General features: G+C 41.0%; 2 protein-coding genes across 4 annotated transcripts; both read right to left on the bottom strand.

Annotated features, from left to right (window-relative positions):
* Window positions 1–46,091: 46,091 nt before the first annotated feature.
* Window positions 46,092–48,050, bottom strand: LOC113332684 (B3 domain-containing transcription factor VRN1-like). 3 transcript variants are annotated; one of them, XM_026579204.1, is made up of 4 exons: window positions 47,519–48,050; window positions 47,042–47,429; window positions 46,712–46,938; window positions 46,092–46,554 (listed from the first exon to the last, which is right to left on the bottom strand). In XM_026579204.1, the coding sequence occupies exons 1-4, from the start codon at window positions 47,732–47,734 to the stop codon at window positions 46,288–46,290; spliced, it is 1,098 nt and encodes a 365-aa protein (XP_026434989.1). In that variant the 5' UTR covers window positions 47,735–48,050; the 3' UTR covers window positions 46,092–46,287. The 3 variants fall into 3 exon arrangements, with proteins under 3 accessions (XP_026434989.1, XP_026434992.1, XP_026434999.1); XM_026579207.1 differs by having other exon boundaries at window positions 46,712–46,935; XM_026579214.1 differs by having other exon boundaries at window positions 46,712–46,932.
* Window positions 48,051–48,261: 211 nt separating this feature from the next.
* On the bottom strand, window positions 48,262–55,224 carry LOC113300092 (DEAD-box ATP-dependent RNA helicase 10-like). The gene is made up of 13 exons (XM_026549274.1): window positions 54,989–55,224; window positions 54,764–54,887; window positions 54,595–54,664; window positions 53,622–53,684; window positions 52,962–53,036; window positions 52,634–52,753; window positions 51,848–51,889; window positions 51,644–51,718; window positions 51,328–51,474; window positions 50,602–50,739; window positions 50,236–50,347; window positions 50,046–50,134; window positions 48,262–48,781 (listed from the first exon to the last, which is right to left on the bottom strand). Exons 1-13 carry the CDS (start codon window positions 55,128–55,130, stop codon window positions 48,605–48,607), a joined length of 1,374 nt encoding a protein of 457 aa, XP_026405059.1. The 5' UTR covers window positions 55,131–55,224; the 3' UTR covers window positions 48,262–48,604.
* Window positions 55,225–72,089: the final 16,865 nt, after the last annotated feature.

The raw sequence follows: 72,089 nt of genomic DNA, 5'->3' as shown, positions 1-72,089 counted from the left end.
GCAAACCGTGGCTATAATGTTCATGAACCGATTCAATCGAATCGAATCATCTTTGTTCCAATTATGTCTTGTGTAGTTACATAAGATCTCATAGCAATTGAACAACTCTTTAACTAGTTCATTTGAGTCAATTGAACTAGTTATGGTGAAGAAGAACAAGGTTAATATGAAATGCTCACATGGTTAACCTTTTGGGTTACTATGTTGAACCAACATACACGTACACGTTTGGGCATGGTTTTCACGAACCCAGTAAACGTCTACCCAAGTGTGTGGGACAAGTTAAGTTTTCGATCTAACGGTTGAGAAATATTAGCTTAAATCAGGTTTTCATCTAACGGTGAATAAGGATTGCTTTGTAACTAAGGAAAAACCCTAATATGAAGGCTATATAAAGGAGACATCTAGCATTGTGTAAAACTAATCCCCACACGTCTGTGTGCTACTAGTGCGCCCTCTAGAGTCGATCTCCATTAACCTTTTATTTTCTTCTTTAAAATCAGGTTAACGACTTAAAGACTTCATTGGGATTTGAAGCCAGGCCGATACTACTTTAGCGTAGTTGTGTGATCTGATCTTGCATCTTCTATCGTACGCGTACAATCGATTGACTTGCTTGAGATCGTGAGAGTTCTCCGATAGGCAAGATAAAGAAGTCACAAACATCTTCGTCTCACTGTTTTTGATTCCTCGACAATCCGCTTGTGTAGTCAGGAAGGATTGTAGAGAGGTGATTGATTAATCTACGCTGTTCTTCGGGAATATAAGACTGGATTATCAATTGCTTCATGTTCATCGTGATTTTATATCAAAAGACGGAACAAAACCTAGGGTTATCTATGGGAGACAGATTTATCCTTTGATAGACTTTTCTGTGTGAGACAGATCTGGTTATTATCAAGTCTGTGATTTTGCGTTGCAACAACTCTTGGTTGTGGGTGAGATCAGCTAAGGGAATCAAGTGCGCAGTATCCTGCTGGGATCAGAGGCGTAGGAGTACAACTGTACCTTGGACCGGTGGAAGACTTATTGGGGTTCAATTATAGTCCAGTCCAAAGTTAGTTTGCGGTAGGCTAGTGTCTGTAGCGGCTTAATACAGTGTGTATTCAATCTGGACTAGGTCCCGAGGTTTTTCTACATTTTCGGTTTCCTCGTTAACAAAATTTTGGTGTCTGTGTTATTTCTTTTCCCCATTATATTTTATATAATTAAAATAATACAGGTTGTGCGTTCGTGATCATCAATTGGAAATCCAACCTTTGGTTGTTGATTGATATTGATTGATCCTTGGACATTGGTCTTTGGTACCGTCCAAGTATTCCTTGTATTTGATAAAGACTCGCTATTGTTTTTAGCTTGAGTAAAAATCAAATCAAGAGAGAGATATTAACTCCTTGAGATACTTTTATCTAGATTGAGTATGACTGTCTAGTTGATTCTCTAGCAAAGTATTTCGGAGTTAGTCCATACAAATTTCTAAGCGAAATATTGGGTGGTGTCTTTAGACCCCCGCTTTTTCAAGATTCATGCTACTCTGCTGAGAGTGAGCATTGATCGTCATGTCATGTCAGTATTTGAGTTCGGCTGGGAACATAGCACATGTAAATACTAGGCAATTCATGCATTAATTGATAATGCTAATAAAAAATAGAATCCACTGAATATTTGGGATTGCTGTTGCACGCACTATTCCGAGTGAATTTCATGTATATGTTTATACTGAGTTGCTTCAAACGAGTGAAGAGGTTTTTTGCACTCATCACTTCTTAAATGGATTTATCCCTTGTGGGGTGGCAGCGCATTAAATACGGGTTTTACAATTTTAGCCCTGAACTAAAAACCACCATCAACATTAAGTCCCCTGCTTAGGACGTAATGATAATGTCATTGCGGGATAAGCACTAGATGGTGACACATACAATGTAAAAGGACGAGATAAAGGAAGTTTACCCGGAAGAGCTTTGATCGACCGCCAGTAATCACCCGTGCAAGCATGCCGGCGCGACCATGGAGTCTTAGTGGGACCAACTTCCCCTTTGGGTGTTCGAACCAAAGAAGAAATTCTTCTTCCACTAGGATTCTTTAGTCGTTCTTGTATAAAAGGGTGTTGACCCCTATACTCCTTCTTCCTTCTTATTTTTCCGCTTGCCTAGCTCCCCATTGTTGCCGGACTTTGCAACTATCGCTGACCGTCCACCGTCGCACGTCCGTCAACAGTCGCCCGCCTGTCAACAACAAGGTAAGTGCTTCGTCTCTTTGTCTTCGTGTTATTATTTTTTTTTTGTGGATGTAAACCCTAATTATTAGGTGAAACTAGGATGAATTTGAGAAAATCATCCCTGTTATAAACGAAACTTCTTTGCAAGACATATCGTGATTAACTCCACCAGAAAATCAATAGCAGAATAGTTAACATCACTAGTAAAACGGGCAATGAACCCTACATGGATGTACTGTTTTTGCTCCTTTTCCTCTTTGCATGCAAAACCTAGCTTAGGTTGCCGTCGATGCAAAACCTGGCCTAGTTTCCGGAAATGAACATAATTTCCATGGCAGGCCTGCTCGCTCGTTCATCTAACATGGCCACGGCCATTTGTTCGATGCACGAATTTTGTACGGATGAAAGTCCTATTGTTCCCTGTCATACACGCTCGTCTCAAGGCTGACAGGATGTTCGAACATGTGACGGAGGATCAAGCATGCAATGATTTTGCTCGGTCCAGCCGTGGGTGTACATCCCACGGCTATTTTTTTTTATATCCATCATCCATTAGTATCCTCATTGAATTGTATGTATGATCTTTCTCTTAGAACAAAGCAATGACTCTTTTCCATTGCGCTTCGTTGTAGTTATTTGAAAGTGAACGAAGAAACTCTTGTTAAGATGTCACCTGGAAGTAATGTTGCTGCCAAGTTAGGAGATGTTAACAACTCCAAGGATATGCTGAACATAGATGAACTGTTTATCGTGCCTTTTCTAAACATTAGAACTCATCCTGGCCATAAGTGGACCTTGCTTACAGGCTCGGAAACTGAAGAGACTGCTCCGTCGGTCTCTCCAACACATGTGATAAGGTTATGTCTTCGAAAGAATGAATATCCAGCTTCTCCTATTGATTTCAAGGTTTGACATACTCCTCTAAGCTCTTATGAAGGATGGATGAGGCATATGTTGAGTAACGAGCGCATCAAAGACAACTTGACCAAGGCGCAGATCGTTGAAGTTGTCATGGCGTCTGCAACACTTCACATTAGGAAAGACGCTGCAGTTTTGATTACTTTCATTTCTCGATGGTTTCCTTCCACGCACACGGCCATATGTAGATGGGGAGAAATGACCATTACTTTGGAAAGTGTAGCCATGTTGTTGAATCTCCCGATTGCGGGAAGTTTCCACTATGAGCTATCCACCGCAGAAGGCGTCATGCTCGACGCTTTAGTTCATAAGGCAGAAGAGTATAACCAACAGAAACACTGTGAGAAATGTTTCTATACTTGGTGGGTATCTGAATGGTTTCCTACAAAACCGAAGCCGGGCCAAGCACTGGATGATGAACTCAGCGTCGTCACATTTCTTTCTTTGTGGATGTCTAGAGACCTCTTTGGTGATGGCTCCGGTAAGAAGACCATAAGACGAGACCTTATCATGTTTGCCATTAAGTTGGCGAAAGGTGTGGTGCTCCCCTTAGGCAGCTTATTCCTTGGATCATTGTACTTTCATCTGGATTCTTTGGCAGCAGACATGCATACTTCTAACGGATATAAGAAAGTGGAATCGTACATTAATAGTGCTTTCCTTCAGGCGTGCTTATGGGAACACTTCAAAGGTTATGCTCATGTTCCTACAACTTCGTTTTCTAGTTTCTATGGTGGTTCGAGAATACTCCGTTGGCAAAACATACGACCAAAACCTGGGTTGAAGCTTATTGATTTTCTCGATAATGTGTAAGCCATAGATTTCCGCTCGTGGGGGCCGGTTCATCCTTCTGTGATTCAACCGAAAACCTTTGCCACTGCTCCTGACACTGTGTTGCACACCGATGGAAGGGATATGAGCTCTGGAGAGATTATATTCATGCGGAGTTGTACACAGGGATATGTTTCATCCCTTTTTAATGAATTCCTTAGTGCGGTTCCTTATAATATTGACAGAGCCGCCCGTCAGATGGGATTCGATGAAGGCATCCCGTTCGATCTTCCGCCAATGCCTTCAGCGAAGCTTGTACCGTCTGTTCTTGATGCTAGCATTTTTGCAACGAAGCAGAGCCTTCCGTTCCTGCGCCTCGAAAGAAAACTAGCGGCGACTGGTAGGTATAAAGTTTGCTGGAGAGAAGAGCTGTTAGCTTTTCAAAAGTTCTCGGAGGAAGTTGTGGCTGTTCCTCGCGGCGATCCATCCCCCGAAATTTTGAAGAAGCATAAACGGTTGAAGCCGCTTCCGGGCAAGCGAACCAGGGCTGATGCTTCTGATGACTGTAGTCCCCAGGATGTAGGAGCAAGGTCAAAAAAAGCAGGCAGGTGGACCCATGGTTTTCAATTCTTCTCATATGCAGGTATCTTAAACTTCTCTTTTTTTTATCCGTTGATTTTATTCATCTTGGGAAATCCTCGCTGAATGTGCTTCTTATTCAAAATCAGGGTCTCAGGAAGTAAAATGCTTTTACGAGGCTGGCACGTAAACATAGCGCAACTTTAGAGACATCCAGCGATACTGAACCTTCTTTAGAGAAGTCCGGCGAAACTGAACCTCTGGAGGGTGAGGGTAAGGATGACGAAGGCTTGGACGGCGAAGGGAGCGTTTCCAAGTGTAGCAGAGAGGCTGATCGTTCCAGTGAGTTGGGAGACAAGAACGTACAGATACCAACCTTGAGGTTGAGGGAAATGATGATTCAAGGACCACTGGAGAGGTTACATCTACGGTTGTAGATGTGCTTCCCTTTAAAGAGCCTCCTACGACCGACAAGGCATTAGTTGCGCACTCCACCGCTGCTGGGGTCATTTTGACCCTCCTTTCAACGCTCCTTTCATAGATCACGTGCTGGTTGGAGGATTCAGTGTCCCAGCTAAGTATGAAGAGTTATACGCCAAGATATGGAAGAAGCATGGTCACATCGCCACTTCAAAGAATCTTAAAAGTCGCTTTGCATTAGTCAAACGTGTCGAAGAAGCTTTATCATCCATTTATGGCATGAGCATCGTGACTAGGCGCACCGTTTCTGAGGAGATAGTTTCAAACTGGGAGTTCCACCGAGATGTGTTCGTGAATTATGAGTTTAACGTCTCTTGATCTGTGAAGGATTATCTGAAATTCAGAAGTTGCAAGGCGAAATGGAGAATGTTCCATCCATGGACTTCATTACTCAGCAAGAGGCAGAAGTCGAGAAATTTTCCAAGGAGTTGAAGCTGAAGCAGACTGCTCTCCAGAACATGAAAGACGCCTTTGCCAAGAAGAACAAGTTGTTGATGGACGACTTCCCTTGAATAATTTATGCGTTTCCTTTATTTTTAGGTGTTTTTGAGTGACGTGAGGAATTCCTTTCATAGTTTGATGATTTTCTCTTTTCTTTTTTTTTTTTGGTTTTGAACTAGCAAATGATTGCTTTTATGAAGATATTTGAATTTAATTTTGGGATAATTTATGAGTAGTTTTTTTTTAGAGAGAAATTATGATTGGATCGACTATTCAAACGGAAATTCCAGAAATTCTCATTTTTGAATGCTAAATGATGTAACTTAGAGAAATTGTGTATGGTGCATGAAGATTGCAAACGTTGCACGAAAGGAAAACATGTAAAGTGAAACATAAAAATGGAGATTGAGAATAATGGCTTCATCCTCAAAATGGGACGCGTGCGTTGAGTCCCCAACAAACTTCCAAAAGATTTCTCGTACAAATAATTGTTTTAATCGAGACTTACTTGTTGACGAGGTTCCAACGAACGAAATTGAGCGTTCCCAGACACTTGCTTAAAATCCAAGTTGCGACCCGAGTTGTAGTAGCACGCCTCGGCTGATGACCTCTGCTAATGAAAAGTCCCCAGCTGATTCGATCTTTCCTGTGGAACTACACTTGTTGGCTTGTGGAAATATTTCCAGTTCGTGGACGCAACTCCCCTGAATTAATTTTCTCCCAGACAATGCGTTTCAGGCCGTTGCATTCACTGGTGGGGTGATGGATGAACCTGTGATAATGGCAATATCTTGGATGGGTCATCTCTTGATCAGTTGGTGAACTGCCATACAGGAGGTAGTTGGACTACTCCATCTTGCACCCAAACATCCAGTAGCTCCAGAACCTTCCTCATTGGAAAGGGGAAGTGCGGGTACCCTGAGTATAGCTTTTCTTGTATTTGCAGCTGTTGTCGTGAGAACTCTTGCGGGTTTCGATGCAAGGCTCGTTTTGAGAGTGGGTCGAGATATGCGTTGACATAGACACGGATCGCTTGGTTTGGCGATTCTGCTGAAGTACAACTTCTATCGAGGGTCCCATAGCACTGCGACGCGGTTGAACCGATTACCGTTCATTAGTGAGGCTCTTGTCTTCATGGAGGTCTTGGAAAATCTCCCCTTACTCAGGTGATTCTCTGCTCGGCAAAGTCGGAGCAGTTGTGGCTGCGGATTGTTGCACAGCTTTCTGAACTTCCGCAAGAGTCTTGAGATATAGACTTTCCAACATAGTTTCGTAAGCCGGTCCCCTGCTCTTATCCTGCGGATATTGTGATACTCCTGATGAGTTCCTTTCCTCGTGAAACTGTTTCGGTTCTTTGTTATCGGCTGGATTTCGTTGAGCACTTCCTTTCGGTTCATGTTCGATGCGGTTACATATTTCGTCTGCATCATTGTTGGCGGAAACGCGGACTTCAGATAAAGGTTCGATGTCATCTTTATCGTTGGCGGTATTCTCCGGACCAACGCTGGCCAACTCCTTCCACAACCGGTTTACTATACTCCTTAAAAGACAGAGCGTCTCGTCTTTCCGTCTTGCGACTTCGGCCTGGTTTGTGAGGACATCTTCTAATATCCTGGTCACACCTTCCATGGTGATTGTGCTCCGATCGTTCACGGCTCTCGGAGAATTCGGATGGCGGAGATACATTACAAAGTTGAAGCTGAAATTGGTGATTGAAATAAACTTGGGCTAACGAATGTGTTCAGACCTAAAAACCACCCTCTCGAATTCGAGAAAAATCGCAAATAAAACCGAGAGATTAACCTCCCACTGTGGTCGCCAATTGTTTTGGGGTAAAAACTGATTATGATGTTTTTGGTAATTTGGTGTGTGTTGATGAGAAACGAGTTCAAACCCTAAACAAATGCACTGCACGGGAATGATTTTAGGTTCGAGAAATCAATCTGTAAGACTCTGGCCTAAACCAAGAAATGGTCGTTCCAGATTCAATTCGGTCACAAGGTGAAGGAGAAGGGTTGATCTTAAGGAGGGAAGCAGATAAGGTGTTTGAAATCAGAGTGTTGAAGGTGTGGTTGTTTATGACTTGCGTATCAGAAAATGGTTTATGGATACTTGTGTTGATAACAGTTGTGATCTTTGTTCGAAATAGATTGAAAATATATTTATACAAGTCACTGAACGAACCCTGATCCTTTAGGAAGTGGAGGAAGTGAAGTAGTGGAGAAGTGGGTTTGTGCGGAAGGTAGTGATCATCGTGTTTCCTTTATGAGGGAAGACTGATCACACGTTCTTCCACCACTCTCATTACTATTACCCGCCCGTATTTCCTGACACGTTCTCGTAATATACATGTTGCACGCAACACGCTGTAAAATGCCAGACCAATACCCTAGTAAGCATCCCCTAGTTTGTGACATGTTTGATGTTTCAGATAAGTGGGTCAAGTCGTGGGACCCGCCGCGGAGAATAGCATGGTGTTATTAGGTAAAAAGACTAAGTCGTTTATGAGGCCGGTATATACCACGTATGTACTCGATGCATGTGAAGCATCGCTTTTAAGCAGCTCAAACTAATCGATGCATATAAAGCATCGCTGTTTTAGAGCTTGATTGAATAAGTCGCGGATAAGCGTCTTAAAGGAGGAAGCATGATCTACCACCTTTGGGTGATCGTTTGGTGGCTCTAGGGACACGCCATTACTCGTCTGATCGTTACTCATGGAGGAGGGATGGCCGGTGATTTCCATGCTAGTTTGTTGGTTTGCTAGAAATAAATCTATGTCGTCCAACCAGGCTAGCAAAGTTGGGTGTACGAGATGAATTGCGAAAGTTATATATTTCCGCTGATGTAATTCAGGGTTTGAAAGCCGTGTATCCGACCCCTCTTTGGGCGTGCGATTCGAGGCATTGAGTCTTAGGTCGAACAGGTCGACCGACAATATGTGAAGGTGGCTCGCTGGTGTGCACGTTGATACCTCCTGGACCATCTAGAATTAGATCTAAGCCATTCAAATAGGCTGGAGAACATGGATGGTCATGATCAATTTGCGGCAGTGACATATAGCCGCAAACGCCAATTAGGGTTTCGAAGTTACGCGTTCACCCTACTTTCGGTGAACGATTCTATGCGTTCCAAGCTTGCTATGAGCAAGTCGATCGGCCAAAGGTGAACACGTTAGCACCTCGTTGGTTGTCTGAAATTGGATCTAGGACGTCCAACTAGGCTGGTGAAGATGGGCGATCGTGATTGATTTGCGGCAGTAATGCGTTGTCGCAAACACCGATTAGGGCTTCAAAGCAGCCGTGTCCACCCTAGTTCATCGAACGATTTGGTGTGCTATTAACTTCCCATGAGCAAGTCGATTGGTAGGGAACAATATTTGGCCGGCGGCGAACGCATTGGTACTTCTTTGATCATTTGGAGTGCGATCTAAGCCGTCCAACTAGGCTGGTGAAGTTGGACGGGTATGATAGCTTTTGAGACCGTTTTTAACGGTCTTAGCTCATTCGAGATATTCTTGTACAGCGCGATCTCCCATGTTTGGGATCGGCGTTCAAATCACTTTGTGGCTGAGGGAAGTTGGACGGGTATGATATGCTTGTTAAATCGTGCGGCCAAGTTGTGTGGTCGTTATCGTTTCTGAGATTGACATTAACAGTCTAGATTTTCTTTAAGAATAAATATGTGTTCAATCACGCCAACTTTAATTAAAAAGTGTGTGCACACACTGATCTCTTTGTCAGAGAGATGTAGCATGTATGAGTATTTTTGTGCAGATCCCAATACTAGCATTTTGGGAGATTCATGCTACTCTGATGAGAGTGAGCATTGATCGTCATGTCATGTCAGTATTGAGAGTTCGACTGGGAACATAGCACATGTAAATACTAGGCAATTCATGCATTAATTGATAATGCTAATAAAAAATAGAATCCACAGAATATTTGGGATTGCTGTTGCACGCACCATTCCGAGTGAATTTCATGTATATGTTCATACTGAGTTGCTTCAAACGAGTGAAGAGGTTTTTTGCACTCATCACTTCTTAAATGGCTTTACCCCTTGTGGGGTGGCAGCGCATTAAATACGGATTTTACAATTTTAGCCCTGAACTAAAAACCACCATAAACAGGTGCACATAGCTGAAGGGCTTCCTAGTAATCCTTTTGCGCCTGTGTAAGTTCTCAAATCAAGCATAACATAATCATAATCTTTAGGATCACATATAAGACGATTATAGATTTGTAAAGTCCTTCCTTCACAACTCGATACAGTTCGTCGCAGTCCATTTTCTCGGCAAGGATTTTATAGAAAAGCTCCGGGTTTAGGTAGAAACTAGGACAATGCAAGGGATGACAAATCTTATTTTCCCATCTTTTCTTAAAGATATCAAAAAATTTCTTCCACGTTTTATCGTTGCATTTAATTATCTTCAAGTTTTGTTTCATTCTTTCCTTACATCTAAGCACATCTTTATAAATATATCCCATAAATGTTTTTTTTTTAGTATCAACCATCCTCATAACCTCTACTAGTGGAGACAACACTTGATAAGTAAACATAACATTCTCCCAAATTCATTATTTGAAACGGTTGGCTTTGACCATCTGATTACCTCGAATAACTAGACTTCATCCTTTTTTCTTGAAAAAATAACACTTGCATGTCTAAACTCCAAAAGACTGCTCAATGTATAATATTATGTAGCAAAATCGAGTGTCGACCAATTTATGCAATTTATTGTTCTTCGTCAAATCTCTAAACATTGTCGTTGTAGATGTAAGAAACATGTGACTTGGCCCTGCCAATATCTTTAAATATCTGTGGAATATGATCACTAAGATCTTTCATGACTAGGTTGATACATTGAGCAACGCGTGGGGTTCAAAATAGTGTTGTAGGGTGTTCTTTCATCAAAGCTTTACCATCATCCTTAAAGTTTGATCCATTATCAGATACGAATTATTACGAAGAAAAAATAACTCATTAGTTACTTATCAATAATAAAAGATTAATCAACTAATAATGAATCATGAATTTAGCAAATAAATCATTAACTTACTTGAATAATAGTTTTTATTCCTACGTCAGAAATCACCTCGTTGCAGAGTTTTCATATATTCCACATACTTGGCTATTTCTGAAGTGTCAATAGACTTCAATAAAACAGTTCCTTTTGGACAGTTAACTAAGAGGTTCACAATTTGACTTTCTTTTTTATCATTCCAACTATCGAACACCATAGTACAACCAAATCTCCTTCATTGTTCCCTAAATGACTCAACAAAAAATTTTCTTTCATTCAACTGATTATAAAATATGTTGGTTTCTAGATGATGTTACGATGATGTCGGTATTGCTCTTCCATATTCTCCAATTTTGTAAACCATTTATTTGGACGCCAGGCATCGAAATGCATTGAATGGTATCCCGGCTTCAGTTTGCCATACTTCAATTGCATTCCAAGCTTCCAATTTCAGTTGTTTTTTAGATGGCTGGAATTCTTTGATTGATTTTTTCTTCGCCTTTTAAGGATCTGATTTTATTGGCAAACCATAACATCACTCGTTTTTCAGTTTTTTCTTTTTGATCTCCACAGACTCCACTGCCACCACTTCATCATCACTTTTTTCCAAAAAAATTTCCATACCCTCATATAGTCTATTAATTCTCTCCCTATTAGCTTGTCTCTCATTCTTTTCTTTCTTATTGTCATTAATTTTCTTCATCATTTCTGGTGTAGCCTTGGGACAACTTTTCACTTGACCTTTCTTTTGTAAAATATGATCCTTAAATCTGTTAATCCCACTGTAGGTGTAAATAATCCACAAATCCAGGTGGGACAATCCTAGGTAGTGAAGCATCGATAACAGATGAATCGTGGAGCACCAAATCACCTTACTTGGCCTTGGCGCGAGAAAAGAGATACCAAAGGAACCCGTGAAGACAATGCGTGTAAAGGTCGGAGGTGACTGAAGAGACGGACATCGCGTACAAGAGCAATAAATGCACTCACGAAGTAGTTGAAGAGATAAGAAGAATCTGGTCAAAGAGAGACTCGGCTAAATATATCAAGGGCGACATCAGCAGCATTCATTAAGTAGACGACATCGGGCAAAGGAACATCAGGAGAAGGTATTCTAGGCTCGGCCCCGAATCTCGGGTCAAACTCTATTCCTAACTCGATGAGGACATCAAGAAAGATGCACCACAACTTACACTGTAACTTGAGTGTATCATCACTTACGGCTATAAATAGAGGGCTATGTAGAGAGTTGAGAGGCAAGTAATAAGTGAGGAAAGAGAGAACACCAAGATCTTAAGAGTGAGACTTAAGAGTTTGTAAGAAGGGACGTCCTTTGTAACCTTGAATCAAGTAATAAGATCATCCCTTTACTCCCGTGGACGTAGGTAATCATACCGAACCACGTATATCTTGTGTTCTTGTGCTTCTCTTATTTGTTTACTTCATTAGGAGTATGTATGCTTATCTTCGGATGTAGTTGTAGGGTTTTCCGCATCTACATTCTGACGCCGACTAAGGGGACCGTGTAACATCTTTTAATACCTTACATCAAACCCATTAAAGAGAGATTCACAAGCTCTTAAATACATCCTTCGATGTTAGTTGACGCTAAGTGAAAGACTCTTATGGTTGAGAAATATGAGTTGATGGACGAGTCTTTTAAAGATTTTTTCTTGTCTTTCTTTCCTTTTCGAAACTCGGTGTGTTACTTTCGTTTTCATTTAATTTTCGTCGAGTTTGCAAAGTTCTGATTTAGACTCGTGTCAACAATCAGAGCTGTTGTGCTCTTGTAAAACAAGATTCTCGTTGCATATTAATCAAAATTTCCTTTATCTTACAAGATTCTCTTATAAAACAAGCTTGTGAGGTATGCTTTTCAAAACTTTCTCTTTACGTCAAATAGTTCTAATTAAGAAGTCCGGTTTAAGTTTTGATCGGTTGTGTTTTCTTCTGTGACTAAAACAAGTGATCAGAAGGATTTGAAAATCCCAAAAGAACTGTCTTTTATGTTTGGTAGAATCTAGAAAAAACACCACCCCGCTGGTCGTGGGTAACTTAATCACAACAGTAGTAGCGGTAAAATCAGATCGAAATCGTTGAGTTAGGGTTTTCCAAAAGCTATGGCTAGAAATGGTGTGATGAGTACTTTGACAATTGATTCATCTTAACCCTGTCACAAGAGCCCTACAGCATCATCACAAAGCCAAAGGGAAGAGAAAACTCGTTAGGACAACTTGTGCTGGTGAGACACCGACAGATCGATTGACGAAGGTCATCACCACAAATCTTAGTCAAGAAAGAAATTTTCCGACCGAACGTACGGATAATTAATGATTTCTGGCACAAAGAATGTTTGGAAACGATGATTAATGCACAATAAAAGTACCGAAAGAGACGTAACAAAACAACATTTCTAAAGATTTTCTTATTTGTCAAAACGACCCTTTTTGCTGAGTTCAGCAAGATAAAGCAAAAAGGAATCGTACGTGGTTGAAATTTTTCTTTTTCTGAAATTCAGAGTTGTTGTATGATGAGTGCTAAAAAGTGCATATTTCTATATATTTTTCTTGGCAATTAACTCATCTTTTGTGCTCTAATTCTCCATTTTAACCCATATTGTGTATTTTCATTGTTTTCAAGAATAAATACTTTTCTTACTTAATTTTGCATTTTTAGGTACCAAATAAAGTCTAGATGAGTTGCCGAGCGAAAAGAGCAAAGAACCGGCAAAGACTCCTGCTAGGAGGAAGCGAAGATTGGTGTTTGCAAGAGCCGGATCAATTAGAAGTGGGCTTGAAGAGGAAGAATTGTTCTTAAAGAAGATATGGGCTTGGCATACCCAAGGCCCAAAACCCTTACCCAAATCCATTTCCAAGATCCATACCCATTTCCATGAGAGCCGTCAGATTGGATCACATCTGAATCCAATGGTCGCAGCATTGCCAGTACATCAAAGTCTGAAGCTCCTGTCTAACACTACAACACCTAACTCCATCTTGAGCCGTCAGTTTCGTTGTATCAGGCATCCGACGGTCGATACCAGCCTCTTCACTTGTAGCCATTATATCAATCTATCATTTCCGCATCCCACGGCTGAGCTTCGCAAATCATCAAGATTGCTATCCCCGACACACACCCAAGCATCTAACACCTATACCCCGCACCAAACAACCCCTTCTCCTATTCTCCATCGAATCCATCTTCTCCTCCACTCCGCTGCAGAGAAAACCCATGTCCGCCATCACCATAACCACCACCTCAACCACCACCATCTCCTCTCAAATCAACCAAACACCAAAACCCATCTCCACTACCATCATTACCACCTATCTAGCCACCTAATTTCCCATTTTTATACACGTTTTTCTTCCAAAACCCTAACGTGTGAAAATTGGTAAATTAGGTTGAGTTAGATGGACAATTGGACGTAGCTAGAGCATCAGGAGAAGAATTGGAGGCATGGGTCGACATCTACCAGTGTCATCAGTGATTAGGTAAATTTTAATAGAAATTTTTATAAGAACCCTAATTCCATAAATTGCGGATTTTTGGGGGAAATTGATTGTACGTCTAATTAGAAGCATGGGTCACGTATTAGGGTTGTTATCAGTGTGTTAGGTGAGTGAATTTTGGATTTTTGGGTAAACCCTAATTTCACTGATTTGTGGGATTTTTGGGATTTTTCTTATATGTATAAATAGATGTTGTTTCTGAACTTGTTTCTGAACTTTGGGCTTAGACCCACACAAATTTGAACTTCCTGCATCGTGGGCTTACCCAAAAAAAAAAGTTTGAAAAAAAGTTTTAAGCCCAACTGGGCTTCTGAACCCAGTTTGTGGGCTTGATTAATTTGTTTTTGAGTTTATTTAAAACTGTTTTGAGCTTGTTTGAATTTACTGTGGGCCTGTATTTAAGCTGAACTGTGGGCTTATCTTGTTTCTGAACTCTGGGTTTGACCCAAATTTAAAATTTGAAAAACAAACTCCAAGCCCAAGTGGGCATCGTACTTTGAATTTCTGAGAGTCCAACAGTTAAATACCCAACTGGGCTCCTGAACCCTACTGTGGGCTTATTCCAATTGTTTTTGGGCTTGTTCAAAATTTTCTGTGGGTCTGTAATGGTAACTCTGAAAACCAAAATCTGGGCCATATTTTTAACTGAACTTTGGGCCACAAACAAACTGAAAACCCACCTCTTTCCTAAAAATCCAAAGTTTTCCAAATGTTTCCCTAAAAAAACCAAATGTTTCCCACAAAAACCATTTTTTTTCCAAAAAGTCCAATCCCATCAAAACCAAATGTATGGTAGAATTTCCTTGAATATAATCTTGTAGATAATGTGTTAGTTAAATCTTTTATTTTCTTTTGTATATATTGTGCTAATCCAATGTGACTCTTAAATGTTGGATTTTTGCCTTGAATAACGGAGTTCTAATCTTGCTTTCGCCGACATCCGGGTATTCTCTTTCCTTTTTCCCTGCTCAGCATGGTCCTATTCGTATGTTGTATTATAATTTTATTCATCTTTTGAAACATTGAGGACAATGTTTAGTTTAGGTTTGGGGGTATAGAGTAGATACCATGATAATATGCCATAATCGAAAAATTGAACTGTTCCTTTTTGAAAAAAAAATAAAAAAATAAAAAATAATAAAAAAAAATTGAAAAATAAAAATCATAAAAATGGAGCTCATTTACCTTGAAATGTTGACTCTTGTGCATGTATGTAAACATAAGGATTCTTAGTCTAGATATTTAGGCACCCTGATTCTAGCACAATTCACATGTGATAAGAAACTTGCACGCGCACGATCTACCAATACATGTATAGCCTCGATCTTCAAGGTGTTTGATAGGAAGTTAGATTGCCAATCACTTTAGAATACTGAATGAGACTTGACTAGCTTGTTCTTTGGTTGCTGGGATAGAAGTTGGAGGATACGTTAAGAAAAGCAACCATAGAATTTGACCGGATGCATTCGATAAGGGCCACCTCTTGCTAAGAGTCATGTAATTATGTTTTTCTTTTTGTTCATGTATCAAAAGTGTCACTATGTTGTAAAGATCAAAGTTATTTCTTACAAAAAAAATAAAAATATGATGTATATTCAGAAAAAAAAAAATTAATTTCAAAAAAAAAAAATTCAAAAAAAATTCAAAAAAATCAAGTATTTATTCCATGTTTTTTCATGTTAAAGACAATAGTTCTCTCTTGTTCCAAAAATAAAAAGAGAGTAATCAATGTAAATAAGAGTCATGTAAAGAGTCATCTTTTTGTTGTAAATAGTCTTGTAATAAGCAAGGAGGGTGCAGCCATCGATGTATAACGCGGGTAAACTGAAATATCACCAACTCATTGGGTGAACATTCACAATTCTCGTAAAGCCGGACAGCTAGCTTGGCTTAGAATTCGGTTCTTAGCCTAAAAACTATCTCTTGGTGATTAGTAGTCATAACTTCAGGTCATTCTAGAAACATGTGTAGATACACTTTACACTCTTATCACGTGTCTTTAGTTGTTATCAGTGCTAGGATTGTGCCTTTGATAGCTAGATTGACATCTCCATTTTGCTGTGAGCTTCTACTGTCTTGCACATGTCACATTTCATGGAATCTAAGCTTATATTTTGTCCTAGAACTTTGTAGGTACGTTCTAAGCAAACCTTCACGAGACTTCACTCGTCCACTAGGGACACTTAGTGGTTTAAAAGGCTTAGTGCATATGCTAAATGCATTCGAGAGACCAGCGACAGTGGTATAGGTAGGATTTCCTTAGTTTTGTTTTACTTGAGGACAAGTAAAATTCAGGTTTGGGGGTATTTGATGAGTGCTAAAAAGTGCATATTTCTATATATTTTTCTTGGCAATTAACTCATCTTTTGTGCTCTAATTCTCCATTTTAACCCATATTCTGTATTTTCATTGTTTTCAAGAATAAATACTTTTCTTACTTAATTTTGCATTTTTAGGTACCAAATAAAGTCTAGATGAGTTGCGGAGCGAAAAGAGCAAAGAACCGGCAAAGACTCCCGCTAGGAGGAAGCGAAGATTGGTGTTTGCAAGAGCCGGATCAATTAGAAGTGGGCTTGAAGAGGAAGAATTGTTCTTAAAGAAGATATGGGCTTGGCATACCCAAGGCCCAAAACCCTTACCCAAATCCATTTCCAAGATCCATACCCATTTCCATGAGAGCCGTCATATTGGATCACATCTGAATCCAATGGTCGCAGCATTGCCAGTACATCAAAGTCTGAAGCTCCTGTCTAACACTACAACACCTAACTCCATCTTGAGCCGTCAGTTTCGTTGTATCAGGCATCCGACGGTCGATACCAGCCTCTTCACTTGTAGCCATTAGATCAATCTATCATTTCCGCATCCCACGACTGAGCTTCGCAAATCATCAAGATTGCTATCCCCGACACACACCCAAGCACCTAACACCTATACCCCGCACCAAACAACCCCTTCTCCTATTCTCCATCAAATCCATCTTCTCCTCCACTCCGCTGCAGAGAAAACCCATGTCCGCCATCACCATAACCACCACCTCAACCACCACCATCTCCTCTCAAATCAACCAAACACCAAAACCCATCTCCACTACCATCATTACCACCTATCTAGCCACCTAATTTCCCATTTTTATACACGTTTTTCTTCCAAAACCCTAACGTGTGAAAATTGGTAAATTAGGTTGAGTTAGATGGACAATTGGACGTAGCTAGAGCATCAGGAGAAGAATTGGAGGCATGGGTCGACATCTACCAGTGTCATCAGTGATTAGGTAAATTTTAATAGAAATTTTTATAAGAACCCTAATTCCATAAATTACGGATTTTTGGGGGAAATTGATTGTACGTCTAATTAGAAGCATGGGTCACGTATTAGGGTTGTTATCAGTGTGTTAGGTGAGTGAATTTTGGATTTTTGGGTAAACCCTAATTTCACTGATTTGTGGGATTTTTGGGATTTTTCTTATATGTATAAATAGATGTTGTGGGATGTTTGTAAGGATGCCTGGACTAGCCAGTGCACCACCAAGAGGACTGGAATAGCCAGTTCCTCAATTACTCAATTCCTCAAATGTTCTGTTTTTGTTTTTGTTTTTGTTTCAATTTCAATTACTCTTTATGTTTATCATGTTTTTAATTACTGTCAACATGTTCTAGTTCTTCAGTTAGGGCTTAGATGAAGCCTGAAGACCTTGTTGGGTAGCAAAATCTTAGTGAACACTCTTGTAGGCTTAACTGAATTAGGATGTTAGTGTTCTTGGTCATCAAATGCACCTGTGATTGAGTGTGCTGTAAGAAGACACTCAATGCTAGGGGTGAACTAGAGAATTTAGGGACTTAACCATCCACATTTAACTGAAGTAGGGAAGTAATGAAGCTTAGGGATCAAACATCACCTGTGATTGAGTGTGCTGTAAGAAGATACTCAATGCTAGGGGTGATGCTAGTGAGCTTATCTGATTAACTTTCCATCTATGTATGCCCTGGATTATAAGGAAGGCATGAGCCTCCACCTTTGTCCATTAGGGACAAGAGCATAAACTATATTGATGTTGCCTAGCTAGGCCATAAGGTGAATTCAAATCCCCTAGTGCATTTACTGCTTAGCTTCTTTGCCTTATCTCACTGCCTTTGTTTCTTTGTCACTTCCTTTGGCTCACTGCCACTGATTTTTCTTGTTAACTGTCACTTGCTTCATCACTTTAATTCACTGCCTTAGTTTACTGCTTAGGATAATCTTAGCTTAGGAAAGTAGGAAACCTTCAATCACACACACCAAGTCTCTGTGGATCGACTCGCACTTGCACATTAGCTACATCGACGCCGTGCACTTGCGGTATTAGTTTGTGACTCTTTTAGAGAGCCACCATTGTACTTCATCCTTAACTTTTTCAAAAACAGTCCAAAGTGAGGTGTTGTCTATTTTTCTGACGTAGGTAGGGAAGGGCGAGCCGAAGAGTATCAATAAGACCCGAGCCGATGGCAAGTACTTCTGGGACGGGCAGGATTCTGAGGAATCGAACTGTAACAGGAACTAGCGCGCAGGAGGGAGTAACGAACTCTCGAAAAAACAGTCGACAGCATCAACAAGGAGAGTCCCGGGCACCGGGTGGAGGCATGACAACTGTTAATGAGGAATTCGACTTAGGCCAAGACGATGAACTCACCCCGAGAGAACTAAGAATTGACCCGAGTCAAATGAGACGAGTGGAGATGATAGACGGAATGGCTGCATCGGAAACATAGGAAGACGAGGAAGCACGAATAATGCGAGAGGACCGTAGACGAGCTCGGCAACGTGCAGAGTATCAGAGGGCTTTGGAACAAGAAGGCGAGAGGCTTAGGCGAGTACACCTAGAATTGGGTAACACCACCCGAGACATCCCACCAATTACAACCGCTCCCCCCGTAGCTCCTCCTGTGGCACCACCAGTTCCACCACCCAATACGGTAGGGAACCATGGCAATGGTCATTTCAGTCACGAGAGCACCGACCCGACACTGCTGGCAATTCTGGCCAACCAGAGGAGACAGGAGGATATGATGAGGGAATTACAGAGAAGGAACCTGGCGTTGGAGCATGAAAACTATCAACTTCGAAATTAGAGATCTGGGTCATGAGGGTCATCAAGCCGAGGAGCTTCCGGCAGCCACACCCGATCAGGACGAACTCAAACACCGCCCTTGACCCGAGGATATTCACCCGACCCCAACCGGACGAGAAGCGGGTATGGTCCACTCGAAAATTATTCAACCGACGAAGAAGTGCATAATGAGAGATCCGAGGCGGCGACGGAGGCTAAGCCCAAGCAACTTGAGGAGATGGTCAAGAAATTGGCGGGAGACGATGAGGACGACAAGTTGGCAGAGGTGATCAGCGAAGCATGGAAAACTCCTTTCACCAACCATTCCCCCCAAAATGTACACTTCCAACCTTCCCATCCAGGTTTGACGGCACCGGCGACGCAGGAGACCACATCAAGATGTACAGCATGTCCCTACTACAATGGAAGAACTATGACGTGGTTATGAGTAAGTTTTTCCCAACAAGCCTAGAAGGCGAGGCGAAGAACTGGTTATATACTTTTCCGGATGAGTACATTGGAAATTATGGCGTCCTAGTGGAAACATTTCTTGAAACATACATGCATAACAACATTTCTCGCCCAAGGGTGAACAAACTGTTCACACTGGCATGAAGGTTCAAGGAACCTTTAAGATCTCTAACGGATAGATAGAGGAAGCTGTGCACCGATATCGGAAAATTACCAGTCGACCAACATATTTTCGGATTCGAAAATTCATTAGGAAAATCCCACCCTATTTGGATAGCTATGTATACTGAGAAGCCGCAAACCTTAAGGGAGATGAGGAAGATGCAAGAGCATTACATCGTCTTAGAGGAGATACAAGAGGGAGCGCAGGATAGAGGAGTACAAGAAGCCAGTGCGTCGGTGGAACCTGTTCCTTGAGAAGACCCAAAACGATCAGAGAAAAGGCCGGTGGCACCACAGCAAGGCTCGGGCAAGAAGGAATGGGTTGAGAAAGGAAAGAAACCTCGTCATGAACCAAGGACGTACACGCCTCTGAATGCACCATTAGAGGAAATATTCAAGGAAGTAGAAAAGCGAAACGACATCATATACTCAAAGACAAGGGGAATCCAGTTTGACGAGACAAAAAACCATCCCGAGTTTTGCCATTACCACCAGTACCGAGGCCACTCGACTAACGACATCGACCAAGAACGACCGGGAGGTAAAAGATATTGTTCAACATTTATCCGAGATGGCTACTTACGACATTTTTTTAAGACAGCGCCGACATCGACCCAACAGCCTGATACTCCCGTGCATCAAGTGAGGATCGACCGAGGGACTCGGTTCACCTGCAATACCATTTCACACTCGGCGACCCAAAGATTCGACTTAGGGGGCAGTATCACTTCTAGAATCTGCAAGAGGGATCGGGCGGGAAAAGAGATCCTTAGTGTAGCCAAAACTTTGCCTATGGAACCCTGGATGATGCATCCGATCACCTTCTCGGCCAATGACGTCCCATCTAATGGCCAAGCACATGGATATCCCTTAGTAGTTACCTTACTCATCGAGGAGTGGGGGGTGAAAAGGATACTTATGGACAGTGGGAGCTCATTTGAGGTCCTATTTTATGACACGTTCAAGAGGATGGAGCTATCAGATGACGTTTTGATCCCTTCAACTTATCGGATCTAGGCTTCAACGGTTCAGTGAAGGTGCCAAGGGGGAGGTCACTCTCAGAGTCTCGGACGAACAGGGATACTTGGACACACTTACCACCTTTTGTGTAGTGGATGTCGTATCTCCCTTTGAGGCTATCCTTGGAAGACCTTGGATTGCGGGTATCAAAGGTGTGGCATCGGCATACCATCAGAAGTTAAGGTTCCCATCTTACCGAGGGGTTGTGGAAGTACTGGGCGATCCATAGGATGCAATACAATGTATGCAGCTGGATATTCAACAAAATGAGGAAAGGCGGTCAAGACAACGACGAGAAAAGAACAAAGCTAAGGAGGCTAAAACAGCGGAGGATTTAGAGAAGGTACTCTCACAAGCCATTGCGACCTATGAAACAGGCGAGCAAGAAATTTTGTAGCAATCAAAGGAGGCGACGTCGGTCGAGGAATCAAAGCCTAAATTCTCGGCCTTAGAGGCTACCCGACAAATAAACTTAGGGACCTAGGAGGAACCTAAGATATTAAAAATTAGAACCTTACTATCAGACGAACAAACATAACAACTAATAACCTTATTAAAGGAACACATGTATGTGTTCGCCTGGCAGATGCATGATATGGAGGGAATCGAACCAGAAGTATGCTCACACAACTTGAGAATAAATCCTAAATTCAAACCGATCCGACAAAAAATGCGGAGGATTGCACCCGAGTTGCAGGAAGCAGTAGAGGCCGAGTTAAAAAAGCTACAGATAGCGGGGATCATTCGGAAGGCTCAATACCCCTAGTGGATATATAATATAGTGATAGTCCCTAAAAGGAATGGAGGGGTCAGAATATGTATCGAGTTCAGCAATTTGAATAAGGCCTGCCTGAAGGATAGTTTTCCCCTCCCCAACATCGATCAATTGGTAGAGTCCATAGTTGGGTACAAGGCGATAACACTGATGGACGGGTACTCGTGATATAATCAAATTCCCCTAGCTCCCAGGGATCAAGAACATACGTCTTTCTTCACACCTAGAGAGCTATATTGATCCACCAAAATGTCGTTCGGATTGAGGAACGCCGGTGCCACTTATCAAAGGTTGGTGGAGGACATGTTTGAGGAAAAAATACACGACACCATCGAAGTCTATGTGGACGATATGTTAGTCAAAAGCAAGGTTGCATACAATCATATTGATGATCTTAGGGAAATATTTCGAACCATGAGAAAATATAAGATACGAGTAAACCCGGCCAAATGCACCTTTTGGGTTACCTCGAGTAAGTTTGTGGGATACATAATCACTGATAAAGGTATAAAAGCCGATCCAGAGAAGATTAGGGTTGTGTTGGAAATGCCTTCCCCGGTGACGATCAAAGATGTACAACGGCTAAACGGAAACTTGGCGGCACTAGGACGATTCATCTCACGATCCTCAGATAAATGTAAAGATTTCTTCGGGACGTTAAAGAAAGGAGAAAAATTCAAATGGAGTGAGGAATGTGAGGATGCCTTCCAAAAGATTAAGCAACATCTGGCAAGCCTACCAGTTTTGCAAATACCCGAGCCCGATGAAGTGCTTACCCTGTATTTCGGGGCAACATGTTATGCCATAAGCATAGTTTTAGTCAAGAATTTGGGGACCGAGGAGAAGCCTGTGAACTTCATAAGCAAAACCATGAACCCTGCAGAGAAAAATTACACTAGAATTGAGAAGTTAATACTAGCCTTGGTATTTGCAACACAAAAACTTCGAACATATTTCCAGACCCACGGAATTCGAGTGCTTACGAAGTCTTCCATAGAGTCAGTGCTCGACAATGCAGCGAGGTCGGGACGGATTTATAAATGGAGTGCTCAAATCAAGCAGTTCGATATCTTTTATGAGATGAGAACAGCAGTAAAGGCACATGCAGTGGCCGACTTCCTGGCAGATTTTCCTTTATACGATGAGGAAGGAGTTGAAGATATCACGGGCATGGAAGAAGACCGAGAAGACCCCTCCGACCTCCTTGAAACTTGCAGCCCGACGCGATGGGAAGTATTCGTCGATGGGTCGTCCAATAAAGATGGGTCCAGCCTAGGGCTCGTCTTCACCACACCAAAGGGGAAAAAGATGGCTCATTCTTTCAGGCTGGAGTTTAAGGCAACAAACAATGTCACCGAGTACGAGGCTGTGATACATGCTTTACGAATGATAGTAGAAATGAGGATCCACGGCGTAAGACTGACCAGCGACTCCCAGCTGGTCATTAGGCAGATCACTGGGCAGTATGCTATACATGATCCAGTATTGTAGAAGTATTGGGAGCTCGCCCAATTCTATATCGGCCAGATACCAAACATCAAATTCCGACATATTTGTAGGAAAGACAATCGACATTTAGATGCACTAGCGTATATCGCCTCCATGCTAACAGACTCAAGTATTGAAGGCATCAGAGTCATGAGAATCATGATGCCATCTGTCCTTGAGCCAGTAGACACAAAAGCATATGTAGCGGTAATTGCAGTTGATAAATACGAGAATGGTGATTGGCACAAACCCATTCACCAATATTTGGAGACGGGATAATTTCCCAAGGGACGACCCGAGATCAATAAAATTAAAAGCAAAGTGACGGCATACGAATTACGAGACAGCGTTCTGTATAGGAAATCCTACCTAGGACCACTATTGAGGTGCCTAAGCAAAGAAGAAGGACACACAATCTTGAATGAATTGCATTATGGGGATGCAGGCAATCACAGCTCAGGTCAAGCCTGGAAGCCCGAGCTAAGACCATGGGGGTATTTCTGGCCATACATGAATGACGACGCAAAACACATGGAATTAGCCTGCGATGAATGCCAAAAAATTGGAAAAAAGATACATGCACCTGCAGTAACTTTGAACTCAGTAATCAACGCCTGGACCTTTGCCAGGTGGAGGATCGATATCATGGGGCCCCTACACGTCGGGTCGGGGCAGAGAAAATACTTGATCGTGGCTACTGACTACTTCACCAAATGGGTGGAAGCGGCACCAATAAGGCGCATTCGAGATAAAGACGTCTTTCGCTTCATTTGGGAGCACATTATCTTTCGTTTTGGCGTGCCGGCGGCAATTGTCTCGGACAATGGACAACAACTCCAAGGAAAGAACATTGAGCTGTTATTTAAAACCTATAACATCTGTAAAAGCAAGGCTACGCCTATTTACCCACAAAGTAATGGGAAAGCTGAGATTACAAACAAAACCATAGCTGACAACCTAAAGAAAAAGTTGGATGGAGAATATGGCGAGTGGTGCGAGGAGCTCTACAATGTCCTATGGGCATATAGGACCACCCGCAGGGACGCAACCTGCTTATCACCCTTCATGCTAACATATGGGACCGAATCTATCCTCCCAACTGAGGCAATGATACCTACTACAAGGATTGAGGCGTGGAGAAGGAACATCTCGGCAGACCTCATTTTGGCTAAGCTGGATGATTTAGAAGAAACTAGAGAAATGTCCCTACAAAAAATGGAGAACTATCAAAGGAGGTTACAACGTGAATACAACAAACGGGTTCGACCAAGAGAATTTCAACCTGGAAAATTGGTATTGAAGGAGTGTAGATGGTGGATTTTCGACAAAGGCAAAATTCGTAAACTCATAGTCATACGAAACTCTGATTCAGCAATCGGACGTGAGTATCGAGACACGAGTCTCTCATCAAATTCTCAACAGAGAGTACTTTCTCTCAGAGTACATGTAGATATGAAGTCTCACGACTGGACAACGACATATCTCATGAATATTAAATAATTTCAGTGATTATTTCTATATAGCATCATGTGATGATAGACAGCTTGCTCTGCTAGTATAGAGTGATAACGTCTTCAGGAACAAACAACGAGTTTACCCTGACTATATAAAAGATATGACTTACGGACAAGCTCATATCGAGATGATTAATGCTCCTAGACAACTTTCTCTACAGTATGGAGCCACAAAGTTAATTATTCCTGATTGCTCCTATTCCATGGTCGAATCCAAGACTGGTCCCATGGAATGGCGATAACAATTGTTCTGATTCTATGATCGAATCCACGGCTTGATCTCATAGAATAGCAATAACTATATTATCTCATTACTCCGATTTCATGATCGAATCCACAACTGGTCTCATAAATGGTAATAGATAAATCTTAATTACTCCGATTATATGGTCGAATCTACGATCCCATGGAATGGTAATGCTCACTTTATTATTCTGAATTCGTATTCGAATCCTCAGCTGATCCTATGAATTAATAATAAACATCTTATTGCTCAGTTTTGTGAATTATTCTCCATCGAATTCCACAATTGGTAATAAATAATCAACAACCGGGCGTCTGAGCTACCACTAAGTAAGCCCCGATTCAAATGGTGAAGGTGTATTCAACGATGATACACTAACAGTCACCGCACGAACGAGTATTTCAAAAATACAACGAAACGATGAACCTATGCAAAATAGAGAAGAAAATAATAAATAATTAAAATATTGATCAGGGTGCTGGGAGCACGGACACACGACCAACCGACCGTGTCTTGGTCAATCCCACGCCATTTTTTATATTTTAATGCATTTTTATTATTTTTCATGATTTGATGAAAATTCTCTTATTTTATCAAATTTCCTTCGTCTCGAGGAAAATTCTCTTATTTTATAAAATTATGAAAAGGAGTTTGCGGCGTGACCGTTGGCCAAACGGCTATGCCTTGGTCCCAACCGGCCCCACACCCACGGTTCCTTATTATTTTATTATTATTTCTCTAATTTCATGAAAAAACTCCTTGTTTTCATGGTATTTTTGCATAAATCATCAAATAATAATAAAATAAATTATGAAAACTTGTGGGACCGGGCCTTGACCGGACAGCCATGCCCTAGCCGGTCCCACACGCCCCTTTGTTTTATTATTTTGTTATTAGTTTTCCTTGAATTCATCAAATTCCTTGATTTCATGGTATTTCTCTCAAATTAGGAAAAAATCCCTCAAATCATCAAAAATACCTAAAATATATTAAAAAATCATGAAAACTCGTGGGACCGGGCCCAAGCCGTCCGGCCATGCCTCCACGGTCCCACACGCCCTTGTTTCTATTATTTTAATATTTTTTGCTTCCCTGAACTCATGAAAACTCCTTCACTTCATGGAAACTCCCTAAATTCATGAAATTTCTCAAAATTCATGAATTTTTCATAAAATCATTATAAAATTAGGGAAACTTGTGGGATCGGGCCCTGGCCGGCCAGTCATGCCTTCCACGGTCCCACACGCCCTTGTTTTATTATTTTAATATCTTTTGGTTCCTTGAACTCATGAAAACTCCTTCAATTCATGGAAACTCCCAAAATTCATCAAATTTCTCAAAATTCATGAATTTTTCATAAAATCATCAAAATATTATAAAATTAAGAAAAAGGCACCACGGGACCGTGGTCACGACCTGACGACCATGCCTTGACCAAGGCGGTCCCACGCCTCTCATTCCTTATTTTATAATTATTTTTCATCATCTCATGGTGTTTTTCTCAGTTTCGTCGAAACCCTAATTTTGGCATATTTTCACAAATGGATGCTCAACTGCACGTCAAAAAATATCAAAATTATCAAGATTGTTACGCGGACGCCTTGGGGACACGAGCACGCTATCTTGACCGACCAAGATTGGCTCTTTGGCTCACGGAAGCCGGTCCCATCAATTCTCACAGTTTTGACCTAATTTGCATAATTGCTCGTATTAGGTCCAAAACTCTCCCAAACACTTTGAATTTTCATAAAGTGATCATCAGGCGGTCACGGGTCAACCCAGGGCCGGTTTCATGACTCCACGGTCGGTCCCTCGCCTCGTCATAATTAATTAGGTTTTCTCACCTAAGGCTCAGACGAGCATTTTCGAATAAATGATTAAACCAGCACTTAATCATTCTTTCATCAACAAATCTTCAAGTCTTTAGGAGTTCTTTGTATTTGCTCACATGAGCATATGGACACTACATGGTTGATCCGCGGTCCCATGTAGTCGCTCCCTTCTTCGTACCATGGTTAAACTTCTGACGAACCATGAATTGATCATCAATTGATCAAATTAGGGTTTCTGAATCCAAGGATCATCATTACAGATTCCAATCTTAATAATTTTACGACGAACTCATGGTCATTCATTTCATTAATTATGCTCGGTTCAACGACCAGTATTCTAATTAATATTTTTGGTACGCTGCCAATAACCCATCAGATGAGCAACACATGCTCAGACGATCAAATATTCAACAATTCATCATGAGCACACTTGCTCAGATGAGAATATTTGCTCAAACCAAGGAATTTGGTTCAACAATCAATATTCAACGATCCATCGAATGAGCAATACTTGCTCACTTCATCGTAAGAACTATACCTCTGTCTCATGACATGTTCAATTCATGAGTTTCAGAACATCATGTTCAACTCAGACTACATGGACTCATCGTCCCATCAAACCACGAAGTCATCAATTGACTAACAAACCACGAGACGTCAATCGTGTCACTTGGGGGATATCACTTAGGGTTTTGGTCTGGCGGTCTACGGCACGTGTGTTCAAACACACGATGGAATGTGAGCAAGTCGTGCAATCAGTTGAAGGAATTCACGAGGTAGTGGGTGGAAAATCGACCAAGTCTCCACACGTTGAGCAACTGGTTTCAAACACGATCTCCACTTCCCCACTCCTTGATTCCATCAACTGTCACACTTCATGGAATCATGGTGTCTACAATTCCAGCAATATAAATAAGTCTCTGAATCATGATTGAACATCATCAGTATCATCAATCTCACGTCTCATCGACAACACGAGATCATCAACTCATCAATTGAGCAACTACTCTCAATTGAGCAATTTCAATCACTCAGAGCTTATCGTATTCGAATTCACACACCCAAATCTTTGATTACCATTGATTCCACACATTTCTCAGCTTCCCTCCTACAGATCAACCCATCCTCTCTTGTGACCGAATTTACTCTGGAACGGTCATTGTCTTGATTTAGGCCGGAGTACTACAGATTGATCTCTCGAATCTAAAGCACCCCCTTTGCAGCGGTGCATCTGTGTGAGGTTTAACATTTCGCTCGGTTCGAGGAGTCTCCTCCGTACGGTCGTCTCCTCAATTCCTTAAAAACCAGCAAATCGTTTTTCCCCATCTACAGATTGGCGACCACAGTGGGAGATCATTCTCTCGGTTGCAATCTCACAATTTCACAAGATGGTTGATCTCAGGTCAGGTTCAGTTACGAATCCTAACACAAACCGTGCTAGCACTAGCAACAACAACAAATATCCCGGAGACAATTCCGACCTCCAACACTGATGGTGGTGACACTACTCCTCCTCACGCCGAAGGTCATCCACTGTCCGGACGACACCCTGAAGAAGTCAGGAGATCCACCGCCTACCATTGCTGATCTTATCAAAGCGCAGGAGACTCTTGCAAAGAACCAGACTGACATGGCTGCTACACAGAAGGAGCTTGTAAATTATCTCAAAACTCTTACTGACAAGATGTCAGAGAAGACTCAAGAGAAGGGAAAGGAGAAGGAGAAATCCTCAGACGACGGTCCTGAAGTAATTCCAATCCATACAGTAGAAGACGACGAAGTCCACAAAACTGCTGCAGACAACTCATCATCAGCGAAGGGATCATCGAATTTCATCACTCGCGAGGATCTGGAGCACCTTTTGGAGAACCATGGAAAAGGCAAGACATCGCATGACCATCGTCATCAACCTCCTTATCCTGCCTACGCAGAGGATTCCACTCCCCAAAGGTTACGTTTCTCCAACTTTCACCTTGTATGATGGAACTGGCAATGCTCGGGAACATGTCTCTCGTTTTCTCGAAGCCTTGGGAGAACATGAACATAATCATGTCGTCCGTCTCAAGGAATTCTCAAAATCTCTGAAAGGCAGGGCATACACCTGGTATAACAGCATCACACCAGGGACCATCAACAATTGGGGAGAAATGGTTAACGCATTTTACAGGAAATACTTCTTCGTGTCAGAACAAGTCACCCTCTCCGACCTTGGAAGAATGTTTCAGAGGGTCAGTGAAAATCCCAATGATTATGTGAAAAGGTTCAGAGTCCAAGCCCTGGATTGTCATGACCCAAACGTCACGGAACAACAACTGGTGGACTTGTGCATCAATGGCATGCTCCCGGTCTACAGGCCTTGCTGAAAACCTTCGATTCCAGACTTTCTCAGAGCTTCACGAAGCTGCGAAGAGGTCGGCAAACCACTGCACCCGCTCTTTTGGAAAGAGCAAAGTCAACAAAGACTGAAGATTCAAAAGACACTCGAGGAAGCACGTCTGATCAACAAGCAGTATAACCTGCAACCTTCAACAAATGCTGTCGGGAAGGGAGTAAGCGAAAAGCAGAACCACAACACAAGCAGACTTCCTCCACCCCTTCAAAGACACACAAGAAGGAGAATTCGAAAATCCCTCCTCAGCATACGGAAGATCCAGAAGCACCTGATTTTCCCTGTTCAATGGAAGAAGTTAATGAACTACTCGATGCCTGGATTCAAGACGGCGCAATCAAATTGCCTTATGTCAAGAAGGAACCAACTGAAGAGGCCATGGAAAATCCTCGGTATTGCCTTCCATAGATACGTCAGCCATCCCACGAGTGATTGCAAAATTTTGAAGCGCATATTCAAAGAAAAGGTCGAATCAGGAGAGCTCAACCTGGGGACTGAGGGGGTGCACAAAAACCCCCTCCCAGTCAGAACTTTTACCATCTCCGAACCTCCTGTCAAGGAAACGGTCCAATCTCTGATCGAACATGTCTGCGAGCTGTTGTATCTTTCGAAAGCTCAAAAAAGACATGTTTGCTGCACTGAACCACATCGTGTCCGGAAGACGTCCGCTGATCCAAGAGACTACCACCGGACCTTCAGCCACCGACACAGAAATGTATGACTGGGGACTGCTCACACAGTGCACATTAAAGGAAATGAGTTCAAGAGGGCGTTCATCGATGTTGGTACCGCCGTCAACATCATCCCTTTGAAAACTCTCAGAGCTGCTGGTATTACTCGACGGGAAGCCACCCACGCTCCCATAGCAATCAGGGACCACGAAGGAATCTCCAGAAACGCATACGGCTTCATCACTCTCAAAGTTACGGAAAGATCGATCTGCACTGAGGCCAAGTTTTTCATAATCCGGGAAAACTATGGATACGACATGGTCCTTGGGAGAACTTGGATTCATGCTGAAAGGACAACAATGCCTTCAACATATCTTATCATCGACAAAGATTCCGAGTCGGAAGACGAAGCAGAGGACGCATCACCGTTTGAGCATCTGAAAGAAGTAAAACTTTGATGGGACTTACGCAGGAACTTGGAGATAATCCGCACACCTTTGTCAGAAGGTTTCGAGCTCGGGTAAGTCTTATTCCTCCTCTTGCTCCAATATTACCAATGTTCAAATACGCTATTATGGTCCAGGGACTTCTCCCCATGAATAATTTAGCAGTCATCAAAAGCTACGAGTGGGTAACTTCACCTCAGCAATATTACACTCAATGGTTGGGTTCATAACTTCTTAAAATCGGTCACTCCGTCGAGAGGTTTATTGCTGAAGACTTGGCTAAGCATGATCAACGCTATGCTGGATACTCTCTTCTGCGCGAGTGTCCATACAGGCCACAATCGAGGAATTCCATCAAACAGGGAATTTTGAATCAGTGGAATATATTCAAGGCACGATCGACTAACCCTAACAAGTTTCATGAAGGAGACCTGGTTCTCAAAGCAGTTCAGCGCGGTCTTCATTCTACAAGGAACTCCAATTGGGAAGGACCATTCATGGTCGCTGAATCTGTGGCCGGAGGATACTACAAATTGACCAACACAGATGGCATAACCCTACCAGTAATTCACGAAAATTGGCTCAAGGCGTTTATCTGAAATTATTGGACATTTAAGGTATTAGGCGTTTGAAGCACCCATGGCGTTGGGACTTAACATTTAGGATTTTCTTTCATTTGTATTTCAATTCCTCCAAAACATTTGGAATACTTGCAATCAGTATTTGAATTCATCAATTTATCAAAATTCAGTTCATATTTCGTAAAAGAAAATCTCTATCAAATCTACAAGAAAATCCTCAACCAACAGTCAATCCAAAACCATCTAAATATCAAAAACCCAAGTATAAACCTCACATCTCTCAGAAGTTCAGAAGTTCAAGAGATCAGCAAGAAAATGCTTTCGCTCATCAACATCCTTCAAGATTTACAAAGCCGCCCTCTCCCTATTCAACTCCTCGGCCATCTTGGCAATCTTGTCCTCCTTCTCCTTCACAGCATCGTTCGGAAAGGGTACGTTCTTCTCACATGAATCCATGATAACGTTTATTTTCTTACGAAGCCATTTCACATTGAGTCCAAGTCTTTCTAAATTCTCCAAGTTAAACTCCCAATAAAAGAGTATATTCGGAGTCACGGTATTTCTGGGTCTCGTATGCATATCACTCACGACACGCAAGATAACGCCTACTTGCATGGTTAAAGCATAGGCACGCCCAGGGTTCCTGACAACGATCATATGGCCAAACTTCTTCCATATCGTCTCATAAAAGCGTGCATATCCAATGGGAACGCTGAATCCACCGACCAGTTCATGATACGGGAGTGAAGTGTTAAAGGGAGGATCGAAAGCGACCCCTGAAGTTGGATATTCATACACTATTATACGGTTCTCGGTCACCGGAGTGGCTCCCACGACTAAGGCAACAGTTCCTTCGGTATTCTCCGTTGCTGTCTCGGTTTCTTCTATCACTGAGGCAACAACCATCTGGGTTTCCATAACAGCAGTAACGACCTTCTCATGGCCTTGAAATACAGGTCTGGTTGTCTCTTCATCAATAACTCCGGAATGGTTAGAGTTATCATCATTGGCTCCAGTATCCTCAACTTCGGTATTTAGCACCTAATACGAAGATTACATGAGGTTAGAGTCACGAATCCAAAGGAGATTATGAAACATAGTATACCAGCAAGGCAACATCATCAAGGTTCATCATACTACATTCAAGGCACGAGCAAATAACATGAAAGTCATGAAAACACATTTTACGATGAGTCCGTCTGAAGAAACTGAACTCTGCCATGTACTAGGAGACGAACTGGGAGCAATCCACAGGGAATATGAGAATGGTTCATATTCCATTCTCTTTGTATGGATGTCCTCTATTACATGTTAAAATTTCATGGCAATCCGATGAACGAGCAAGTATATGTGGCCAAAATATAAAGTGATGTGCAATCTGAAAAAGTTCTGGAAGTTTACTATTTCGCCTTTTTCAAGCTCTGAACGTGCTCAAAACTTAATAATATTCTTTGGAAAAGCTTGGAAATTTTCCGGGCTTGAATTTGCACATGCAGATCATCAAAATACGACTCTGGACGAAGATTCTACAGCGTTTTTACTAAAAGATGGGTTCTGAATTTTCTGACGACGAAGTTCGATTAAGTTTTCATATATTCACATGGGTTCTCATTCATTCATTCATCCACAAGTCAACATATTTATACTTCTATGAAGAATATACATGATATATACTTACTTGAGGAATCTCCAAAGTGTCCAAGGGGTTGGAATTGTCCACATCAACGACAAGAGGAACATCACTCCCATCCGGTTCCGAATCTTGGGAATTACCTCTATTCCCCTTCCCAGAGGATGATTGAGTTCCAGAATTCTCCATCTCCATGACGACATCCTCCTGTACACGTCATTTATAATCAATATTTTCATCCATGAAGCACCACATTTGAACATGTGAAGAAATACTTACAGTTTCTTCGTCACTCAAATCAGCGATTGCTTGTTCAGTAGCAGAAAATTGAAGACCTTCAAGACTCGATGGAGTAAAATTCTGCAACAAAATTAACAACATTGGCTTCATAATTCTTATGTTAATAGCAATGAAAGTCACTGTGAGAAATATTGGGAACTCACCAAAGCACCAACTGGGGACTTTACGGTATTAGGTAACAGCTTATAACCTTTATGCCTGCCTTCTCCGCCATGAATAACCGCCTCAGTCTCTGAGAAATCTACACCGACTCGAGGTCGTATATTACGACCGTCCTGTGATGAAATCCAGTAATATAATCAGGATACAGATCTTATAATTTCGTGAAGATTATATGAAGAAATATACCTGAGAGCATCCTGGAGACGACTTTCGTTTATCACCAGAAAGATACTTCAATCTTGGTCGACTGGAAATCATCTCAGCCGAAGGAAGATCCTTGAATGGAGGTCTGGGAAATCTTACAAAACCACGCAAACGCCCAAGTTGCTGGTCCCAGAATTCTACATAACCTGGGGTTACATAGGCAAATCTATCAGAACCAGGAAACCAGTAGCTACTCCCTTCCACGTGAGTATGATCCAAATGAGTCCTGAGTTTCTCGACTGATGTCTTCCTTCTCCGTATGGTTGGAACACACTGATCCATACCCATTTGTCGAGCTGCTCTATCAATATTGTACTCCTCCACTGAAAGCTCTCCAAATGTGACTGATAGCAAATGACTAGGAATGCAGCTCAACATGAAAGATCTTTCGCCATCACTCAGATGCACACCAGACGTCAAACTCGTGCCTTCTCCAGTATTGAAAGTCATCGGTTGAGAAACATAACCAGGGACTGACACCCACGGGCGAAAATTGAACTCAGATTCTTCATCTAACACATCAATAAAACGTATTTTAGAACGAGGCTGCTTGGTGGACCAAGGCATGATCCTAGCATTATCTTTCTCAGGGAAAGTATGGAGCGCATCAGTATTCGGTCCTTGCAGAACATTACGTGGAGTAGGTGCATAATTCTTAAAATGCTCCCACATCAAAGATTGAAGAAACATCGTGTTGGCATAACACTCAATCTTCATAGAGTCGTTCGACACACTGGAGTCTATAATCAAGGAGTCCAGGTTGTAATACAAGGAGCCTAAGAATAAACTACCTATCGGAAGTTGCTCACCTTGAGCCATCTTAATAGCAAAGGGAATCACAAAAGGATTCAACAAGTTTCCACTGTCTTCAAAAACATCTCTGGACAACCATAAACATAAGAAAGCATCAATGGGTAACATACCGTCGATGGGTTTATCAGAAACCTCGTCTTTGGGCCACCAGTGTGTCAACCAGGAAGCATAACATCCTTTACTACCAGCCTTATTCGCTTTCTCCATTGGAGCTGTCAAGACATGAGGAACGGCGGTCTCCTCATCTGAAATATCCCCAGGAAGATTGCCCGTGATCGGGAGATGCATCAGAGCCACCACGTCTTCCAAGGTAATGGTAAACTCTCCCCATCTACATATGAAAGTGTGAGTGGGAATGCACCAGCGAGCAAACAGAGCCACAATCCCACTTGCGTCATCATAAATGAACAACTCTCCAGAAGCTTGAATAGCTCTCGTCACCTGCGCCTGGTCGAGCATAGTCCTCACATGAGGAAAACCCAACATATGCCTCGCCCAACCGGCAAATTTCTCCAAAGGTCGTCGAGAAAGCTTAAACTATATGATTGATGAGGCGAAGACCCCTCGTTCAAGACAAAATCGAATCACTGTCTTAGGAGTCACCAACTTCTTCTGAGTAAAAGTTCTGGGATTTATTAAAAGACGATACACTGGGGATTTCAAATGTTGCTCAGCTCCTGGGATATCTTTTGCAAAGAATGCATCATCTATGTTCGGGACATTCTTAATCCCAGGGATTTCGTCTTCGTCTCCCCCAACGGAAGTTTCATCCATGCATGTATCATCTCTGGAGATACCATCATCAATGCACATATCTTCCCTCGAGGCGTCGACAACTTGGGAATTGGACATCTTTGCTAAGTAGCTGAAAAGGTTCACACTACATTCTACTTCAGTATGCCGTCCAGATATAAATCAAGGAAATACAAGAAAAAAATGGTAACTCTTAACTCTTACCTTTTATACTTCCACTAAAAAAGGTGATAGTAATACTAGAGTTAACACCTCAAAATCGTTCGTCTCTTCGAAAACTACAAAAACGAACGAAACTTTGTTAATTTCAAAACTGATTTTTCATAAAATCACGGACACAATTTTCATAATGTGAACATTCACACAACTGACCCATGAAGTTTACAACAATAAAATATTTCATCATAAATATATTGTCTATCTTCGAAGGTTCCTCAAACCCACGTTTCTGATTTTTCGAAAAAACAACAATTAATGCAACTTGCATACATAAACTCTCAAGGATTTTATTTAATGAAAACAAACTCATGAAAATAAAATATATCATCATATTTTGCACAATATATGTCACGGCTGCATATATTATATAAAAAAAAAATTCCTTCGTATCATCGTTATTTGTCTTTAAAATGAAGGTTTATTTCAAAAAATATTGTCAAAGCTCACATCTCATACATATGATAAAGTTTTGTATTTACATGAAAGCTCATAAGCAAAATTTTATCACTGGACACAAGTTCATCATCCATATTTTCCTTCGTGTCATTGTTATTTGTCTTTAAAACGAAGGATTATTCCGATTTCATGAAAATTCACTTTTTTTATGATGAAACCTTGGTATACATGAAAGCTCATACACTAAGTTTTATCACTGGACCTAGGTTCATATTAAAAAAAAAAATCTCTCCTAAATCAGGGATTATAGTTAGTTTTCAAAAACTAACGATCGAACGAACATACGTTTTCAAAAACGAGGGTTTTTTCATAAAACTCACACTAATATACACACATGTATATAACTTCATCATGATCAAAGCATGAACAACTCATGAGAATCATAAATATCAGCAAAAAAAAAATACACGTACCTAGTCGGCCGGAATTTGGCCGGCGGTGAACAGACGACGGCTGGCAGCGGCGGCGCCCGGCGGTCTTCTCCTGCTGCTGGCGTGAAGGAGATGAGGTGATGAAGGTGCTGGCCGTGTGCGAAGGAAAATAAAAAAAAAGATTAATCCCTTTTATATCAATTTTATTTCCAAAACCTAATTTTCTAAGGATTTCCTTATTGGGCCCGACCCGCGAATCCTAACCGACCACGGACTCGTCATCCAAACCAGCGGTCCAACACCAATTTATGCTCATGAAACGATGCTCCAATCATGACATTGAAGCCTTCATCAGGTCGTGGTTTGCTCGTGCTCTCTAAATCCGGTAACGTCTCAACTTATGACTAAGTTCAATTACTGGTATTATTATTTATGGCCGGAAAATCACCATTAATGCTGACTGAGGAACACAGCTTTCCTCAGTAAGCAGGGGACTTAATGTAGATGGTGGATTTTCGACAAAGGCTAAATTCGTAAACTCATAATCATACGAAACTCTGATTCAGCAATCGGACGTGAGTATCGAGACCAAGTCTCTCATCGAATTCTCAACAGATAGTACTTTCTCTCAGAGTACATGTAGATATGAAGTCTCACGACTGAACAACGGCATATCTCATGAATACTGAATACTTTCAGTAATTATTTCTATATAACATCACGTGATGGACGGCTCCTAGACAGCTTGCTCTGCTAGTATAGAGCGATAACGTCTTCAGGAACAAACAACGAGTTTACCCTGACTATATAAAAGATATGACTTACCGACAAGCTCATATCGGGATGATTAATGCTCCTAGACAGCTTGCTCTACAGTATGGAGCCACAAAGTTAATTATTCCTAATTGCTCCTATTCCATGGTCGAATCCACGACTGGTCCCATGGAATGACGATAACAATTGTTCTGATTCTATGATCGAATCCACGGCTTGATCTCATAGAATAGCAATAACTATATTATCTCATTACTCCGATTTCATGATCGAATCCACAACTGGTATCGTAAATGGTAATAGATAAATCTTAATTACTCTGATTCTATGGTCGAATCTACGATCCCATGGAATGGTAATGCTCACTTTATTATTCTGAATTCGTAGTCGAATCCTCAGCTGATCCTATGAATTAATAATAAACATCTTATTGCTCAGTTTTGTGAATTATTCTCCATCGAATTCCACAATTGGTAATAAATAATCAACAACCGGGCGTCAGAGCTACATCTAAGTAAGCCCCGATTCAAATGGTGAGGGTGTATTCAACGATGATACACTAACAGTCACCGCATGAACGAGTATTTCAAAAATACAATGAAACGATGAACCTATGCAAAATAGAGAAGAAAATAATAAATAATTAAAATATTGACCAGGGTGCTGGGAGCACGGACACACGACCAACCGACCGTGTCGTGGTCAATCCCACGCCAGTTTTTATATTTTAATGCATTTTTATTATTTTTCATGATTTGATGAAAATTCTCTCATTTTATCAAATTTCCTTCGTCTCGAGGAAACTCCTCGGTTTCATGGTACTTCCATAAATCCATAAAAAATAATATAAAATTAAGGAAAGGAGTGTGGGGCATGACCATTGGCCAAACGGCCATGCCTTGGTCCCAATCGGCCCACACCCACGGTTCTTTATTATTTTATTATTATTATTATTTCTCTAATTTCATGAAAAAACTCCTTGATTTCATGGTATTTTTGCATAAATTATCAAATAATAATAAAATAAATTATGAAAACTTGTGGGACCGGGCCTTGGCCGGCCGGCCATGCCCTAGCCAGTCCCACACGCCCCTTTGTTTTATTATTTTATTATTAGTTTTCCTTGAATTCATCAAATTCCTTGATTTCATGGTATTTCTCTCAAATTAGGAAAAAATCCCTCAAATCATCAAAAATACCTAAAAAATATTAAAAAATCATGAAAACTCGTGGGACCGGGCCCAAGCCGGCCGTCCATGCCTCCACGGTCCCGCACGCCCTTGTTTCTATTATTTTAATATTTTTTGCTTCCCTGAACTCATGAAAACTCCTTCAGTTCATGAAAACTCCCTAAATTCATCAAATTTCTCAAAAATCATGAATTTTTCATAAAATCATTATAAAATTAGGGAAACTTGTGGGACCGGGCCCTGGCAGGCCAGTCATGCCTTCCACGGTCCCACACGCCCTTGTTTTATTATTTTAATATCTTTTGGTTCCTTGAACTCATGAAAACTCCTTAAATTCATGGAAACTCCCAAAATTCATCAATTTTCTCAAAATTCATGAATTTTTCATAAAATCATCAAAATATTACAAAATTAAAGAAAAGGAACCACGGGACCGTGGTCACGACTGTCCTACCATGCCTTGACCACGGCGGTCCCACGCCTCTCATTCCTTATTTTATAATTATTTTTCATCATCTCATGGTGTTTTTCCTCAGTTTCGTCGAAACCCTAATTTTGGCATATTTTCACAAATGGAAGCTCAATTGCACGTCAGAAAATATCAAAATTCTCAGGAAACGAGCACGCTATCTTGACCGACCAAGATTGGCTCTTTGGATCACGGAAGCCGGTCCCATCAATTTTCACAGTTTTGACCTAATTTGCACAATTGCTCGTATTAGGTCCAAAACTCTCCCAAACACTTTGGATTTTCATGAAGTGATCATCAGGCGGTCACGGGTCAACCCAGGGCCATCATCAATCTCACGTCTCATCGACAACACGAGATCATCAACTCATCAATTGAGCAACTACTCTCAATTAAGCAATTTCAATCACTCAGAGCTTATCGTATTCAGAATTCACACACCCACAATATTTGATTAACATTGATTCCACACATTTCTCAGCTTCCCTCCTACAGATCAACCCATCTCTCTCTTGTGACGGAATTTACTATGGAACGGTCATTGTCTTGATTTAGGCCGGAGTACTACAGATTGATCTCTTGAATCTAAAGCACCCCCTTTGCAGCGGTGCATCTGTGTGAGGTTTAACATTTCGCTCGGTTTGAGGAGTCTCCTCCGTACGGTCGTCTCCTCAATTCCTTAAAAACCAGCAAATCGTTTTTCCCCATCTACAAGGAGATACCCAGTTACGAACGTGATAAGAAGGGTGGGAAGTTGGCGGCAAGATGGGGCGGACCCTATACTATAGTGGAAAAAGTCGGCGAAGGAGAGTATAAGATATTGAAACCAGACGGAACACCCGAGTCGAGACCGTGGAACACCCAACATGTGAAGCTATATCACTCATGAGAGGTGTATCAATAGGTATGATATTCTGTCATTTACTTCCTTAAAAATCCACGTGGGGTAGGGAATGTGACAATTGCGTCTAATGGTCATTCGTACTCGGGGCGACGGCAGTGTGCAAGTGCCGAGGTGACTTACACTCGAATAGACATTCGTACTCGGGGAGATGGCAGTGGGAAAGTGCCGAGGTGTCTTACACTCGACGGGCTATTCGAACTCGGGGCAGTGGCAGTGTGCAAGTGCCGAGGTAGTCTAAGGGCCCTGGTGGTTGGAAACCAGTGGACGATTATCGGGTCATGAGTACCAGATAGTCGAGCATACAATATTGCTCCCATCGCAAGTGGCCGAAATCACTTGCCCAAGCTAGTTAATTAATAACTTCTTGGGGTATCGAGCCAATAAAACCTAGGAATGACCGAATACCCAACCACTAGATCTAAATGACGGTGATGAGATACCTCAATCGGGACATGGCATTGGGCCCGATGACCCTCCCTGTTGAGTGTGTTCGACATAAATGGACTTTATACTAACTAGTTCAACCACTTTCATGCAGGAAAACTTCGACATACCTTGACAAAACAACGAAAGATAATCGTAACAACAAGCATGAAAATGTCAGAAGTTCAGTAAACAAACTGGTTGGCGACGCAGCACCCCTTAAAAAGAAAATATTAGAGAAAATAAGGATGTTCAAACGATTTACAGCCCAACATAAGGAGCATAATAGTGGCGCAGCACTACAAAAGATCTACTCAGGCCTTTGGCGGCACTGATCCCGAACCAGCCTTCTTAGCAGCAGCATCGGCTCGCTTCTTATCCATGACTGCCTTCACACCTTCTTTGACCTTGACGATAAGCTCAGTATTGAACTTCTCTTTCTCGGCCGCAAGATCCTGAGTCAATTGAAGAGATGCCGCCTAAGCAATAGCTACCTTCCCGAGTAGCTGGGTCTCTCTCGCCTGTAGCTGGGTCTCTCTCGCCTTTAACCGAGCAGCTTCCTCCTCCAACGACTTCACTTTTCCTTGTTCAACTACAAATAAGAAAGACGATTAGTAACAGGGGCACCAACATGATAGCACCAAAACACGAGCAAACACAACACAATATGGGCTACAACACCTTCTAGCAAAGGAAAAACTACTTTAACGGTCTCCTCGGACTTAAGTAGACTACACTCAAGGGATGAAATCTTGGAAGTTAACTCAGGATAACGTTGTTCATTAAACTCATTTGTGGGGCAGTATTTCTTATGATCACTCCAATCGTCCTTCTGTCGATCATGTGCCTTTTGCAGACCTAACAACTGAGCCCGAACCCATTCTAACTCTTCGGATACTTGGACCAAAGTTTGAAGCCTCCCTTGTAATTCCTGATTGGACCTATCAACAACGTCTTTTTCCTCTAAAATGCGCTGACGATCAGCATGCAAATCCACATTATGACGCCTTAAACATTCACACTGTCCCTCCAAATTATCGACCAACAGAGCCCTATCGGCGGCAACACCTTGAGCACGGGAAACACTCTCCCGCATATTATCTATCTCCTCGGGCACATATTCGAAGGTCTCATAGCTGGTATAGTTTGTCTCGGAGCTCCTCTAGTTTGGTTTCTTGAGGATCAAGTTTGTCATCCTTGTTAACGATTCTTTGGCGGAGATTCTCAACATGGCTCATCTCAATATCCAGTTTTCTCTTTAACAAACGATATTCAGAAGCTGCATCGGTATCTATACTATACATCTCGGCTAACAAGATAATACTAAGTTCAGGATATTGGCACTACGAAATCAATCATAGCCATTTAAGTTTTAAACAAATACCTCGGGTCTCGGCCAATCGTTTCTCTAACTCTCGGGCTCGGTCCTGCTCTTGCTTTAATTGGAGACGAAGACTCTCCTTCTCTGCTAGTTCCTTTCACCGAAGAACATCCTCCAACAACTCCTTATTGGCAACCTGAAAACACTATGAACGTCAGCAACCACTCCACGTTATAAATGTATGAATAAAGAAACACAACTCACCATTTGATCAAAAGTGCCCTTCAGACCGGTAGAGTACAAAGATACAACACTGATCATCTGATCATCAGATAATGAGGCAAAGTCGGGAGAAGTGAGAGCCCCAAGAGAATTGCACATCGGACCCGAGATAGTAACGAAGGTATCCCCACCCGAGCTCGGGGAAGGAATAACAGGAGATACCTTTTCCAACAACACACCCTCAGGGGTAACATTTTCTTCACCAGCACTAGTCTCATCCTCTTTCTCGCCCACACCACCAGTACTATCCTCCTCTTCAAAAAGATCGTCATCATCTTCACCATCAGAAACAAGGAGAACAACACCATCGGCAAGAGTGACACTTCTACTAACAGACTGTTGGGGCATAACTTTCCCTGGGGAAGATTCATCGACCTTCGATTCCTTTTCCCCTACACTAGGCTTACCACCTACAGCGGTAGAAGAAACATCAAAAGATTTCTGAGACAACTTCCTCAGAAAATGAGACAAGGGAAGCTGCTCGTCGGGGTCCTCACCCTTAATCTCCGGAGCATTCTCCACATCTCTCCCATCAGCTTTCGATTTCTGCACATGAGTCTTCGTTAGATTCATTCTAGGAAGCAAATAGGGGAAAGTACATGTACTGTAGGAAGAGAAATATATTTGTTACCTTCCCTGCCTCTCCCTCGACTCCTGTGTTAGGACCCCTATCCCTCTTCTTAGAAACCGAAGCTTTAAACTGACTACTTTGAGACTGAGACTGCAAAACAGAAATGAATCAAAACATGGCCCATCTGGATACCCGGGCCGACAAAGTTAAAACATACGAAGTGACTTACTCGATCAACATTGACTACCCAGAACGGGTAGGACTCGGCTGGAGGAGGAAATTGGCCATTAAGAAGAGGACCGTAGATAGCAAACAGAACTCGGTCCCAAGCCACATCACTGGTATGTCGGGCATGCTTGTTAGTCGTCTTCCCCTCAGGGTCCTCGTCCATAAGAAGCTTCTTGAAACCATCAGGGATAGTCTTATTACGGTGAGGACTAGCAGCAAAACCGGCAAGGTCACCATTAGTGGAAGTCCCACTCTGATAATTGGTAGCAAAACTGGCGGGGGTATAGTCGCCTGCTTCGGACGGATCATAGGTTGACCAGGCCGTAGGAGTGCAACTGCCCCGACTTCGTCTCTCCCACTCGTTTATGAGACGAAAAGTATTACCATTCCACTGAGCTAAGGCACGATGAGGACGAAGCTTTGAAAGAGCCTCATACATGAATGGACGGCTAGGGTTGTACAGAGGAAAGCGTAGCCCGAGATCCAATTGAACTTTGGTGACGACGGTCGCCTCAGCCGAGTGAGGGAAATTCACAACATCACTTCTCTTCAGAACACCGCTTTGGCCCGACAAGAGTCTGATGTCGTAACCATGAAGATCAAAATCACTCTTCAACTGCTTGATGAATTGTTCATCAGTCAAGTCTTTGGAAACTTTCTTGTCATTCCTACATACAAATGAAGGAGAACCATCATAGAGGATAGAATTAAGGGCACGGGAATCATGGTTAGAAGGACTGTCAATAAGAAACAAGAAATCAAGAGGAGCGCCATCATCATCAGGAAAGGTATAACTCACACACCTCTTTTTTGTCATGGAAGGGGTTGAAGAAGTCATTGAAGAACAGAAACAACAAAACTCGAACCAAAAGGTATGAAGATAGTCAGTGAAGACACAAGGGCAGCAACAAGGGGAATCACGAAATAAACTAAGGATGATTCAGTTTCTCAAGAAAATCAGAAAATAAAGAAACAATGGAGTTGCAGTTGAGGGAAGAAAGAGAAGGTGGTTCTCTGAAAAAGGTGAAGTGGAGGACTAAGGGTTTAAAGTACGGATTTATACCCTCGGCAGTGGTAACCGACGGAGAAGGTCAAACAGGTCATAAAGACGACGGTAGTGGGGAACAGCATGGCGTGAAATGCGGCATGGGAGCGGGCGTGGAAGACGAAGCAGTTTCTTCCCCTCGTGTTGGTCACACGAGTGAAAGAAGGGGCATAAATGTAGGTGTAAATAATCCACAAATCCAGGTTGGACAATCCTAGGTAGTGAAGTATCGATAACAGATGAACCGTGGAGCACCAAATCACCTTACTTGGCCTTGGCGCGAGAAAAGAGATACCAAAGGAACCCGTGGAGACAATACGTGTAAAGGTCGGAGGTGACTGAAGATACGGCCATCGAGTACAAGAGCAATAAATGCACTGACGAAGTAGTTGAAGAGATAAAAAGAATCTGGTCAAAGAGAGACTCGGCTAAATATATCAAGGGCGACATCGGCAGCATTCATTAAGTAGGCGACATCGGGCAAAGGAACATCAGGAGAATGTATTCTAGGCTCGGCCCCGAATCTCGGGCCAAACTCTATTCCTAACTCGAGAAGGACATCAAGAAAGATGCACCACAACTTACACTGTAACTTGAGTGTATCATCACTTACGGCTATAAATAGAGGGCTATGTAGAGAACAGAGAGGCAAGTAATCAGTGAGGGAAGAGAGATCACTAAGAGCTTAAGAGTGAGACTTGAGAGTTTGTAAGAATAGACGTCCTTTGTAACCTTGAATCAAGTAATAAGATCATACCTTTACCCCCGTGGACGTAGGTAATCATACCGAACCACGTATATCTTGTGTTCTTGTGCTTCCCTTATTTGTTTACTTCATTAGGAGTATGTATGCTTATCTTCGGATATAGTTGTAGGGTTTTCCGCATCTACACCCACCACTACATAAATTACCGCACAACTTACATTTGACGCGCCTTAGTTGACGATTACTATATACAGACTATTCCCAAGCAATATCACATCCTTCAATAATATCAGTTGATCAGGTTGAAGCATCAGAAGGATTCACATGTTAAATCATAGCTTAAATACATTCAGTCATTCATACCTCCCAAAGGCATTAAATATCCTATGTACAATTAAGTTAGACTAATTAGTATACCTAACAGACAAGATCAGCAAATATTAATGAACCTAATTAACAACTGACAACATGAAGAAGAATTGGAGAGAAAGAAAAGATTGTAAAGTACAAGTACTAAACATAAGTATGAGGATAAGGAGAGACACCTCGGCTTGATTGGTGACTCGCTTGGTCGTATTCTTCTGAAAATATAAAGAAATGCTTCAAGAAAAAAAAATATAAAGAAAATTGTAGAAGGATTAGATGTGGAAAAAGAAGAAGAAGAAAAAGAATAGTTGAGAGTAGTTCAAAGAGAAGAAGATACACCTTAGAGTTTGTTGATCCTTGCGCCTCCGGTTTTTTCTTTTTATAAAAGTGTTTGGAATATAATTTTACAACTTTGACCCTATCCTGTCGAGTTACACTCAGTCCGAGTTAGTCAAGACTCGGCGAGTAAATAGAAAAAACTCAGAAGTTAGTTTGGGTATAATCATAACGACTTCTAGAAGCAAAAAAAAATCAACTTTTTAAATATTTTTGCTTCTGCTTCTGGAGAAGCAATAACACTTCTGCTGTTTCACAAAAAATTAATTTTTTTTCTTCCAAAATTATTCTGAAAATTATAAAACCAAACTAATTTCTGACTTTTTGCTTCTTGAAGTCGAAAAATAATTTCTTAAGTGGTATTTAACGGACTATTAGTCCCAATTTTAGTTCATGCCAAAAATAAAAACAAACGTAAAACTTATTTTCTTCACCAATTACTAATAAGTTGGTTATGTAAGGGAGCAGTGTTGTCCGGCGCTGGGCAGGACGCTTTAATAAGCAAGCAGCTTATTAGCCGTAGGATCTTTGCACCAACCATTGGATTAGAATAAATTAAGCTTTTCCAATAATATACAGCTGGCAAACTTGTGTTATTAGAGATGGGTCCTTTTAAAAAATTCCCTTTTTCTTAATTTCAGCCTCCTCTACAGATTGATGAAAACAAAGGAAAAAAAGCTTCCTCTCTACTGCAATGGAGCAAATGGAGAAGATGAAGAGCTTAGCGTATATCAATGAAGACAAAGAAACAAACCAAAGTCTCTGTATAACCCACTAACTGAATTATAAAGAATGAGATTTTCCCCTATTTGGGTCAGAATTTGTCCAATTTTTTATCCTAATTTATCTTCTTCTTTACATAATCACAAAATATTGCCCTAATCATCATTTTGTGATTTTTGATCACACAGATAGCTGACCAAAAAAAATTATCACATAAAAAAATGAACCCGATCCTCATTTCATCATCATCTTAAATTTGATTCTTCAATTGCATGGAAAAGTAAGTGCGATTGATGACCTTAAATCATCATCATCTTCAATCACTTCAAAGAGAAATCATTAGGTTTAAGTAAACATTTCCTGACTCCGTTCTTAAAATCTGTAAATCAATACAAAATTATTAACAACAACAAATACAACATTCCACAATAATCATAAGCAATTACAAAGGAATTCATCACAGCAACATAATCAAAAGGCAAGAGCTAGAAATACAAAGAGATTAAGAAGGACTGATTTTGGTTATGACAAAGATTTTGATGAAAAGTATTCTATTGGTAAAATTATTGGTGATGGTGAGTTTGGTTATGCTTTTGTTGCAGGTAAAGGTGCAGTGCAAGAAGCAGAAGAAGACCGCATCCATTAAAAATAAACCATCAGACTTGAAATAAGTTAAATGGATGCATGAGGAAATAAAATAAAATTAAAAGGTCCTATCTCTAATACTTCAAAATCTGCCAGCTATAGTTTCCGTCAAAAACCAACTAAATATAATCCAACCGTCCATAATATAATCCTACGGTTACAAAACTGCTTGCTTATTAGGGCGTCCCGCGCAGCTGCGCGGGACAGCACTGCTCTATGTAAGGGGGGGAAAATACTAATCCTTTCACCCTTTCAAATGCATAAGAGTTACTTGTCTTTCCATTTTACACAAAAGCAAAGAGGACTTCAAATCACTTCACAATTTCGCAGAGGTTAGCAGGTTAAATTTCAAATTCGCTTCACTTAGAATAAAAACTATAGTCTCTATATGTTAACCAAATTCAAGTAAAAAAATAAGCAATGTTAATGGTAGCCAAAAATCTCACAAATTGCTTAGCAAGTTAAGGCATTATCTCATTGTCTATAAACCCTTGCATAGCTTTAGCTTTATGATTCAATTCAATTCAGATACGCTTAGTACCTAGTAGGAGTGGTAGGAAATACGCATCCAAACGTAAATAAAAAAAAACATGCATAAACCTCCATAATAAGTTTACTTAGCATCTCTTTTCTCTAATATCTTACTGTTCATATAAAATAAAGTAGTTAAGTCATCTCCGGTTGTAATTATAATGATCTAGAAAGATGAAAACAACAAATAAAGCAGAGTATCCGAATCACATCCTAAGAAGATGAGAAATGAATAATCGGTTTAGCTTCGGAAAATATGAACTCTTGCATATTTAATAGACGAGGACTTCTTTTTCGTCACCATTTCGAATACACAAACATCCCCTTCTTTCAAATTGTTGTCTCTGGGAAATCTAGAAACACCTTTGCAAAATCTAATTCCCTGCAGATCTCGGCCATTAGTAAATACGTGGACAATCCATGAGCGTCCATACTCTTCCACAACATCCAGTCTTATGGTCTCTAGTTTCCCCAACTCCTCCTTCCCTTCAAAATCTGATGGTATGGGCTTCACAATCACACACACACAAAAAAAATAATCATACTGATTTAAACAATCTTCTGCATTTGTTAGTCAACAGACCACTGTCAAGGATACGATGTTAACTAGTTCTAAATTAGTAAGTTTCAATTAGAGATATTAAAAGAAGCAGAAATTATCTCACCAAATATTTGTGATCAACATAAGATGGTTGTAAACCAATTGCGAAGAATGGGTACTGCTTTGATGACTTAAAACCCCTCTTTATACCAATTGCTCTATCATGTGTTTCCAGACCTCTAGCAGTGATACTTCTATTCTTCTCCCTCGTTAAACCAACTCTGATTTGTCCACATTCTTCATCATCACTATCATCCCCAGATTCATCATTATCGTCATTGGCATCTGCTTCTTACATTGATTAGACATTAACAACAGTCAATAATCACATGTTTAATTAACTTAAGTTTATGTTAATTAAGAGTTTACTTTAATTCACAGTTTACAAACAAACCTGAAGCTTCGACGTAATAATCATCTTTGTCATCAACATCATCCTCTGCGTTTATCGTGTCGTCGGTCTGGCTCGAGGTTTCTTCCATGTGGTTGTTGTTGTTGTTGTTGTTGTTGAAGGAAGAGTAGTCGATCTCAGTACCACTCATTTGAAATATAACAACATCAAAATGAGAATTTCCTTCATATTTAAACACCAAAAAAGTCCCTGGGGTTATTGAGTAACTTTTGTAGAATTCTTTTAAACCATTCTTAAAATAAACACCACCATCATCAGAGTTTGAGTCTCTTTTCATTTCAACAAACCACTCTTTTCCACCGGAAACAGTAAGAACCGCATGATTAGACAAATCATCTCCATACTCCCTTATAAACCTTTGTGGGATCCTCTACACACAGATAAAAGGGTTTGTTTCAGAAAACCTTGATTTGATATCAATTTAAGAAGTAACAATAATGTTTAAAGGTTCAAACTTACAATCTGTTCATTTTGAACGAGGTGGTTGTGGACGATCTGACAGAAACCAGGTCCTCCCATGTAAACGGTATCATCACGCATATCCGAATGATAAGAGGCACGAGAAGAGTCGCTCCCATCATCGTTGTTCTTGGTTAGAGTCGTCGTATTTCTTTGACCACTAGTACTGCCTGTACTATTTCTAGATGAACATCTGTTTCCATTCGATGGATTCATGGTTTTGAGGAAAATGAAAAGAAGCTAATGAAAGTTACCAAGGGGATCTAGAGGGAACTTTGAGTTGGTGAAGATCGAAGATGATATAAATTTTGTGTGTAGAGAAGATAGTGCAAGTGACACTGAATTTTTCACAAGACAAGATGAAGGCGTTGTGTTTTAAAAGAAAACTTGAATAAGTAGGTTGGAGTCGGACTTGAAGAAAGCTAGTATTTTGATTTAGTGCAAGTAATGGATGTTCGCGTTTGCTCATAGTTGGTGCCAGAAGTTAAGAGAGTAAATTGTGGCAAGATGAGTAATGGATAAAACAACAAAATGTTTTCTGAGTTTGGCGATCATGATAGAGTTTTTGACTTTAATCCCAGGGAAAAAGAGGAAAAGCTTTAATGTTTGTACAGAAACAGAACATGGGTGCAGCTCATGTATGAAAGTAGGGCTCAACTATGCAAAAGAAAGTACTTGAAATTGGCAAAGGATTTTGCAAAACAGAGACCCACTGATGGGATTTAAAATTGAGGCTGGAAAAAACAGAAACCTATTTCTGGGTAAGTCATATTGCAGTGTTGCAGAAAATATACACAAATTTAATGTTTCCCACACTTATAAAATATGGAATTCAAAACAAATAGCTGTTCAAGTGAGATAGGTTGCTCTCTCTAGATAAATGAAACATTAGTGCACGAACAAAACTGCATTTGCATAACTCTCAACTACAAATCTTTACATTAGGGTCAAAACGAATTTCATAAACAATGGAGGGTTCCTTTATGTTCTAGAGGAACATGAGAAAATACTATCTGATTTGGTTTTACTTTGTCTTTTTTTTTTCCATGAGAGGATCATGAGCAAATCTTTTCCTCAGTCATCCATTCATTCGTGCCTTGCCTTCTTTGATCTTCCTTCTCCTCCGCCTCGGCCTCCTCGTCCTCGTCCTCGCCCTCCTCCTCGTCCTCCTCCTCCCTTCTTGTTTGATATATATTTGTCGATTTCCTCACCGTCGTCTTCTGCCCCTCTTCTTTTGTGTCTGCCTCCGCTCTCTTTGAGTTTCTGCACATCCAATAAATTTTGGGGTTACTGAAAGCAAACAGCAGCTAAGTACAATAAGTAAACTACATAATCAAAATTCTCAAGTAGCAACAACCAATGTAATAGCCACATCTAAAATGATAAATTACATCTACTACTAGTACTAGAGTTCTTGGTGCACAATAATAGTTCGAAGAGAGGTAAAATTACAAGATAACACCCTTAGTCTATGTTGCGCCAAGAAGTTCGACAATTGTAGTGCTACACCGAGAGTCTAGCAATTGTGATAGTACCGTGACTTGCATTCTTATGATTTTAGGAAAATATTGAATTTGTATATAAAAAAGTAATAAGATATGTTCATATGCTTTTGTGGTTTTTCTTGCAGATCTCGAGGAACGTGACATTTCAACCAGAACAACAAAAAGAGGTGGAAAAGAAGAAAAAAAAAACTGACGTAAATTAAACCAATAATTACTTCCTTACTGCCTATTGGTCAGGGGCGGAGCCAGAATTTCAAGAGGGGGGGTGCCAGAGAAACAACGACAAAATAAAATAACAAGAGACAAAATTTCGTAGCACATCAAAAATTACATTGCAGCCACCTAATAGAGGTTGATAGCAGTTAAATTACTACACACAAAGTGCAAGCTCAACAGCAAGAGGTCTTGGATGGGATATATGCTTCATTTTGGTGTACAGATACAAAGATCGGAGACTTTGTGCGAGTATAACTAGTGTCACTGTCCAGGCCGCAACAAAAAATGAACATACTGTGGGTTCTTACCAAAGACGAAAAAATTCTCAAGATACTTCTAGTTTTGTCATCCGCAAAACACATGATCATTCCATCGTATAAAACTTTGAAATTCAATTAAGAATTCCAACCAAAGACATAAAATGCATCCTCACAGATCCCATAATCATGGAAATGAAATAAGTGAAATTGATAAGAAATTGAGTCAATTGACAAGAGTTAATCACATTCAGGTAGATAAACTCCATGTGGGAAAGGATATTAAGTGACATTGGATCTTGGACAGTTGGACTCCTAGGATTTTTAGGGGGTGCAAAAATCAATTGGCCGTTGATTTGGGCTTGCAAAACTAAGCCTCAGTAGAGATATTTGACATTCAAGGGTGTGCAATTGCACACCCTTGCACTACATTGCCTCCGCCCCTGCTATTGGTAATGCCAGCCTTCAAGCATTGACAAATATGACAGCACACGAGGAACACCAATACAACTCCATTAACTTAAAATAACATAGTTTAAGAAGTTCTACCGTGACGGATATTCTTCTGGCTTCTGTGACACGCTCCAGCAAGAGCAGTACTTCCTCTTCTTGAGCAGGAAATTCTGGAAGCTTTTTGCCTGAAACATCCAGAGGAGGGTTAGATAGTCAATATTAGCTGCTTCTCTGGCACGCTTTTTTATTTTATTTTGTCCCAAGCAGATTCGAAAATGTTTCTTACCAATGAGCTTCTCTATTTGAATATACCACTCCAGTTCATATTGGTTGACTAGAGAGATTGCAACCCCAGATCTTCCAGCACGTGCAGTTCTACCCACTCGGTGAATGTAATCCTGTTTACGAATTCATTTTTTAAGGATTAGCTGAATAGCAACTTGTTGAGTAATTGGCTTTGTATTACTATGAGAATATCTTGGTGAAACTTGGTGAAAATACAAAAGATGGCTGTTGGTACTGAGAATTTGTAAATGCATTTGCAATTTTCTGCTCGGCATTGTTAATGTGATTCGCCAGCAATAAATACAATTTGCACAGCGAAAATCCCACATTCCAATTAAAAGATTTTAATATCTTAAAGAAAACTAACCTTGGAGTTGGTAGGTATATCGTAGTTTATAACCATGTCCACAGAGGGAATGTCAAGACCTCGACTTGCAACATCAGTACACAAAAGAATATTACATTCTCCTGCCTTAAACTTGTTCAAGGCTCCAAGTCTCTTGGCCTGTAGGATGAATTCCAAAAAGCAAGTTGAGTCATGGGTTCTTTAACCACACATAAGATTATCTGATTATTCATACATGTCAGACCAACATGGGTTTGGATACTGTCGCAAACTGTGAAGGTAAATTGAACCATTCAAAAGTATTATAGTTATTGTGATTACTTCAATTTTTCTGTTGTTTTATTAATATCATTTTGAGCACAACTTAATTGCAAAACCAACAAGGAAAAGTAAAATTATGTGGATTTTTTAGTTAATCTGGTGATGATTTGCATGTTCGTACTGTTGTCTTTTTTCTCTCCCTGGTGGTCACCCCTCTAGTTCATATAGTTTGCAGGGTTTTTTTCTAATGTGTTTCGCCAGGGTGAAGGAAAGCCCCTGAAACTGATTTTACAATTCCTAAGCAGCCAGTTGAAAAGAAACAAGAGAGCAGAACAAGGGGAAAGTAAGGAATATTTAGCAGAAATCGACTTGATTTTGATACTTCCATATTTATTTTTAAGCATACTTCCACATATAATCGAAGCTAGATTTTATCACAAAGTACACATTCGATGGTAGAAGTATGAGAAGAAACAAAAAGTGTACCTGACTCATTTGACCACTAATAGGGATGGCCCTTAAACCAAGATTTCGCAGAAGCAAAGCTAGAAGACGAGTTGCCTCGCATGTGCGAGTAAAAACCATTGACGTGCTTCCAGACATCTCGCTCAGAATAAATACAAGGTAGCAATCCTGTCACAAGGTGACATATAAATAAGACTCATCGTGCTATTGTAAAATTATTTGTCATATATTAAACATAACTACCCATAGGTAGAGTTGATTCATGAACCTCATTTAACGAATGTCACCAAAACATGTGGGTAACAAACACACCATATAAAGGGAACTAAGTAAAAACCTTGTACTTCGCAGGAACAAAGCGATATTGCTGCTTTAGCGTATCAACAGTCGAATATTTAGATGCTGCCTCAATCTGAAATGATCAGAAACAAATTATTTCAAACAGAAGTCGTGCAAAACAAAACACCATCCACGCGGACTTCGACATTCCATTTAAGATGCATGGAAAACAAAATACAAAAAAACTATTTTTCAAACATACCTTCACGGGATTCCTCAGACATGCACGTTGGAGCTTTTTTACCTGCTCAATGGTAATAATTTTTAGATCAGACAAACTCTTAATCAAATCAGCCGGCAACATATATCAGCAAACACAAAGTGCACACGATCAGAATCTAGAGTCTACTAAATAAGACACAATTTCAACTTTCTGTATCCTAAACCTAAGAACATTCCCCCAAACAGTCAAAACTATAGATAGAAATTATCTAAAGGATCCTTTTATCGCTTTTAATCTAGCACGACAACAAGAAATTCAAGGCAAACTACTAGACAGAAATGCAGCCCCTTAACATGACACGTCAAAGAGGTGGAACCACAAGCTTACTAAATGGTGATTCAGGTACGGAACAATGGCAAAACATTTTTCTGTCTAGGATGCAACAAAGACTTCCAACTCTGCAACACTCCACGAAATGTTTTTGCTTAGTTGAGTGTGATTCAATTCTACCTTTGTTGTATGAGACATAGAATTTAAGAGAAAAGCACTTTTCGCTTTAATTCTTGAAAATGAAGATGAAATCCCAATTCAAATTCTAAATAAGAGAACTTACGGAAACTTAGATTTGTGGTAGACTTCCAGCTTCTACCTAAGCAAAATTCTTTTTTAATGACTTTCTAACATAGGCAAGATAGGATGTAAGGAATCAAATTTCTGTTGCTTCCTCGAGGGAAAATCATGAAGGCCAGATTGGAATATTGATACATGCCCCCTTCCCCTTGGCTAAAAAGGGAAATCATGAAACAAAAACAATCTCAAGTTCACCTTTTTGGTCATAGTAGCAGAAAATAAATATGTTCTACGCTCCCGAGGAATAGCCTTCAAAATATCATCGATTGTTTTCTCAAAGTCCTCATTCAGCAACCTATCCGCCTCATCCAGGACCTGTTGAAAACACAAACCACATTACTAACAGACGTTTGGAGAAATTGGGTCAAGCAATGACAGCAAAGAGGCACATACAAAAATCATAAAAAAGAAGACCACATATCCAATTAAGGCCCTTTACTTTTTATTGAAAATAGAAAGACACGGAGTAGGTAGCTACGTGATTAGTAACAAAAGAATATGAGAGAGAGAGAGGAGGATATACCAAGTACTTTAAAGTGCGGAGACTAAAACCCTTTGTATTTGACAGATGATCTACAAGACGCCCAGGCGTTCCCACCTTCGAAAAACAATAACGAATCTGATTAAAAGCAATTGATACATAAACATGGAAGTACACTTCTACCACACATATTTTTCGGGAGTCGATAATAAATTGCCAAAGAGCGATCAACCTAAAACTGAGTCTTACTGGGAAATTTTAGTTATGCATAAACTACAAATTACTATATGATATAGATAATTTCAAAATTTCAAAGAATTTGCCAATTTATGGCAAAATAAATGTGCAACTTCAGATCTTTGATAGAAGAGTACACGTAAAGTAAATCATAGTAGCAACAGTTTAGCATATTGAGTATGAAAGCAAAGAACAATTCAGATGTACACATATACATCATGATAGGAAAATTTCGACCAACAAGAGACCTGGTGGGCAAGAATGCAGTAAGTTGTCAGGGCAAACGTTGCTAATAAAGGTTTTTTGAAGGAAAAAAAGGCAAAAAGCCACTTACAAGAAAATCAATATCAACAGTCCACAGTTTCATGAACCAGTATCCACATCGCAGAATTACCAATGATCATCTTTTCTACGTTAATGGAACTAAATATTATAAATAAGTTTTGCTTAGAAGTCAGAACTTACAATTATGTGTGGCCTCTTTGCAAGGTTAATTGACTGTTGCATAATGTCGACCCCTCCAACAAGCTGCAAAATGATTTCCAGAGGAAGTTAATAAAGCCACCGCCTCCTCTATTCTATGTACTTAATATGAAACAAGGAGTGTGTTAGATAGTAACAAAGTTATATCCAGTAAAAAGAAAAAGAGAGTAAACAAGTCGAGGAATTTGAGCATGACCAAGTTCCTTCTTTCTGAGCCACTCCTAACTGTTTTTTTTCTTTCTAATTTCTAGTTTTCAAGTAAATTTCCTACTTGTTGACAAGTAGAAGAAGCGCTTAGCAGATTTGGTGTATAATATCGAAACCCGATGAACAACTAATTCCATCCAGGAAGTTAAACCCCAAGAAAATTTTACTGTGAACTTGATTTATGGGAAAAAGAGGAACATCATGTGCATTAACATTGTCAAGGGTACAAACAAAGCATAACTTCAGTGATACGACTTATAGCAAAGAGAATCAGATATTCCGGTTCCTTGTCAAACGTTGCTTCCAAGTTACCTCAACGTTGCGTACTAAGGAGTACAAGCTCCAGCAATCAAGGGCGAAGATCCAAGAAAAGAAAACTCAAGAAGCACAAACAAGTAAACAACGTCTGATGAGTAATTTTGTTAGTATGATGTAGCTTTCAAGACAAGGGTTTCTCATTCACATAGACAAATGCTTGTACCAGAAAAGGAGAACTGCATGTTTGTGTTTGACGACAAACATCAGTCGGCTGAACAATTGACTTAACCAACTGTTGCTGGGATAATTTTATTTGCATACACCATGGAAGTACCATGACAAAATCTAAATTGATATAGACATATAGTAAAAATAACCAACTTTCTTGCCGAATAAAATCTCCATCTGACAAAATTCATGAGTTGAGATATTTGAACGTAAGATTCCATAGTTGAAAATGACACGTAAAGTCTTAAACAAAAACACTTACCACTGCACACTTAACGCCTACACCAGATCCCAAAGCTTCAAACTGTTCAGCAATCTGAATTGCTAGCTCACTAAAGTAGTCCAAAAAAAACAAAGTTACAAGAAAAACAATAAACAAAACCTAGTTATCATATACAATCCAGATAACCAATAAACATCAGAAATTTTACCGTGTTGGCGACAGCACACAAGCAAAGAATGCTTGAGGAGCCTCTATTAGGGCATTTAGAATAGGAAGTGCAAACGCTCCAGTTTTTCCAGAACCAGTTTGTGCAAGCCCAATCAAATCCTTCCCTGATAATGCCAACAAATTAGTCATATTAAACCCCGAAAACCATAATTTTAAAATTTATAAAAGAAATCAATTGTGTATACGTAAACCCTAAATTTTATACCTTCAAGAGCATGAGGGATAGCTTCAGCTTGAATTTTGGACGGGTTTTTCCAACCTAGAGTATCACAAGCTTCAGCTAGTTGTTCACATAAACCTAAATCCTTAAACGTTTTCATTTCTTCATCTTCTCCTTCTGGTGCCATATTGAAAGTCAATCTCAATGCTGAGAGAGGAAGAGAGTAGCAGACAGTGGAGACGACCAATGAGAATTTTTGCTGCCGAAAAGGTTTAGCTGGGGCTTATTAGTTATTAAGGTTGCGATGTGGGGATGGAGTCTTAAGTCGGTCACTTAAGGTGGGCGGGTGGAATATGTAGCCCCACCGGATCCGGTAGGGGTGGAACTTGGCTTGTGTCAACCCACCCAGCTCGCCCAACGTTAGGCGGGCATGGACAATGTGCTTTTAAATTTTGAGCAAGTTTGGATACAAGTATGTTAAGTCCGAGTTAAATTTGGACGAGCATGGAAAATTATTTTGTAATTAAACATTAACCTACGTAACCTGAAAAACTATAATGTAATTATCTCTAACCCGAATAATTATACATAAACTATTTTTATAATTGGTATAATTATCCATTAAAAGTAATTTTAACTATCATCTTCAAATATAATCTATATCTATGTCACTAGTAATTTCAGTGTGAAAAAAATTATGTTATTATAAATAATTTTAAGCTATTTGGAAATTTAAGATAAATACAATTGAATCTTATCATTACTTTGATTTACAAGGTCGAAACTTCTACATTTTATAATTTCTATTAGAAAAAAACAACCTAGAAGCTTGGCAGACTTGGGCAACATCTCCATAAGTTGCACGGGCTCGACGACAATCTGGACATAACATTTCTAGCTTGGGTCTGGCTCGGCCAATCCCTCTAACCCGACCAACCGACCAACTAACCAACCCAAGTCAACCCAAGTCCTACCCCTAGATCTAGTGCACTACAAGACGGATTTTTGAGTTTTGCATACGTGTTTAATCGAACAACCAATAGATTTGCATCTAGCGGATGGGATAAAGGGTGGATCCAATAAAATATTTTTTTTAATTAGGTCGCAAAGTTGAATAAGTCGTAAAGTTTGGTTGGAACAAAATTGCATAATGACTTTTAGAACCTTTTGTTGTTAAAATCAATAAATGAACTTCTGTTTTTGGTTGCGGAACATTCTAAAAGAAGTTACTTTCCGATTTAACTAGTTTGAAAAACCATAAGTTAGTTCGGGAATAAAATTTCAGGATGCCTTTTAAAATCACAAAATTTCTTTCTGTGAAGAAAATATTTCTACTTATAACTTCTAGTTTAAATATCTCAACACGCTATTAATATTCTAAATTGAAGCAAATTGACTTAAATCAATTATAGTTGACCTCATATCTTCCAAAAGTCTCACGAATACCCTTAAACATGAGTGCAAGTGTCCAACGGTTTTTAAAACATCACCTCATCAAATCTAACATCCATTGGATTTTAACGATTGCACCACGTCCACTTCGTCAATACGTTAGTCAAACACCAACTTGCGAAAAGTCACCTACAAAAATGAAAGGGTACCAGCACCATCAACTCTTTTGTTTTAACCTAAGACAATCCTTACATGATCTTAATCAAGATTCCAATCTACAAGGATGAATAATGCACTACTTGCAATTATTTTAATTATATATCATTAAATAAACAAATATAATGTGGAATTAAAGTAAAGTAAGACACGATAAAATTTGTCAACCAGGAAAACTGCAAGGACAAAAAAAAACTCGGGATCTCTTTCAGTTTGAACGCATCCCGAATTATGTCTAATGGATTTAATTCATTAGACATAACGCACCATCCAAGTTACCATGTTTCAGTCGTGTCCTTGCGCCTACAACTCTAGGATCCCACACACATGAAATCCCTGGTTGATGTCCTTTATAGGCTTAGGAGTTGCTCGGTAGTCCTTATTGATTTCCTTTTATATGTTAGTTTGTGTGACAGAAATCTCCCTCAAACTTAGAATAGTTCTAATCTATTATTCAATTAGGTTTTATGTTTTCCACAACTTACAGAGATACCTAATTGAATGTACCTCACATGAAAAATCAACCTTGGAACTAGCATTTGGTGAATTCTTGTGGAATTTCACATAATGCGAGAAAACGCCTAGTACGTTCTATTTAATCTTGATTTCGATCAACTAGTTATCGATATACGATCTTAGATTGAAGTTTTATTGAATCTTGGTTTTGCTTAATGATTCTTGGACGACCTTATAGCTGAAGAAAAAAATCTTAGAATATAAAAGAATTATTATGATGATCAAATTAAAGATTATATGAAACAAAACTATCAAGATGATAGTTTAACTTGTACTTCACTATCCTCGAGTGAAGTCTTTCAAAATCTCATCCTTAATCTAATCACAGGGACCTTCGGGTTGGAAAATGACCTCTTATGCAACTAATACAAAGTGTATAGAGAATAAAGTTCCAAGACATCCCCTATTTATAGCGAATGATCAATGCTAGGTTGCTTCAGATTGAAGTAAATAATTTCTTAGAATTCGAACAATATCAGTGTTGCTCAAATAAGTTTTTCCTTATATACAACACTAGTTTGTTTCCTTAGTTACAACTTAACTTGGATTAAGAGTCTTTCTTAAGTTTAGAAACATGTAGAACTGAGTGCCAAGGATTTTCTGTTTAAAATCAATTAAACTCCTTTGTAAGGTTCATATCTTTCAAGATATGGATTAACTAGATTGAGTCAAACAGAACTACTATATTCGGATACTAAAGAGTACTACCAAATGATATCTTGTCGATCTAAATATGACTAGCAATAACAAGTCTATAAAAAAATAAACTAGATTTAATCGGATTCCAGCCGATCAAGTTTGTGCACGAAAAAAATTACACAGATACAAAACCAATAAGAAAAATCCTCTTGTCTTCAAATCTTCAATAGTTTTATGTACCTGCATAATAACAAACTTGATTCGGAATTATGATCGATCACGCACAGAACGGAGTCTGTTAACAATGGATGATCACAAGTCAACGTCAGATCTAAAGACATATCTAAATTACCGCTAATCTCTTGATCTAGTTTGAGTGACCCTATGTCATAAGAGAAGGCTCTCAAGAATAATTAAACTAGGTGCAATCAGGAGTTAACAAACCGTTAGTCAATCAAATCAATAATTGAAAACTAAAATAATAATACAATTTTAGTTTCAATGGTACTAGTAGACGCTTCTTGATCTCAAAGAAGTCTTTAAACTAGAGGACGTAAGAGATTTCACCTAATTAGGTTACTCTCCTCTCCCAGATAGTATTACGAGAATACTATTAGTCTGCTACAACAATGACTACGAAACAAAGTGTCTGCGTCGGGATAAGTTTGTAAGAAGAACAAACTTTACTATTTATAGACCAATGTAGTTTGGACACCAAGGAATTTCCATAACCGAAAATATTCTTGATATACGCAATAAAACACTTAAATTTGGTTTTGTTTAATTCCAACCAATATCCAATTGTATAGCCGAAATCTCTGGGGACAACTCAATATTAGCTATCACTTAACTAATATATCTTTCCAGAGATATGTTTTGCTTGCTGGTAAAATAAAGCACATAACTTCGAAAATCTCAAAAAGATTCTCTACTATTTTCGTTTGGGATCTTACCTTGAGTATCGAGGAATATCTTTGAACAATTAAGAAATAAGATTTCAGCACATGTTCAAATTACTCATTATGTCGACATCTTGAACTTTCCTATTTTGCAAACCCAATTTCCAAATCACACAATCCCCAAAGTGTACGTGACTTAGAGAAATCGGTTTTTCCTATTGGGACCGGTTCTACCATGAGTCCTAAAACAAGTTAGGATCGGTTCTATCTTGACTCCCAATATAGGTAGGAATCGGTTTTACCTTGACTCCCAACATAACCTAGAATCGGTTCTACCTTGATTCCATATATAGGTTAGGATCGGTCCAACCTTAAGATATTCAATAAAAACCGGACCTTCAATCCTCTTGGTTTTCTTTTAACTACGAAACAAGTTTGTACGTCTACTTCCTTAAACTCATGTAATTAAACCTAGTTTTCTAGGAATGAAATCAAACCTATGTTCACTACTGTTGATGGTGGTTTTTAGCTTAGGGGTAAAATCGTAAAACCGTACATCTGACATGACGTCACTATGACCACTAGCGCATTTATTGAATCAATCAGCATGCCTACGTAAGAATTACCAGGGTACCTTTTTTTATATACATGTGTCATGTTCCACGACAGAACCCTTAGTATTGACTGACATTATCTTCGTATATACCAAACCCTAATTCTCACACCACCGTGCCAATGGAAAACCATGCCAGCCACATCTCCGCGCCAAGGCATGCCAACCATGTCAGCCGCACCACCGTGCTAATGGCAAACCATGCCATCCACGTCACCGCGCCAAGGCATGCCAACCATGCCAGCCGCACCACCGTGTCAATGGAAAACCATGCCAGCCACGTCTCCACGCCAAGGCATGCCAACCATGCCAGCCGCACCACTGTGCCAATGGCAAACCATGTCATCCACGTCTCCGCGCCAAGGCATGCCAACCACGCCACCGTGCCAATGCCAAACTATGTCAGCCGCGCCTCCATGCCAAAGCCACGCCGGCCCTATTACATGCCGCTGGCTGCCAAAACGAAGGGTTGCAACAATCAACGGCCACCCTTCCATCTAAGATGCAGATCTTAGCCGTCTAAGGTCGCCAGCTAACTCGCAGTAACCTTTGGCCCAACGCCAAGCCCTAACTTTGGCCTCGCCCAAACTAATGCCAAACCCTAGTTTTTGGTCGCGCCTAACTATGCCAAAATCCTAGCTTGGTCACGCCTAAACCGTGCCAGCGCCATGCCGGCCACGCCTTCATGTCGCTGGCTTCCAAAACGAAGGGTTGCAACGATTAACGACCACCATTCCATCTGAGATGCAGATCTTAGCCGTCTAAGGTCGCCAGCCAACGCGTGGTAACCTTTGGCCCAACGCCAATCCCTAATTTTGGACGCGTCCAAACTATGCCAAAACCCTAGTTTTTGGCCGCGCCTAACTATACCAAAATCCTAGCTTGGACACGCCTAAACCGTGCCAAAGCCATGTCAGCCACGACTTCATGTCGCTGGCTACCAAAACGAAGGCTTGCAACGATCAACGACCACCCTTCCATCTAAGACGCAGATCTTAGCCGTCCAAGTCCTCCACCGAAATAAAAGACTTGTGGAGACCTTTTTGCCTCGACGCCAAATTATTTGGCTTGTGCCGCCAAAATCTAACATTGGCCATGCCGCCATCCCTCTTGAATTCTTCCTAGTTTTTACTGTCGGGATTTTTTCACCACCCAAACGAGCTCAAAACCTAAATATTCCCCCGCGGAGAGATAGAGAATTCTTTTTCGATGGAAATGGAGGGGCGGATCGTCAAAATCCGAGTCCGTACGTGAATTCTACGACAATTCTAGTAAAGGGCGCTAATTAGGATTTCGGTATGTCAAACCCTAATTTAGACACAGCCGCACACTTCCAGCGGCTCCCTTCCGACTCCCTTGCAAGCCGCACACTGCCAGAAGCTCCACTTCACACCAAAGCCATGTCGGTCATGCAACCATGTCGCTGGCTTCCAAACGAAGGGTTGCAACAACCAACGACTACCCTTCCTCCTGAAATACAAATCTCATCCATGCAAACTTGCCACCAAACGATTTTTGGCAATTCCTACGACGCCTATCATTTGGTCACGGCACCAACCTGGCTACGACGCTTATCCTTTGGTCGCGACACCAACATGGCTACGACGCTTATCCTTTGGTCACGGCACCAACCTGGCTGCGAAGCCTATCCTTTGGTCACATCACCATCCTGGCTACGACGCCTATCCTTTGGTCACGAAACCAACTTGGATACTAACGCCAAATCCTTTGGCCACGCCTAAACCGCGCCAAGGCATGCCGACCATGCCACATGTTCCAATGGCATGCCGTGCTAGCCACCATGCCGCGCCTAAACCATGCCAGCCCTTCCTTCACGACGTTGGCTGCCAAAACGAAGGGTTGCAACAATCGACGACCACCTTTCCATATAAGATGCGGATCTTAGCCGTCCAAGGTTACCAGCTAACGCATGACAACCTTTGGCCCGACGCCAAGCCCTAATTTAGCCGCGCTCAAACAATACCAAAATCCTAGTTTTTGGCCGCGCCTAAACAATGCCAAAATCCTAGTTTGGCCATGCCTAACCATGTCGACGATGCTTTCATGCCACTGGCTACCAAACGAAGGGTTGCAATAATCAATGACTACCCTTCCTCTCAAGATGCAAAATCTCGACCGTTGAAGGTCACCACCGAGCCGGCAAGTCTCTCAAGCTCAACTTGCCAAACAGCAGCAACATGCTACATGTTTTCCACGAAAACACTCGAGACATAAACACATGTCAAAAACTGGGGGATGCTCATTGTGGTATTGGTTTGGCGGTTTACAGCGTGCGGCGTACACTACGCCCGTTACAAAACAGTGTCATAAGGATGAGGCGGTTAGTAAATACATGGAGTAATGGTGAAACGCTTTCCTTCATTATGGAACATCAATTCCAGGCGTTACCGGTTACCACCTCCTCCCATTTACTCACATGTTTCCATTTCTTACGAGACTAGAGTACGTTTCACTTCGACTTGTATAAATAGGTCTTACCTATTTCCACCGAACAACAAGTTCTGGTCAGGAGCATACAACACTCAGAAACCACCTGCTAGCTTTCCCATCTGTTAGCTTTCACTTTCTGATACAAGTCAAACAACTACTCTTCCAAAATCAATTATTCTGGTCTCAACACTCTCTTCGCTTCCCTCCCCAAAACCAACCCTTCTCCTTCACTTTGTGATCGAAGCAATTCTGAAACGGTCATTTCTTGGTTTATGCCGGATTTGTACAGATTGATCTCTCGAATCTAAAGTACTCCCTTGCAGTACATTGTTTAGGGTTTAGACTCGTTTCTCACCCACTCACGCGAAATTACCGAAATCAGCAGAAACCGTTTTCACCCTCAAACAATTGGCGACCATAGTAGGAGATTGGTCTTTCGGTTGCAATGTCAATTTTCAATCCCGATCTCATACTTCGACCCAGACGTCAGGACGGTAGAGGCAAACGATCCGCTCAGGGATCGACGACTCAGCTACCAGACGGCCCGATACGATCCGCTCAGGGATCGACGACTCATTTAACAGACAACCCGATTACCAATCATGACATAGCAAGGGGCGACTGCGGACTTCCCGGAGGTTAAAAGCAAACGATCCGCCCAGGGATCGACGACTCGATTATCAAATGACTCAGGGACGACTGGGGACTTTCCACAATCGCTGCTTCTCACAAAACTCGGTCTTGCACCTGACCCATTTCTCGTTAGCAGATCCAAAAAACGGAGTAAGTCTTGCTAGACAAAATACATGGTATACTACTTCAAATCTTCACAGAGATGATAAAAAACGATAGCCATATTGTTCCCATATTTCATTTCATGCTTTCTACTGTCGCACAACATTCACAATTCCATGGCTTTCCTGGGATACTTATATTACTTATAGTCATAACCAAAACAACATTATTCTAAAATAATTCATTCCAAAAGAACAATCCAAAAACCTCATAGATAACAGCTATCTATCAATTCAAATTAAACCATAAACCAGGCGCTTTGGTTGCCTTTCAAAAAGAAAAACAGTCACCTACCCGTACGTGCCTACTTTGCATAATAATGACTACCCGTCACTATTCATGAGGTAGCCGACGTTATTACGGTGATATTCGAAGAGGAATTGTTTATGATGAAGTATTTCTACAAGTTTATGAAAGGCATACCCATGGCTAGGATTTACACCAGTTCAGAAGAAAAATATTTTTACAGATTTATGGAAGGCATACCTATGGCTAGGGTTTGCACCAACACAAGAAAACAAGAGAACAATTTGAAAGAGAAACACTGGAGTACACAGCTGGAATATGCTTGCCCACTTTATTTATACCACGCTATTACTAACACTAGGACGTGATAACAAAGATACGAGATAAAAAGGAGATCCAACCCCTTTCATAAGCATAACACTTTTGGAATTTGAATAAGGAAAGGATTTCCTGTTTGAGCTGCGTATGGAAAGAGGCAACTGGGCCCGCAAGAACAAGTCTGCGCCACGCCAAGCCAGCGTCGTGCCAAGCCAACAGTCTGCGCCATGCCCAGCCAACAGTCTGCACCATACCAAATCCAATCCAGCGTCCACGCCAAGCCAGCGCCCGTTCCAAGCCGATCCAGCTAACAACTTGCATCTTTCCAGCGCCAGCAGCTTGCATCCTTCCGGCGCCAGCAGCTTGCATCTTTCCGACGCAAGCAGCTTGCATCCTTCCAGCGCTAACATCTTGCACCCTTCCAGCGCCATCTTCTCCGCTCCACAACCATCCAAAGCAGCGACAGCCTCACCATTCGAAACATCGCCATGGTTCCAGCACTCCGTGATCAAAACCGTGCCATCTATGCACGATACACCTACGATCACCAGAACCAGAGCCGCTTCCACCACCCCAACGTTTCTTCAAGTATGACAGCTCCAACCGTCACCAGAGACGCTGCTACTCCATCATCAGGGCAAGATACTGGAAGAGCCAGAAGAAGCCGACCTCCTTTTACCACTGTTGATTTGATGAAAAGACGAAAGGTTCTCGTAAGGCTCAGACAGACGTGTTTATAACTCAGGAAGAGATACTTATTTCCTCAAGATACTGACGGAGCGGCCACCATAAGAGTCACGTCAACCCAAGAGGGAGCTGACAAAGAATACTTTTAACATCCGGCGCAGGCACTTCAGCAGGACGTGTGTTTATAGATGAAGAGGCTCGTGTTTCCTTGAACGGCCAATAGAAGGGAATCATCAATCCAATTTCATCACACGTAAAGATCAGGAACGACTTCTCCAAAATAGAGGCAAAGGAAATCAGCAACCCTCCTGAGTTCACAGAGACCCTCTTCCCGTCCGGAGCTGCACGATTTCTGGGGACTTCACCCACAAAGTCGTGCAGTCTATGATGAAACAGTTATGTGAGATTTTATATTTCTCCAAGGCGTAGTGTCAAGACATATTTGCATCCCTCAACCGCACTGCATCAGGAAAGCAGGTGTTTCCAGCCAGGGAAGCCGTTTCCAAACCCCAACCTCTCCTGGAAAGCACGATCGATAGATTGAACTGGGGACTCCTAACCTCTGTTCACTTGAGGGATGTCGAGTTTGACAGAACGTGGTCTCCGGCTTCAACATGGTAACCGTCAATGCTCTGAGAGTTGCAAGGCGCCGTTTCAACGTTCTCTCCAGAAGTGGCTCCGCTTAAACGTTCTCCAGCAGCGGCTCCGTTTCAACGCTCGCTTCAACAGCCGCTCCGCTTCAACGTTCTCCAGCAGCGGCTCCGCTTCAACATTCGCTTCAACAGCCGCTCTGCTTCAACGTTCGCTCCAGCAGCCACTCCGCTTCAGCGTTCTCTCTATAAGATGCTTCAGGATCCGAAGCCGAAGCTTCAGCACTTGGCTCCTTGAGTTTCAACGTTCTCTCCAAGATTCGAAGCCGCTTCAAGGCCACTCCTTCCTGCAAAGGGTCTTGCCACCATACTCCCCATGTCAAGGATCATGATCGCAGCCAGCTATTATTCGTAGTCATGGCCACCTTTTGATCCATCCCGCCAAAACTCGTGACCATGGACAGTTTGCTCGCTTACGCATCCAGCCAATCCTTTTACTTCCACGGATGCCCATACAATTCTAGGCAACCTACATTGTTTCCACGACAATGTAGTCTCTTCTGATTACGTCTGCTACCAAAAACTGTTGCCGCTCATTTTTTGATACCAGCCAGAGCTTCACCGCAGCAGCAATCACTACAAAGATCTACACGGAATCCATTTACTGTCAAAGCTCAGAAGACACAGTCAACCAAAAGGCCATAACCACAACAAGGTCATCTACTCCTCAAAGGTGTAGCGCAAGAATATCATCACCTCTCTGTCTAGAAGACGCCTTCAACACTTTACGAGGCCGCAGCGGATCCCAAGCCTGCTCAGAGGAAAATAACTTCAGAACCTAAAGAAAAATGCGACCGGGGACTGAATCATCGCAGTCCATCCCGACGACCATCAAAGACTCGTGAGATGACTCCAGAGACGCGGCTGAAACATTTTCTTGAAGAAACATAGGGAGCCACGATAAACAACATAACTCTCTCATTCCTACCTCTTTGCTATCCAGAATATTTCGTTCATGTGTATCCCAGCAACACATCCAGAAGAGTACAATAAGCTTGCATCGAATCCCGTGGACGTGGATTCAAGGCGATGCAGTGAAAGTATGCTACACATGGGGACTACCAACATGGGACACTTTCACTCCCCTCAACAAGGATAGTCCAAGATTCAGAAGATGGTTCGAAGGATGTCGCTTGGAACAAAGTCCTTGAAGACTTTGATATAAATACATCGGCAACGGAACGTCTCCCAACTCATCTATTTTATCCACTGGCGTCGGAAGATTTCGACCATACAGGCATTCACGGCACATCATCATCACGGTCAGAAAGTCTAGGCACTGAACAACCTAAAGCCGAGGATTGACCGACAACATAACCCCAATCTCCAATATTATCCCTAACATGGTCGTTGCCGAGTACATATTTCATCCATCCGTCACAAGAATGCGACGGAGTTCGGTAAATTTTGGAATCCATTGGAGAGACACTGCAGACGAAGGCGCGGATCCGGACGGGCAACAAAAAATAGAAGAAGGTCAATACCTCTTTTCATGCGGACGAAGTTTCTAGAGTTTGAACAAAATAAATATTCCTTCTTGCTCCATGAAACAGATGACTGGGGGCGACTACGCCACCTGGGGCCCGCAACATCCCTTCTGAATTCTTCCTGAATTTTACTGTCGAGCTGTTTTCACCGCGTGGTAACCTTTGGCCCAACGCCAAGCCCTAACTTTGGCCGCGCCCAAACTAATGCCAAACCCTAGTTTTTAGCCGCGCATAATTATGCCAAAATCCTAGCTTGGTCACGCCTAAACCGTGCCAAATCCATGTCGGCCACACCTTCATGCCGCTGGCTGCCAAAACGAAGGGTTGCAACGATCAACGACCACCCTTCCATCTGAGATGCAGATCTTAGCCGTCCAAAGTCGCCAGCCAACGCGTGGTAACCTTTGGCCCAACACCAAGCCCTAATGTTGGTCGCGTCCAAACTATGCCAAAACCCTAGTTTTTGGCCGCGCCTAACTATGCCAAAACCCTAGCTTGGTCACGCCTAAACCGTGCAAAAGCCATGCCGGCCACGCCTTCATGCCGCTGGCTGCCAAAACGAAGGGTTTCAACGATCAACGACCACTCTTCCATCTAAGATGTATATCTTAGTCATCCAAGTCCGCCACCGAACTAAAAGACTTGTGGCGACCTTTTGGCCTCGACGCCAAATTCTTTGGCTTGTGCCACCAAAATCTAACTTTGGCCATGCCGCCATCCCTCCAGAATTCTTCCTGGTTTTTACTGTCGGGCAGTTTTCACCACCCAAACGAGCTCAAAACCTAAATATTCTTGAGTGGGGAGATAAAGAATTCTTTTCCAATCGAAATGGAGGGGCGAATCGTCAAAATCCGAGTCCGTACGGGAATTCTACGGCGATTCTAGTAAAGGCCCTAATTAGGGTTTCGGTATGTCAAAACCTAATTTAGACACAACCGCACACTTCCGGCGGCTCCCTTCCAAGCCGCAACCGACTCCTTTGCAAGCCGCACACTGCCAGAAGCTCCACTTCACACCAAGCCATGTCGGCCATGCAACCATGTCGCTGGCTTCCAAACGAAGGGTTGCAACAATCAACGGCTACCCTTCCTCCTGAGATACAAATCTCAGCCATACAAACTCGCCACCAAACAATTTGTGGAAATCCCTTGGTCACGGAACCAACCTGGCTACGACGCCTATCCTTTGGTCACGTCACCAACCTGGCTACGACGCCTATCCTTTGGTCACGACACCAACCTGGCTACGACGCCTATCCTTTGGTAACGACACCAACTTGGATACAAACGCCAAATCCTTGGCCACACGTAAACCGCGCCAAGGCATGCCGACCAAGACACATGTGCCAATGGCATGCCGTGCCAGCCACCTTGCCGCGCCTAAACCATGCCAGCCATTCCTTCACGACGTTGGCTGCCAAATCGAAGGGTTGCAACAATCAACGGTCACCCTTCCATCTGAGACGCAGATCTTAGCCGTCCAAAGTCACCAACCAACGCATGGTAACCTTTGGCCCAAACCCCAGTTTTGGCCACGCCTAAACCGCGCCAAGGCATGCCGACCGTGCCACATGTGCCAATGGCATGCTGTGCCAGCCACCTTGTCGCGCCTAAACCATGCCAGCCTTTTCTTCACGACGTTGGCTGCCAAAACGAAGGGTTGCAACAATCGACGACCACCTTTCCATCTAATATGCAGATCTTAGCCGTCCAAGGTTACCAGCTAACGCATGGAAACCTTTGGCCCGACGCCAAGCCCTAATTTAGTCGCGCTCAAACAATACCAAAACCCTAGTTTTTGGCCGCGCATAAACTATGCCAAAATCCTAGCTTGGACATGCCTAACCATGCCGGCCATGCTTTCATGCCACTGGCTACCAAACGAAGGGTTGCAATAATCAACGGCTACCCTTCCTCTCAAGATGCAAAATCTCGACCGTCGAAGGTCACCACCGAGCCGACAAGTCTCCCAAGCTCAACTTGCTAAACAGCAGCAACATGCTACATGTTTTCCACGAAAACACTCGAGATATAAACACATGTCACAAACTGGGGTATGTTCATTGGGGTATTGGTTTGGCGGTTTACAGCGTGCGGCGTACACTACGCCCGTTACAAGACAGTGTCATAAGGATGAGGCGGTTAGTAAATACAGGGAGTAATGGTGAAACGCTTTCCTTCATTATGGAACATCAATTCCAGGCGTTACCGGTTACCACCTCCTCCCATTTACTCACCCGTTTCCATTTCTTACGAGACTAGAGTACGTTTCACTTCGACTTGTATAAATAGGTCTTACCTATTTCCACCAAACAACAAGTTCTGGTCAGGAGCATACAACACTCAGAAATCACCTGTTAGCTTTCCCATATGTTAGCTTTCACTTTCTGATACAAGTCAAACAACTACTCTTCCATAATCAATTATTCTGGTCTCAACACTCTCTTCGCTTCCCTCCCCAAAACCAACCCTTCTCCTTCACTTTGTGACCGAAGCAAGTCTGGAACGGCCATTTCTTGGTTTAAGCCGGATTTGTACAGATTGATCTCTCGAATCTAAAGTACTCCCTTGCATTACATTGTTTAGGGTTTAAACTCGTTTCTCACCCACTCACGCGAAATTACCGAAATCAGTAGAAACCGTTTTCACCCTCAAACAACTACACAATCTAGTAACGAATTGCAAATATTATATTGATGTCACAATTACGAAGTCGAAAGATAACCATTATACTTCGTAATTCAACTAGGATATGACCCGTGCCGTGACGGCACGAGATTTGAACTGTTGTTGTTGTCCCAAAATGTAACCTTGTTAACATTTTTTATTCGTTTTGTTTTAATACCTTCTAGCAGGTGCAAGGAGAAATCAAAACCTTACAAACAAAACCAAAGAAAGGGAAATAAAAAAAAGAAAAGAAAAAACACTACCGGGAGAACCGAGAACCGAGACCGTATAATCCCAAAAGTATAACATAGGTTTTACGCCGTCCTGTCACGCCTTGCCCACCCCGCAGAGTAGGCAAAAAACACGACCCTCTCTTTTTATATATTTTTAATTTTATAAAATACGTTTTTGCTTTTGGTAACACTTACTCTACATTTCGATCAAAATATATACCTAAATAAGTAACGGACACCACATTTGTTCATGGTATTCTATTTTCCGATAGATAGTAAAATAAATTAATGATGTGAATATTGAGCGATATTGGCATGGGATGGCATGTATCACATCTTATTACTACTACGTTCCATAATCTGACTTAAATGAATAATAATGTCATGGAATGAATATTAGAGGTGTGAGATGAACTACGAAAAATACTACTGTATTAAGAAATTTTAGTAGATGGGCTTGTTCATTCACTAAAAGAGTTGCAAATAGTGGTGTTGATACTCTAGCAAGGCATGCAAGGTCTGATGTAGTTTGTCTTGAGTGGTCCGGAGCTCTCCTCATTTCATCCTGGATTTTTTAAAGAAGCATAGTTGTAATCCATTAAAACATAGTTGTAAATTTCTGAAAACTATGCAAAAAAACAAATCAAGATTCAGAATGAAAGCTGTTGCAACTGATATAATTAATCCAAGTCAACAGTATCGGTCATTGAAAATATCCAATCCGCATCGTTCGTGCATCCAATCCTCAGTGTTCGTGCAATGTGTAAATTACATGTTAACCTCATGATTAAGCAAATGCTATTTTATCAATCTTAGTATGTACCCAGTGATATGTAGGAGCTTTCACAATCTCATTGTTTATGACTCTAGTTCCATAAAAACAAAAATCTAGACCAAACTGTAAACCTCATCTTATTAGATGGTTATTGAACTCTTGCCAACAAAAATACAACTCAAATTTAATTTATAGTTGGAAAAAAAGTTTTATAAGGTGATGATTCCTACTGTTGCTTACACCGGCTTTTCCCATTGGTTTTGCAGTATTTCCTTTCTTCAATGATCTTTAAATTTCCGAACAAAGATGATTCTTCAATGTCTCTAAGTAGTCTCTTAGAGAACCCTCTGCTTCTAGTTCATCAACATCCTTACTGTCTCTCAATTGCCTCTCAGGGAAACCATCCCTCCCTGATTTGTCACATCCTTACTATCTAGAAGAAGCCTCTTGAAGAAACCATCCTTCTAACACTATAAATCGTTAAAATTGTTGTCGTTTGTGTGTGACTACGGAGACGAAGAAAGAGTTCAGTCGCCATCTTCACTAAATAATTTTTCACAAAACATATTGGTGTCAAGATTTTATGTAGCCATCTTCGATTTTTATCGGATATGGTGTAGAATCTATGGTCATAAGTTAGAAGTTTCTTGAGCCAATGAAAAAAAATGGCTCATCATATATACAACTTGTAGAGGGGGAAAGCGGAAAAGAAAAAGTTCAAATAATACCTTGACTGCTTTTTATATCCTATCTTTGTTCCACAGTACATTCCCTTTATATGCATTGGAGATTCTCAAACATGTTAATCTCCCTTTTTCCACTTTGGCATCGTCTTCGACTGGAAATTGAGACGGAAGCTCTAAATCAGGGAACGATTCCATATTCGTTTTTCTTTCACTCTAAACATCTATGTTTTTCATGAACATTAGATTGTGTAATTTGTTTTCCACTTGCGTGACTTCAACAACCCGAACTTGTCTTCCGCAATAACCAAAAACAACAAAATAACAAAAACCAATGGCATCATAAGATAACCCCAAGAGTGAACTTCTAGAACTACCGCACGCATGTTTAGTGAGTTTGATGTACGTGCAAAACAATAAACTAAATGGAATTACCAATTCAAACTACCATTAAAGTTAAACCTATGCATTTTACTACACCTAATCAAGCCCATTATATATGTCCAAACTGCAAGATCTACATAGAACTTACCTGACCAAGTGTAAATCAATTCTTACCGTTGTAAGAATCCCTTAAAGCATATTTTTCAGTATTTTAGAAGTCACAGTCATAAATGTCCAAATTTTGAGCTAGTCAATTTTCAAGTACATCATAAATTATAATAACCAATTAAAAATTGCAAAAGCACAAAATAATCAAGGGTAGATAAGATAAATAATCCATGCACAAACTTGAAGGAAACCCACCATATTCCGCAAAGAATAGAACATAAAGAAACTGTTCAAAGTTCAAGGCATAATCAAATTGTTCACATTTTAAGATTATAAATTAAACAATGCAAGCCCGTTTTTTTTAATCTAAATATATAGTGGATTTTTTATAAATAACCATTGCGGCGACAACTTCCCTTATGCATGATTATGGGCTCCACAAAACCCCAAGAACTTCTCCATCAATTCGAAACAAATAAAATTGTGCATGAATGAATTAAATATTCAAAAACAATCCACGGTTCAGATAAAAATAGTTTTTCCCTTGAAAACAATGCTTAAGCATACCTTGATCCTGATATTTTTGATAGCTCGCATATCTCTTGACCCAGGGTTCATATGTCGAAGTCCAGTCTTGATATGTCAATTGCAGATAAAACAATTATACTATAAAATAATTTAAAGTAGAAAATTGGGGAAAAAGTATATGCGGAAACAGGAGATAACAATGCCAACAATTAATAATAAAAGGATATGTATTTGTTAAAGAGGAAAGCAATAGCAAATGATACATAGTTGACGAAAGCATATGCATTCGGTCAAGGATGAAAGCAATATAGCGACAGCCAGCATAACCAATTCAACCATTATGACAACCAAGTTCAGCGAAAGTCTGAAATTGATATACTAATTCAGCACGTCCATTTCAATGCATCACAAAATTGAAAATTATCAGAGATGGTTTAATATAGGAAAATGACACACACCGGCATAAATTATGAATACAACTATGCTTAACTTTGTACGACATAAAGCAATGCCCACACAATTTCTCAAATGCAACAAAACATAAATGTACAGAAAGGGATATACACCAAACTAACATCTATTGGATGCCTATTACATATAGATCATAACACACCATATCATTATTGAATTCAGGAATCTACATGATAAATGCCTTGTGGTGTTCTCAGTATTTGTTATAACAAAAACATGTAGGAAAGTAACAAACTGCAGCATACAAACATGTGGTGTAAATCTAAAGAACTTGGTATGCCAACTACGCTACTCTAGATGACATTTTAACCAAAAATATTAAGGTACCTATACCTGCATTATGGGTTATCTTATAATCAGTCATAGTTTTTATTCTAGTAGTAATACGA

The sequence above is a fragment of the Papaver somniferum genome, chromosome 1 (assembly GCF_003573695.1).
Source record: "Papaver somniferum cultivar HN1 chromosome 1, ASM357369v1, whole genome shotgun sequence".
Lineage (NCBI taxonomy): Eukaryota > Viridiplantae > Streptophyta > Magnoliopsida > Ranunculales > Papaveraceae > Papaver > Papaver somniferum.
The sequence above is the reverse complement of the archived record's forward strand: the minus strand, read 5'-3'. Positions and strand labels throughout refer to the sequence as shown.

What these genes read in the sequence shown, in the direction of transcription:
- LOC113332684 (XM_026579204.1), bottom strand. Translation starts at nt 47,734, where the DNA reads ATGAATCCATCGAATGGAAACAGATGTTCATCTAGAAATAGTACAGGC. An exon ending in TCGTTCAAAATGAACAGATT is followed by an intron (nt 47,430 to 47,518) that starts GTAAGTTTGAAC and finishes ATCTGTGTGTAG; the next exon opens with AGGATCCCACAAAGGTTTAT. An exon ending in TTATTACGTCGAAGCTTCAG is followed by an intron (nt 46,939 to 47,041) that starts GTTTGTTTGTAA and finishes AATCAATGTAAG; the next exon opens with AAGCAGATGCCAATGACGAT.
- LOC113300092 (XM_026549274.1), bottom strand. Translation starts at nt 55,130, where the DNA reads ATGGCACCAGAAGGAGAAGATGAAGAAATGAAAACGTTTAAGGATTTA. An exon ending in TTGTTCCTGCGAAGTACAAG is followed by an intron (nt 51,475 to 51,643) that starts GTTTTTACTTAG and finishes ACCTTGTGACAG; the next exon opens with GATTGCTACCTTGTATTTAT. An exon ending in TTAGTGGTCAAATGAGTCAG is followed by an intron (nt 50,740 to 51,327) that starts GTACACTTTTTG and finishes TTCATCCTACAG; the next exon opens with GCCAAGAGACTTGGAGCCTT.